Source organism: Ostrea edulis, chromosome 6 (genome assembly GCF_947568905.1).
Source record: "Ostrea edulis chromosome 6, xbOstEdul1.1, whole genome shotgun sequence".
Lineage (NCBI taxonomy): Eukaryota > Metazoa > Mollusca > Bivalvia > Ostreida > Ostreidae > Ostrea > Ostrea edulis.
Window position 1 is genome coordinate 8,430,397 of NC_079169.1, and position 72,089 is coordinate 8,502,485.

Here is a 72,089-nt window from a genome sequence, read left to right on the forward strand (position 1 = left end):
AATTCCGGAGAGGACAAATATAATTCAATATGTCATAAATATTGCCCTTCACTACATTTTGATATTTCTAATCCTCCACTCTCTCTCTTTCCTTTTTTTTTTTTTTTTTGCAAAAATGATGTGGACGTTTGTGTTACATGCCTGGGTTAATAATTAACAAAACGGTTAAACCTGAGTTGTTTATTTGATAAAATCAAGAATCAGAGAATCAGAGTGGATGTGTGAGTAAATGGTAGATAAAATACCCTGTACCCCCTAGTCAGGTGGGTTTGTAAGGGCATGATGTTAAAACCCTGACTGCCATAATGTGAATAAATGTTGTGTGAGAACCGGGGGGGGGGGGGGGGGGGGGGGGGGGGGGGGGGGGGGGGGAGGGGGAGGGGGGGGAATCAGAGAATCAAAGCCTTTGTTTTCGTAGGTGTGAATTTCAGCAGACTTTGAAATGTGCGGGGTAGATCGGATATGAACTCTCCCACCAGGTACAGTGTACATCATTATATGTTCAACAGAGTGGAAAATTAGCCTGATTGCATTATAAATCAGGTAAATATTGTGCTTCGGACTAAAATTTAGCTTGTCAATTATCAAATAAACAATGAAGCTTTAACATATCTGTTATTTGGCGCTTGAGGGAAACAAAACAAACTGTACACAGAACTTTCACCATATTATTACCTGCATGACCTGTGTAAGTTATATTATAAAAAACAAAATTTTGTATCAAATTTACACTGATTTATTTTCCGTGATTCGAAAATCATTGTGTCACAAAGCGAAAATTGCATGGATACACGCAGGAAAAACCTAATATACGGTAGTGCAGATTCAAGTTTGTAAAAATCATGGTCCCCAGGGGTAGGTTGGGGCAATAATAGGGATCAAAGTTTTACATGTGAATATATGTAGGGGAAAATCTTTAAATATGGGCCAAGGTGACTCAGGTGAGTGAATTGGCTCAAGGTCCTCTTGTTTGGCTAACCCTTTAGCTATTGAATTGAAAATTTACGAATGAATGTATGTTATGGGTTACAGATATTTAGTTTGAGTTTGGGCTTTGTTGACTTATTTTTGAAAGAGTTGTGGACCTTGAACAAATAATGCCACAAAGAGGGGCCCTTTTGTGGTGCTAATAATGCCATCACATTGATATCTATAGTAACTGTTGTAGTTTAGTTTCGAAAAGTCCACTTTTAAGGTGCATTAAAGTTAACCCACAATTTCAGCTTCTTTTTTAAATTGTGCAGCCTAACATTATCTATTACACACACCCCACTCTCCCAACTCTGCTGAAATATATAAGGTTTATTTGATTTTGAAACAAATATTAATGTGCTTGGAGTGGAAAGTAGTAAATTGTCTGTTTTTGGAGTAAGGTGGTTAGACAACATTAATTTACAAGGTCAGAAGGACTGCATGTGGGAGAAGGAACAAAATTTAACTTAGTATTGAATCTGTATTTTTAGAGCATGGAGAACTTATTGATTTGCATAAACCTCTGCTCAAGGCCATTCAAAATTCATGTTCATGCAGGCTATATCTTTGCAACTGTAACAGGAAGGGAGAAAAATTCAAAATGCAACGGACCAGACCAGTTTTCAAACCCAGACCCCATGAATCGATCTCTAGTTAAGTGTTCTACCAGCTGAGCTATCTGACCACTGGCAATCAAACCTGGCTGACCGCTACATTCCTCCCTCCTTAAATAACTTCACACCTTGAAGACATCAACCCAAGATCTTTATCCCGTGGCAGGCATTTTCACCTGTCAGTTGCAGGGGCTGGTCTATGGCACCAAATGTAACGGGAGGGGAGAAAATGCTACGAAACAGACCAGTATTCGAACCCGGGCCTCCTGAATCTCTAGTCAGGTGCTCTACCTACTGAGCTATCTGAATCTCTAGTCAGGTGCTCTACCTACTGAGCTATCTGACTACTGGTGATTGAACCCGGGCCTCCTGAATCTCTAGTCAGGTGCTCTACCTACTGAGCTATCTGACTACTGGTGATTGAATCTCTAGTCAGGTGCTCTACCTACTGAGCTATCTGAATCTCTAGTCAGGTGCTCTACCTACTGAGCTATCTGACTACTGGTGATTGAACCCGGGCCTCCTGAATCTCTAGTCAGGTGCTCTACCTACTGAGCTATCTGACTACTGGTGATTGAATCTCTAGTCAGGTGCTCTACCTACTGAGCTATCTGAATCTCTAGTCAGGTGCTCTACCTACTGAGCTATCTGACTACTGGTGATTGAATCTCTAGTCAGGTGCTCTACCTACTGAGCTATCTGAATCTCTAGTCAGGTGCTCTACCTACTGAGCTATCTGAATCTCTAGTCAGGTGCTCTACCTACTGAGCTATCTGAATCTCTAGTCAGGTGCTCTACCTACTGAGCTATCTGACTACTGGTGATTGAATCTCTAGTCAGGTGCTCTACCTACTGAGCTATCTGAATCTCTAGTCAGGTGCTCTACCTACTGAGCTATCTGACTACTGGTGATTGAATCTCTAGTCAGGTGCTCTACCTACTGAGCTATCTGAATCTCTAGTCAGGTGCTCTACCTACTGAGCTATCTGACTACTGGTGATTGAATCTCTAGTCAGGTGCTCTACCTACTGAGCTATCTGAATCTCTAGTCAGGTGCTCTACCTACTGAGCTATCTGAATCTCTAGTCAGGTGCTCTACCTACTGAGCTATCTGACTACTGGTGATTGAATCTCTAGTCAGGTGCTCTACCTACTGAGCTATCTGAATCTCTAGTCAGGTGCTCTACCTACTGAGCTATCTGACTACTGGTGATTGAATCTCTAGTCAGGTGCTCTACCTACTGAGCTATCTGACTACTGGTGATTGAATCTCTAGTCAGGTGCTCTACCTACTGAGCTATCTGAATCTCTAGTCAGGTGCTCTACCTACTGAGCTATCTGACTACTGGTGATTGAATCTCTAGTCAGGTGCTCTACCTACTGAGCTATCTGACTACTGAGCTATCTGACTACTGGTGATTGAATCTCTAGTCAGGTGCTCTACCTACTGAGCTATCTGAATCTCTAGTCAGGTGCTCTACCTACTGAGCTATCTGACTACTGGTGATTGAATCTCTAGTCAGGTGCTCTACCTACTGAGCTATCTGACTACTGAGCTATCTGACTACTGGTGATTGAATCTCTAGTCAGGTGCTCTACCTACTGAGCTATCTGAATCTCTAGTCAGGTGCTCTACCTACTGAGCTATCTGACTACTGGTGATTGAATCTCTAGTCAGGTGCTCTACCTACTGAGCTATCTGACTACTGAGCTATCTGACTACTGGTGATTGAATCTCTAGTCAGGTGCTCTACCTACTGAGCTATCTGAATCTCTAGTCAGGTGCTCTACCTACTGAGCTATCTGACTACTGGTGATTGAATCTCTAGTCAGGTGCTCTACCTACTGAGCTATCTGACTACTGGTGATTGAATCTCTAGTCAGGTGCTCTACCTACTGAGCTATCTGACTACTGGTGATTGAATCTCTAGTCAGGTGCTCTACCTACTGAGCTATCTGAATCTCTAGTCAGGTGCTCTACCTACTGAGCTATCTGACTACTGGTGATTGAATCTCTAGTCAGGTGCTCTACCTACTGAGCTATCTGAATCTCTAGTCAGGTGCTCTACCTACTGAGCTATCTGACTACTGGTGATTGAATCTCTAGTCAGGTGCTCTACCTACTGAGCTATCTGACTACTGGTGATTGAATCTCTAGTCAGGTGCTCTACCTACTGAGCTATCTGACTACTGGTGATTGAATCTCTAGTCAGGTGCTCTACCTACTGAGCTATCTGACTACTGAGCTATCTGACTACTGGTGATTGAACACGGCTGATCGTTACACAACATAGACTCTAAACACGTTATCCAAAGGTTTTTAGCTCAAGTGAGCTATTCTGATTACCAGTTTTCACATTTTCATCTTCTTCTCCGGAACCACTGCACCAATTTCAGTCAAACTTGGTACACATCATCCATGAGTAAAGGGGACTCAAGTTTGTTGAAATGAAGGGCCATACCCCCTTCAAAGGGGAGATAATCATGAAAATGCAAAAATAGGGTGTGTTAATTTAAAAATCTTCTCTGGAACCACTGGTCCAGAAAAGTTCAAACTTTTATGAACGCTTCCTGATATATTGCAGATTTATTCAAGTTTGTTCAATCATATCCCCCAGGGGTAGGATGGGGCAACGATAGGGGATCAAAGTATATAGGGAAAATCTTTAAAAATCTTCTCAAGAACCACTAGGTCAGAAAAGTTGAAATTTACACGAAAGTTTCCTGACATAGTGCAGATTCAAGTTTGTTCAAATCATGGTCTCTGGGGATAGGGTGGAGCCACAATAGGGGATCAAAGATTTACATTCGAGTTTATAGAGAAAAGTTTTTAAAATCTTCTCTAAAACCACTGGGCTAGAAAAGTTCAAATTTACATCAAAGCTTCCTGACATAGAGTAGATCAAGTTTGTGCAATTCATTGTGAGATTAGCTCTTCAGATGAATAGGACATGTCCTAAATTCGCTCCACTCTTAACATTGATTACCAAGCCTTGAAAACCCAAACCATGTAATCTGTGGTGTAAATATGTATGTAGATCTAGTGTAGTTTTAGTGCTAGATGTAAATACGTATACATGTGGATCTAGTGTAGTTTTAGTGCTAGATGTACATGTATTGTCAATATTTTGTTGTTTTTTCATTCTCTGTTACTCTTAACCATATTATGTAAACCTTTTGAATTCGTTTGTCCTGAAGAAGGGACAGGTCATCCCGAAAATTTGACGATCAGGTTGTTCGTGTCTTTGGGCATTTTAGTGATTTGTATGCATGTATGTGTATAATTATATGTATATCAGGGGTGTGATGTTTCCTCTTTTCAGAGGAAATCCTCTGATTTACTCAATTTTTGAAAAAATGAAACACTCTGGATTTGATCTAAAGTGGCAGAAAATGATATTTTTCCAGGTAGGGTGAGGTATTTTCCTCCCTTTTTGACTAGATTTCATCTGATTTCTGAGGAATTCAGTCACATCCCTGATATATATGTGAATTAAGTTTGTATCTTTGTGATAATGGCAAATGTGCCTAGCAGATCAGTGTTGAATGTGCAAAAGATCATATTCAAAATCAGTATATGGTGACATGTTCTTTTGGGCCCAGACTTGATGTGTTAGTAATTACACAGATCTTTTTGAACTTTTACTTTTAGGTTCATCGCCTGATCTTGCATGCTGCAATTCCAGGATTGACTCACCTCCAGATCTATGCAACAGAAAATCATCTAGAAGTTATCCTCCCCACAGAAGTAAAGGCGGATGCCCTGAATGCTGTTGTTGATTACTTGTACACAGGAAGACTTCATCTTACTCCGCAGAATGTTTCACGGGTAGCGCAAGTCACTCACCTCTTAGGACTTGAAAAACTGTATAGATTTTGCAATCAGTACCAGTGCTCTCTCAGGCAAAAGGGAATAGTGGCCTCTCCTTGTGAGTGTTTTGAGAGTCCTGTTATTGTCTTCTTTCAATCGGAAAAAGCTACACAAGTTCATTACTTAAAGTCCAAGGAGCAGTTAGCTTGCTTTCAGAGAGAGCACACCTTAATGAAGCTCTTGCCTGATGTTGCCATACAGGAAGGATTAGAAATCAGAGAGAGTACTAGTGAAAGTAATAATGACAATTCAGAGCTGGCATTAAGACACAGTGATTTCACCCTGGGAACATTCGGAAAATCTCCATGCAAGGAGGAGAACTTGCTTTTTCATATCAGGAGTGAGAGGTCTTCATCTGGAACGACTTCTTCACAACAAAGATCTTCACCAGAGACCGCATTGTCAAACACAGCTAGCATGCAGAAGTTAAACAAACCACCCCAAATAAGCACACTAAAAATTTCTGATTATCAGAGTTCAGAAAACAGTGTTCCTAGACCTGAGCCTCAAATTGTGGAGCAGAGCATCAAACTAGAAAAAGTATCAGATGACGAGATAGAAATGGACCACAGGAGGATCGATGTTAAGCAGGGTGAATTTCAGTGTGGGTATGAATCCATGATACCAACAGAGACATTGATTGTACAGAATGATAATCAAAATCCAGGTACATGTTATGGGCATATTTCAGCTCTTATGGCTAGATACTTGGTTGAAGAGTCAAAATCAGCTGTTAAGGTATCGAAAAGTCCCAACAAAGAGACAGAAATGGATGTGGTCAATAACAATCGCACCCAAAGGCAGCTTACTAGATCCAAAGGAGACAGGATGTCAGAGGAATGCAAAAATACAATGTTGGAAAATGAAAGGATGTTGGAAACCACATTGTGTGAGTTCATAAAAACAAGCTGACGGGAAGTAAAACAAATTATTTCTTATGTAATTGTAGGACAAGTGATTGAATGGTTAAGAAGCTGAAGCCGGGGTACAATTAAATAATGGGACACCCTATATACATTGTCTAGAGCTCTACACACAATTAAAATATAAACTATTTTGAATAAAATGAAAATCACAATTCCAAAATTCTAATTATTATAACATTCAGTAGTACAAATTTTATTTTAATGAAATGTAAATCATTTACGCCAAGGGCAAGAAAATAATTTCTCTGGAACAATCATTGTACAAAGCAGGACAACTCTTGCTGACAACCGTTTATCCGGGATTGGACCTGGATAATGAGTTTACTGGATTATAATGGTTCAGGTTCCAATCCAGAATATACGAGGATTTACCTCGGGATGTTTGGAACACAACCTTGATAGGAGTAAAACTTTTTACGTGATCACCTTTGATTGAATCTAGATATATAGCTAATACACTGTATTATTTTAGTCATTGACAACTATTGAATTTATATTCATACAATATTACAAAAGAATGCAGCAAGTTTAGACCTGGAATGAGATGTATTATTTCAAAGTGATTTACTACCATTTTAGTGATACAGAGATGATTCATCTTCTACTAATATATATACACGTGTATATACATGTATATATATAAATATATATATATATATTAAACTCCAAGGTAAATGAAGTAAATAATTTTCACAGTAGCTGTAGTTTTTTTTGTGAAACATTTACTTTCAAAGTTATTATTTTCTCAACATAATTATAACCAAATAAAATTGTTGTGATCAAATCTTGATTGAAACTTCTTGAATGTTACATGTAATTGGGTACCTGATGCAAGTGATTTCTCTCTCTTCTCTCTCTCTCAATTTGTTGAAAATTATATAATTATAGGCCCGGGATGTATTATGGTATGGCATCGTCCGTCTGTCTGTCCGGACCTTGTGGGCAGGATACAGACTGAACCGTAAGCTCCAGGATTCCACAACTTGGTACAATTGATCACCATGATGAGAGGAAGATGCCTATTGTTTTTCAAGATCAAAGGTCAAGGTCATAGTATCATTTAGTTGGAAAACCTTGTGGGCAGGATACAAATCGAACCGTAAGCTCCAGGATAGTACAACTTGGTATATTTAATCACCATGATGAGAGAAAGATGCCTATTGTTTTTCAAGGTCAAAAGTCAAGGTCGTAGTATTACTTAGTAGGAAAATCTTGTAGGCAGGATACAAACCAAACCGTAATCTCCAGGATATTGCAACTTGGTACATTTGATCACCATGATGAAAGGAAGATGCCTATCGTTTTTCAAGGTCAAAAGTCAAGGTCGTAGTATTACTTAGTAGGAAAATCTCGTAGGCAGGATACAAACCAAACCGTAATCTCCAGGATATTGCAATATGGTACATTTGATAACCATGATGAGAGGAAGATGCTTACTATTTTTCAAAGTCAATGTCATAGTATCAGTTAATAAGTAAACATTGTAGGTAGAATACAGATGGAACTATTAGGACTGTTAATCTCGGCACACATACCCCTCATGCTAAGTGGAGGAAGCCTTTTGTTTTTCAAGGTCAAGGTCACAGTATCACTTGGTAAGAAAATCTTGTAGGCAGTATACAGACCAAACTGTTGAGGCTAGGACTGTAAAACTTGGTACACACACACTTTATGCAAGTGGAGGATGTCTCAAGGCAAGGTCGTAGTAGCAGGAGATAGACAGAACCATTGGGGCTAGGACTATTAAACTTGGAAAAACAAACACTGAAGACAAGTGAAAATATTACATAGACTGTACATGATTTGTCTTGTTTTTACGATGCAAAGAAAATATGTCACATCCTGATGATTGCTGATAGTACTTGAAGCCAAGTTCTACAAATCATGGTGTAAGAAAAACACTCTATAGTAGCTTTTCACGGGCGTATTATGTACCGTTGGCGGTAATCTTGTTTTTGACATTTTTTTTTTAATAAACGACATTTATCTCGTTTAAAATCTTATAATTTTCAATTAGAATATTGAACATAAGGTAAGTAGCCTACTGTAACCTGAAATAATTTTCTAAGACTTAAGGAGGTACTCTACATTGTCATAATGACTGACTTCCTTTTAAAACATGGATGAAAATATAAATATCAACAGTCTTTTTCCTATTCATTTAAAAAATCGCATAGCTGAGTATCTCAGTAGGTTAACACGTCGACTACTGAACTGTGGATCGCGGGTTCGAGTCTAGCAGCGGTTTTAATTTTATTTCAGATGGCTTTCTACTAAAACTGAATTTTTTAACTCAATCAAGTATATGTGATAGTTTTCAATTTCAAAATAGTGTTGTACATATCCTCCACTTTTCATTCATCTCAAATTTCTCTGGTGTAGCATACCTCCTTAATACATTAATGTATTAAACCAAAGAAACAGTTTATCTAGGTACTCTATTTTATCTCATCGTCGCAAACTCACGCTCCCTCATGATGGAGATAATCGAATAGAGGCACCCGTGGGTAACCGACGATGAGTTTATCTAGGCACTCTATTTTATTCTGAGAATGACCAAACCTCCAGGATCTAAACTTGGAAATGTTTCACAGAATCACTGGATTTTGTTCACCTTCAATATAACGGGTATTTGTTGCAGGTAGAAAAGATGAAGAGATCAACCAAGAGAGAATAGCTGCCCACCAGCCATCAAACACTGGACCCTGCAGAGAGTTTTCAAGTCCTCCCTTAAACTGCACTTCAGGTAGCTTAGAATTCCAGTCACAACTAGAGGAACATAATTTGAAAGTTAATCACAGACTGTGTTCGGGTACAAGTTCATCGGGAATTACAACTTCCAAAATGTCTGGAGTGGACGAGAGACCTTGGACTAATCAACAGTGTAATAAGACGTGGCCACTGGATCTGTCCAGTTTAGGCTCAGAGACTGAAGACTTCACAGCTTTCTGTCCCCTGTGTCTGATTAACTTCACATCAAGGACCGCGTACACAGCTCACCTCAATATCTGTTTTAACACATTCCACCACATACAACAAAACAAGTTCCTACAGAGAGAATGGACTCGTCAGTTTAAATCAGCAGGTAAGGTGCTTTTTGAACATGCAAGTAATTTGTAATAACTTATCAGTGTCATACAATGTAATTATCACGAGTTGCTAAAACACCTAGACACAAGTTTTTTATAACTGATAACTTAATGAAATCCATCACAAACGAGTACTGTAGATGATTTGAGTTATTTTTCAACATTTTTATAGTGAGCCAAGATCCTATCCAAAGTAGCACAAGTGGGAGAACCGACTCTTTTATCAGGTATTCAAAGAAAATATTGATTGATTCAAAATCAAGAAAAGAATTTCAACCTGAAGCAGGTTACTTTGGACTATCAGTGGACCATTCATTGTTAAATAATTTTGGGACATGTTCTCAATCTTTGCAGTAGTGATTCCCATGGGGATCCTGGTTAAAATAGGTCTTGTTTGTCGTAAAAGGTGACGAAATGGGGCGGTCCTTTGGATGAGACTGCATAATCTGAGGTCCCGCGTCACAGCAGGTGTGGCACGATGGAGATCCCTCCCTGCTCAAAGGCAGTAAGCGCTGAGCATAGGCCTAAATTTTGCAGCCATTTTAAAATGGCAATGATGACATTTCCATATGAGTGAAAAATTCTCGAGTGGAACGTTAATCAAAATACAGTCAATGAACATGTACATGTATCTGAACAGATTGGTGTAAAACTGAGGAAGAGAAATTACATGATTATGTAAATTCATACATCAAAAGTTAGAATAGATTAAGATTTCTATTATTTATCTAATTGCTGCTTTCCACAAACTTCCTGCATTTAATTTTTTTTATGGAAGGAGTAATCCCATATACAGCACCAGCACATTATCAACAGATGCCAGACCCACTGTGCACTGTGGGATGAACAAAGACACTCTAGGACCACCTTCAGTGATTAAGGTATTAAATCCTATTGCTACAATCACCTACAACTTTGATGGAATGTATAAGATGGGTTTAATGTTATGTGTGTATTTTCCTTATTGTAGGACTTATTCATACACAGTGAGAATGATCATATAGACAAGATTAAACCCAGAGACACAACAACCAACAACTCCATCTCAGAATTCCCGCTAGATTACATTCGGGATAGGACTGTACAACGTAACTGTGCAAGTGAGGTGTTAGGAGAGGGAAAGACGGCTGTAGGCCACGGAAACTGCACTCGCTCCGACAATATGGACAGCTCCGCCAACGTTGGTGGCGATAGACCTGGGGAGGAACTGGGAATAAGGATAACAGATGTCTGGACACTGAAAGGTATTTCTAACTGTGCAGTCTTAATTGTCAAAAGAAGAATATAAATGAAAAAAATCTGAAATGTTAGACATTTTGTATAGATTTTGTACATAATGTGGTTTTAATAAATATCTGTTTAGACGTGCAAGAGGAAATGAAACTGTCAGTCAATCCAGGGAATGCACATCAGAAATCTCGGGAACAAGTTGGACACCACACGGAGCTAAATACAGTGAAAGAGAAATTAGTAGAGATTCATATGAAAGAGACATCATCTTTAAAAGTTACAGCAAAAGGAAACAAATTGTATATCAAAAGAAAAAACATGGCCAATCAATCTCAGACATGTGTAAAAGCAGATTCTTGGACTCCTTCAGAATCCAAACAGAAGGCAGTCATGGACAAGGACAAAAAATCTCAGACATGTGTAAAAGCAGATTCTCGGACTCCTTCAGAATCCAAACAGAAGGCAGTCATGGACAAGGACAAAAAATCTCAGACATGTGTAAAATCAAAAAAGAAGGTAACGAAGAAAAGAAGAAAAAGAAAACTTATCGGTGCTACAGCACACAGGAAACGCAGCAAAGGAACAAAGACACGGAGAATGGAAACTGTGCCGAGAAGTGCTGCTGATGGGGCACCCAACCCAAAGAGTATGGGGGGGAGTGGATGTGTCAAACCTGATGATAGAATAGTAAGCAGTGGAAAAGAGGCATCTGAGAGAGTCATTACTCAGACCCCAATTCAAAAATTAACCAATATTATTGCAGCTGTTGCTGAAAGGGAAAATAATTTCTTTTTGAAGAGAAAGCGCATTAACACTTTTGGACACACAATTTATGATGTTGATGCCTCCAGCTCAGGTAAACAAGTCAGGAGATCTGCAAAGAAGAACAACACTGCAGGTAGACAAGAAGGACAAAGACCGGAAAAGAGGAAGTTCTATAGATTCATTAACCCTGAGATTGTGAGCAGTCCAGTCACACATCAATCCCCAGGTCTAAGTCACCCCATACTTAATTCAACCCTCACACGAAGTCTCCAAAAATCTCCAGTAATGTCACCATGTGCACCATCACTTTTAAGTGCAGCGGGAAATGTTACAAGATCTCCTCAGATGATACCTCTTAGAGCACCTACAGCCATGAAGTCAGCAACAATTCCTGCACAACCACCCCAGCTCACAACTCTGTACAACCCAACCAATGTAACTGGCTCCCCAGTGTTGGGTGTTAGTTTTTCGTCAAACAGAAGAGGTTCTATTGCTGAGAAAATCGCAAGTGTGTACCGAGAAAACTGCATTGTCATTCCAAAAGAATGGAAAGAGTGGACAGAAGATTTTCCAAAGCCAAAGGAAACGGGTGTCCCATTTCAATATACGATGCCCCTAAAGAAAAGAAAACACTAATGATTTAAAAAATGTTCTTCATTCACTAAAGGAAAAATACCATAATTCTTTTTCCTATTATTACCATTCTTCATTTTCCAACCTAGAATTTTTTAGAACAGTCTGCTAGGTCTCGATTTGAAGAGGAGCAATTTCTTTAGACATTTCATTTTAGTGTAAATATGTTGATGAATTTGAAGTAACATCTTTTGTGACATAAGTATTAACATTGTATTAACACTGTATTCTTCACTTAGATTTTAAAATTGAAAACTAAAATACATTTTATTGAAATTTATTTCAAATAAACAAGTTACTTCAACTTTCCCAACAGTTCAAGAATTTTATTTAATCTTTTGGATGTTGGATTTGTCATTGTGTGTAACTGCATTCTGTCATTGCAAGGTAATTCTGAAATGTTTTAAAGTCGATAAATATATAGCAAAGATGTATACAGTTAACGTTGGATCATAATGATTCAGAAGTCCAACAATGTCCAATGAAAGTATAGTCTCTTCATAGCTTATTATAACACCCCCCACCCCCACCCCCCACCCACCCCCGAATTTTAGGGAGGAGGTATATTGGAATCAGCTTGTCTATAGACATTATTTATCTTAGGGAGGGGGTATATTGGAATCAGCTTGTCTCTCTGTCTGTCTGTCTATAGACATTATTTATCTTGGGGAGGGGGTGTATTGGAATCAGCTTGTCTGTCTGTCGATCTATAGACATTATTTATCCAGAGATGATCTTGGAGACTAGTGAAGATTCTTCTAAAAAAAAAAATTACACTCTTTTTCACCATATAAAGATGTACACCTGATATTTTCATCATGATTGAACAATTTTTCATCATTTTACATGTGGTTTTTTTTTTTCAACTTTATGGACTTTTTCATTTCGTTTTAGATTTTGTATGTTCTCTCATAGAGACTGCTGCATAAATGCAGGAGAGGGTATAAAGGAATAATTACGTCCATTTTATCTGTCCGTCCCCCTATGTATCTGATTTCATCAGGACATTTTCTGAGAGACAAGTGCATGGAAAGGAAATGAGTTTATCCTGTAATTTGTATTCAGATAATATATGAATAATGTTCTTCAGGGATATGCCCCAATATGGATGAGCCCCGCAGGGGTATTAGTCTTGTAAGGACAATTCTAGTTGCAGATGTCACATTGTGTACTGCGTATTATTGAATGATCCTGTTTCTTTTTCTGTTTAATCAAAAATATGATTATTATGATATCGTTAAAACCAAAGACAGATTTTGTATTAAGAGGTAATATGTTGACGGTGCTACCGTTTGAGCGAGCTCAGCTTCATGTTTAGTTTTCTCCCAGGGTTTTATATTAAAAATCATTAAAAGATGTATATAGGCCTACATTAATGCGACTGAAATATTTTTATGCTCTATATACAATTCATTTCTGCTGCCTTCACTGCGACGCGCGAAATGTTCTGAACTGTATGCTCTCAGCAGTCGACTGCCTCTACTTTTCTTTTTAGCTCACCTGAGCTGAAAGCTCAAGTGAGCTTTTCTGATCGCTTTTTGTCCGTCGTCTGTCTGTCTGTCCGTTAAACTTTTCACATTTTCGACTTCTTCTCCAGAACCACTGGACCTATTTCAACCAAACATGGCCAAAAGTATCCTTGGGTGAAGGGCTTTCAAGTTTGTTCAAATGAAGGGCCATGTCTCTTTCAAACGGGAGATAATCACAAAAATGCAAAAATAGGGTGCGGTCATTTAAAAATCTTCTTCTCAAGAACCACTGGGCCAGAAGAGCTGAAATTTACCTGAAAGCTTCCTGACATATTGCAGATTCAAGTTTGTTCAAATCATGGCCCCCGGTGGTAGGATGGGGCCACAAGGGGGGATCAAAGTTTTACATACAAATATATAGGGAAAAACTTTAAAAATCTTCCTCTCAAGAACCACTAAGCCAGAAAAGCTGAGATTTACATGAAAGCTTCCTGACATAATGCAGATTCAAGTTTGTTCAAATCATGGCCCCCGGTGGTAGGATGGGGCCACAAGGGGGGATCAAAGTTTTACATACAAATATATAGGGAAAAACTTTAAAAATCTTCCTCTCAAGAACCACTAAGCCAGAAAAGCTGAGATTTACATGAAAGCTTCCTGACATAATGCAGATTCAAGTTTGTTCAAATCATGGGCCCCTGGGGTTGGATGGGGCCACAATAGGGGATCAAAGTTTTACATACAAATATATAGAAAAGATCTTTAAAAATCTTCTCAAGAACCACTGAGTCAGAAAAGCTGATTTTTACATGAAAACTTTCTGACGTAGTGCAGATTCAAGTTGTTCAAATCATGGCCCCCGGGGATAGGATGGGACCCCAAGGGGGGATCAAAGTTTTGCACACAAATATATAGGGAAAAACTTTAAAAATATTCTTCTCAAGAACCACTAAGCCAGAAAAGCTGAGATTTACATGAAATCTTCCTGATATAATGCAGATTCAAGTTTGTTCAAATCATGGGCCCCGGGGTTTGGATGGGGCCACAATAGGGGATCAAAGTTTTACATACAAATACATAGGAAAAATCTTTAAAAATATTCTTCTCAAGAACCACTGAGCCAGAAAAGCTGATTTTTACATGAAAACTTTCTGACATTGTGCAGATTCAAGTTTGTTCAAATCATGGCCCCCGGGGGATAGGATGGGGCCACAAGTGGGGGGGGGGGGGGGGGGGGGGGGTCAAAGTTTTACATACAAATATAGGAAAAAGCTTTTAAAATCTTCTTCTCAAGAACCATTGGGCCAAAGAAGTTGACATTTACATGAAAGCTTTCTGACATAGTGTAGATTCAAGTTTGCAAAAGGTAGTTTGGGCCATAATAGCGACTAAGGTTTTACATGCAATATATATGGAAAGTCTTCAGATATGGGCCAAGGTGACTCAGGTGAGCGATGTGGCCCATGGGCCTCTTGTTTCTACTCTCAATTTTTTAAGTTACTACAGTGTAATTGTATGATAAAAATGCCCAAACCTTTCAAGTTTGTAAAACTGTGTGAACAGCACTGCTTTGGAACATAGGATGCATTTCAATATAATGATAAATTAAATAAATTGATAAATTCAACTATTGGGCATGTACATATATGTGCGGATCACCCTCACCCACCACCATGCACTCCTATCTAATTTTTAAACAAATGAAATTCATATGATAATCCCCTTGTAGCAATGGTATGTTCCAAAAGAGAAAATTAGAACAATTTTTATAATATTGTACAGTATACATAATCCTAGGTGTAACACAATGATGAAATATTTCAGCATTCACATATAATTATTGAATACAATTGCAACATATTTAAGCCCCTCTCCACTGTTGTTGTAAGGATATATTAATTAAGATTATTCACAAAACTAGAATTAATTAATGATTTTTCAGTCTTTAATAGCAAGTGGTATGGTTGGTTATCATGAGGGGGGGGGGGGGGGGGGGGGGTCATCGTGGTTTGCATTACCGGACATGTTAATTAAAAGGAAATGGACTCGAGCACTTATTACCTTTAGTCGTGAAAAAAAATAATAAAAAAGTTTTCAATCCGACCGAATTCCATAGATATTTTGTAAGATTTTAAATACATGTAGCACTAATTCAGTACCTGTGTTCCCTCCCATATTCTAACAATTTAACCTTTTGTCTTGTTAGAATAATAAATTCCCATTGAGAATTTAGTATTTTAATCAGATTTGTGGTTTGTAGTCGATTATACACAATTTGTATTCAATGCCATATTACGTACTATGCCTAATGTTTATGTATATTCAATATTGTTATGGTAGTTTTACAAATGGAAATTAGATCCGCCATTGTCAGTGTTATTATGATGTACGTCTGACTCAAAACTTAGACATGACGTCACACATCATCTTAGCCTGCCTTTCATAATTGCATAAACATTGCACTTCGTTAAACATTTCGCCTAATGGTGCACTGAATTTTGGAGCTAGGAGGCCACAAGATTAGGATGATAACCCACGTAAGTTCACAATCATATTTCAAGGTGTGACTTTGCGAGATCTTCGCCATTTTTGACAAGGGACTTCTGGGATTGGCGTAAAAAAAATTTACTTGTTAGAGGTTTAGATTTAGCTCGGATTATTTCCCGTGCTCTAGTCATTAGAGCTCGCAGTACGAGCCAGCGCTCGCTATTATCATACCCCTCGAACAAAGTTCGGGGGAGGGTATATAGGAATCACTCTAGGTTTTTTTTTGCAATGGATTCGTATCTGGGCCATAACTTCTTTGTTCTTTAACATAGGCATACCATATTAGACACATGAGATGATGTGTCATGTACCTTCGTGACCTCCATATGACCTTGACCTCAAGGTCAAAATTAAAGGTTTTTTTACAATGGATTCGTGTCAGGGCCATGACTTCTTTGTTCTTTGACATAGGCATACCATATTTGACACATGAGTGTATCACCATGAGACGATGTGTCAGGTACCTTCATGACCTCTATATGACCTTGAACTTTGATCTCAAGGTCAAAATTGATTATAGGGTTTTGACATAGTCATACCATAAGACATGGGTGTATCACCATGAGACTATGTGTCATGTACATTTATGACCTTGACCTTTGATCTCAAGGTCAAAATTATAGGTTTATGCCATGGATTTGTGTTTGGACTATATCTTCCATTTTCTTCTACAAAGGCATATCATATTTTTACACTCAGGAAAGAGGTGATTTATACCTATTAACAACACCCTTTGGGATATTGGGGTAAGCGGGGGGTATTCTTAGTGAGCATTGCTCACAGTACCTCTTGTTTACCTTTCTTTAAATTTTGTAACAGGACGGGAGAAAATGCAAGGTACCAGATTGGGATTCGAACCGGGGCCTCCTGAATCTCTAGTCATATGCTCTACCAACTGAGCTAACTGGCCCCTGGCGATCAAATCCGGCTGACCACTACATTCCGCCCTCCTTTAAAATGTCTTAACCCTCAAATACACAACCCAAATTCTTTTTGCCCCTGGCAAGTCCAGGCTGGTCTACCACACCAAATGTAACAGGAAGGGAGAAAATGCAACGGACCAGATCAGGATTTGAACCCGGGCCCCCTGAATCTCTCGTCAGGTGCTCTACCAACTGAGGTATCTGGCGATCGAACCCGGCTGACCGCAACAATTTATTTAATTGATAGCAAACTTCAATGTTCAATTCTCTTGAAATTTTGTCAGTGATTAAGCAATAACTCCTGCTTCAGTAGGCACTGAGGTGGAAAACGCCATCTCTCAAATATACAGCCTAATTGCATGATCAAGGCACTTTACATGTAGTACTAAACAGTAGTACATGTATATAAAAAAAAACCTTCAAGTTTACATTCATGGAAGTGCAACGGCATTCACATATATATACCGGGTATATTTGTTTATAATGAGCTTACTAAAACGGGGAGGGGGGGGGGGGGGGTAATGGATGGTAAATGGAAATGATAGTAATTATTCACATTTTTCTTTGCCTTAGCATTGCCTACATTTGATAAACTTGTGCAGTAAGCCGGTCCAGATAACGAATGGATGTAAACAAAAAGTGTGGTACTGTGTTGGAAATATCCATGTGAAAAAGTATAGCTATACTAAGTAAGTAATTTATTTCCAATTTTGGGCCCAGAGGGCATACAAAGTTCATATACATAAATCATAAAGGAGTGATTATCCAAAAGATAGGTGGAAAATAAAATTTACAAGTTCATGATAAATCAACTTTTCATAGTAATGAACAGCTATACATGTATATGTAATTGGCAAATTTTTCAATAATATTGTTACATTCGTTGCTCATAAGCCAGATAAATTTTTGTCTATTACATAGGTTTATAAAATTCTTGCACAAAATGTTCATGGATTCTATGAATGGTTTTCTATTCATCTTCTACTAATGAATGATAATGGGTTGCAATTACAATGTGACTTGTAGTCATAATCAAACAAAATAGGGATAAGCACTGTTCATCTGATTTGCTTACCTAGATATGTATACATATTAATTAATTCAAACAGTCATGTTTAATACAATTTGAAATCCACCAAATCATTCCAGTTTACGGTATATACATGTATTTGTCGTTTAGGAAATCCACAATTTTATTCGTGGTTATATATCCAGGTAACTCTGTTATGATATAACCAGAATGGCTACATTTCAGTATCAAAGTCTCATTCAGATTGAGGTCATACATTTAGTATGAGGGGGCTGGGGGGATTGCTGCCCGCTTTACTGTTAAACAATATACTTAATATTCTGTTCGTTTTGGCTAGATGAAAAAAAATTTAGTACAAGTGAGATTTTGCAAATTAATTTCTCAAAATTTGAAATTGTTAATGGCTTGTAAATAACACTGCATTAGGGTGTTAATTTTGTGGCGTTTAGGGTGTACTTGCTGTCAGTAGAGAGGATTTGGACTGTGTTTTTTTTCAATTTTCGAAGGATGGTATGAGGTTTTGAAAAATGTACTAAATGATAAAAGAAGCAATAATTTCTTCCACCTCCGGAAAAATAAATGACAAAATCTTTTAATTTCTTGAATTATAGTTTTATTGGGAGAACTTAATTTTTTCCAAAAACCCTTAAAGTTTGCGTCATTTTATTAATTTCACCTTATAAAAAATGATAGAAAATAGTACAAATGATTAAATAGGAGACATATTTCAAGCCCTATAAAATCTGTAAAATCCAGGGGCTTTGCCCCCTGGGCCACCACCAGGGCTTCGCCCAAGGCGGCCCCTGGACCCCCTGCCTCATAAAGTGGCTTCCCCGTAACCGCAATTCCTGGATCCGCCCCTGTACTAGTATGACAGTAATACTGGAGTTTTCATCTATATATATGCCTTGTAAATTTGTGGCGAAAAAGCCCCCCACCCCACCCCCCTTAAATCCGTCATTGAAGTGAGACATTCCCTTGCAATATGGCTTCTTGTAAGATACCATTCCTGCAAGTATTAATTAGGTACACAAGGAACTTTATAACTTCCATTCCAATGAAACAAAAGAGGAACCAAAATTTATAATTATGTACAATTAAGAGTTCTCAAAGGAGTGTTTACTGGAACAATTTGTTTGACATCTGATGTCTCTTTTTTTTTTTTTTTTCATTTATAGTATACATAATTCCCATTGATTGATATAACAATTTTACCAAGTTCCCCTAAAAACTTTGGGGAAGCATATAGTCACCGTCACGTACATGTATGTCTGTCCGAGTTCATATCTCTTAAACTGCATTAAAAGTGATATGTTCCTTGAGGCAATGGCTTTTGGACCAAGGTCATTTTTGAAAAGGTCAATCAATACATAAAAGTCATTTTTTAAAATAAAAGTTTCTATCTCCTAAACCTTTCATCAAAAATTGATGATTATTGATCACAAATATTCCTGGAGACCGGAACATTTGGACCAAGATCATTTTGGAAAGGTCAAGGTCACTCAAAACATATCTTTATAAGTAAAAACTTCTTTATTTCATAAGTTTTGAACAGGTATTAATCATATATCATAATTAATAGGCAAATGGCTTTCAGACAAAGGTCATTCAATTTGATTACTCTATTAAGTCAAATTACAGTCGTTAGATATATTTAGTCACGATTTTGATAATAACAATAGTGATTTTTGGAATACGGATTGATTGATTGATGTTTTCCATATGGTGACGCCCAGTTTTTTATTGGTGGAAGAGAGAACCCAGACACAATGTACCTGGGAAGAGATCACTAACCTTCCGAAAATAAACTGGGAAACTGGAATCTGTTGACTCGTACTATTTATTTTTGCACCGAAAGAGACAATATTCAACTTTATGGTTTTAATCAAGGTTTGTAGTATTTATTTTCTCTTTATTGCACGCTGTATTTTATTATCAAGGCATTCCTTTTCCTACAGAAGATCTTATTGTTATTCATATTTTTATTCTTTATCATTTTTTTTTCTTACACATTTTCTTTACGCGATTTCTTGAATATGCATTGACCGATTTTCGTCAAATTTTTAGGGATAATTATATTTACTTGAACTCAATAAGACTTTATTCCGATTTTAATTACATCAAATATTACGTAATATATTGACGTTTTTCTGAAATATATATAGTGTCAGTTTGTTCAGGAGTGTTCTTGGAAACTACATAAGATACGTCGTCTCAAGCCACGGTCCGGAGTCCGCATAGATAGGAGAGGATCGTACATATTGGCTGTGGTTTGCGACAATGCTTAAGGTATCAATTTCGAATTTTCAACGATTGTAGAATGGAGTTCATACCTGTGCCTTGTTACATTCAAAAAACGCCGGGGATCAAAAATGTGCCACACATTTGACGTGTAATATTTGATAAATTTTCGTCAATATCTTTTTGTAGGAAAATGATTTTTTAAGACATATGTAACACATTTTATAGATAACGACGAGACCTATTTCACGATACCACATTTTAGGGACCATTCCCTCAAATAAGGGACCGAGAGGGGTTAAAGTATTTTCTAACAGGATATGATTATAATCTACTTGTACCGATTATAAAGTCTGTGAAACGAACTACTGTGATAAAGTCACATTTTGAATGATACCAAGACATGTTGTATGATATTGTGACATTTTGTATGATACTGTCACATTTTGAATGATACCAAGACATATTGTATGATATTGTGACATTTTGTATGATACTGTCACATTTTGAATGATACCAAGACATATTGTATGATATTGTGACATTTTGTATGATACTGTCACATTTTGAATGATACCAAGACATATTGTATGATATTGTGACATTTTGTATGATACTGTCACATTTTGAATGATACCAAGACATATTGTATGATATTGTGACATTTTGTATGATACTGTCACATTTTGTATGATACTGTCACATTTTGTATGATACTGTCACATTTTGAATGATACCAAGACATATTGTATGATATTGTGACATTTTGTATGATACTGTTACATTTTGAATGATACCAAGATATATTGTATGATATTGTGACATTTTGTATGATACTGTCACATTTTGAATGATACCAAGACATATTGTATGATATTGTGACATTTTGTATGATACTGTCACATTTTGAATGATACCAAGACATATTGTATGATATTGTGACATTTTGTATGATACTGTCACATTTTGTATGATACTGTCACATTTTGAATGATACTGTGACATTTTGTATGATACCAAAACATTTTGAATGATACTGTGACATTTTGAATGATACCAAGACATATTGAATGATACTATGATATTCTGTATGATAATGTGACATTCTGGAGATTATGACATTTTGAATGATACTGTTACATTTTGAATGATACTGTTACATAATTCTTAATGATACGGTGATATTTTGTATGATACCGTGATATTTTATATGATAATGATACTGTGGCATTCTGAATGATACTGTGACATTCTAAATGATACTGTGACATTCTAAATGATACTGTGACATATTGAATGATAATGATACGGTGATATTTTGTATGATACGGTGGCATTTTGTATGATACGGTGGCAGTTTGTATGATACGGTGGCATTTTGTATGATACGGTGGCAGTTTGTATGATACGGTGGCAGTTTGTATGATACGGTGGCATTTTTTATGATACGGTGGCATTTTGTATGATAGTGTAATATTTTTTGTGATATTGTGGCATGCTCTTTTGAGTGGTATTGTGCTACTTTGTATTATATTGTCGTATGAGCATTGCTTTATCTCTTAAAGACAGCTATTTAGTTTGTTCTCTGTTATGCCCGCACCATGGAATTGTTAGGGCTGCATTTCATTCTATTCGCCATTCTGTCATAGTTTTCTGAACTGTCTGAGCTGTGCTTGTAGATAATAAGCTGATTTCTTCGTATGTCTCTTTCTATTGATGACTTGCAGATCTAGTTCGAGTTTTATGTCGATTGACCTATATTAACCAAAGTGATTGCCCTTAGACTTTGAAAAGTTCTAATTATCCACTATTTTCCGGACTTTTTTTTAGTCTGTAGATAATGAGCAGATTTTATGTCTCTTTTTATTGATGATTTACAGATCTAGTTTTTATGACAATTGACCTATTTTCACCAAAGTGATTGCCCTTAGACTTTGAAAATTTCTAATTATTCATCATTTTCCGGATTTGTTTTTTCATTGTCCTTTTCAGATCCATATGGTGCATATCACTAATATATAAAGTGTTATTTTACTATTAAGTAGTCAACGTGCACTTTTCTGTATCTTGTGTATTAGTAATTAAGCAATTGGTATTTAAATAATTCATTATGAATTTCAACTTGCACTTCAACGTCCTTTTACATATACTAATGCAATTATCTTCTCAAATTACTCAAGAAAACAAAATCATCAGTACGATATTCTACCTTTGTTTCGTTTGCATCTAATGTTATTTTCACATCCTGGGACTTTTATATATCAGCGGGGGCGGGGGTGTCCTCCGACACATCTAATTTGTACATTATATGTCGTATCGCATCGTATTCGATAATGTTTTCCTCATACAATGACGTCAGCAGCTGTAGGTGCAGTGTCACTGATTTAGACCAGTGCACCCTAGCAGTGAGGATGGTACTTTGCCACTAATCAGATACGGGGTCTTAGAAACCAGTTTTTATCACTATAACTCGTGTACATATCCTAGTGCATGTGTATGACACCATAACCGAGAAAGATATTGTTATCGAAAAATATGTCGACATTATTTTCATGAATTAAAATGGCTCCTCGGACCATCATTGGGTTTAAGCTTTGTGTTATCATAGAAGCTAAAACAGAAGTGCAATCAATCTTTCTGTTGTTGGAGATGACATGCATACACGAATCTGTAAATAAATTCTACTGAAAATACTTTAATGGGCTTGACATTGATTTTCACAGGAAAGGATCTCCAGAACTGTCTTTAGATTCAGCGTTTCTAAGGTCTGTAACGGGCTTTGATCGAGTTTAAATGAGGCAACACCAAGTGCTACGGCCTATAGGATGTCGGACAAATGATGGATTTACGGAAAAAACCTTTCCATTTCAATATCCTTGACAATCTCGTCGTCATTAAAGGACAATGCTAACGTAGAGCTGTACTTTGCGTAGATAGTGTAAAATAAAGTGCACTGAATTAACCCCTAACCATCAACATTTCCTGTATACAACTGCGTTAACCATCAAGTGGTAAGGAAAACAAGTCCATCACGAGAAGGTCATTTATTCCGTTCTCTCAAGCAATCGTCAGGTGACAAAGAAGGGAAAATGCATGAATTGCCAATTAGTGTACATGTATATCTATAATAATTTACACACAGGAAAAGTTCATTGTCAACAGAATTTCATTCGGAAGATAACCTTTTACCCTGTAAGCTTACAACATTAATCAGAGTAGGGATTAACCGTATGTATAAATATGAGATTCCTAGAGTATTGAAGCTTCACATCAATAAGTTATTGTTTTACCAATTTAACGTCATTACACGGATTGCTGTTGATGAAATTTGGCACTGAATCTAAAAATGTCCACTTTCACTCAAATTCCATGCTTAACGTGTAGTAAAAACAACAGGAAAACACTATACCAAGCGTCTGTAAAAGAGACAGAGCAATTAGCATCGGATAATTCATACAATGTTCATTAAAAGGCTTCTCAGTTTTCTTTATTCACTCACACCATATTATGGTACGTGAGGTACAATATATACAATATTTACAAATAGAATATATTATATGCAAGGTACACGTAAAACTACTGATCTGTCTATATAGAGCTACATTGATAAAATAGCCAGGCTGTATCAAATACCACATTTTACGTTCTCTGACTATAAAATCACTGAACTATTGCATGATAAGGATTCACACAAAACTTGCATTGACTTGTGTTTATATAAATAACGTACTTGAAGAATTGAAAACGAGAAGCCTCCCCATCCTATGATCAGTAAGTTTTCTTTAGTCCAAACCTCCAGTATTCCATGGCATCCCTAAAAATCAAAGTACTTAAAGTACTCGTGGGAGTTGAACATTGTGGAAATTCAGTTAGAAAAGATAGTACTGGAAGGGTAGGGGGATAAATGACTGAATATTATCATGATTTTAGATACAAATCAACTGTTGTTGTTTTTCAAAGCGTTAAAACAGCAAACATGGATAATGGAAGGCCCATGGGCCACAGCGCTCCTCGAGTAACTGAAGTCGTGTTGTTGTTTTCTAGAATTTCACCCCTTTATATTCTCATGAAAAATGTGACCACATATTATGGCCCAAACTTTCAAATCAATATGGTTATCAATGCCTTGCAGTTATGAAGAAGTTTTTCCCCTGTATATAAACATTCAAGTTTAATCCTAGTTATAGCTAATTCTAAGGATTCATTACTTGAAAAGGTAGTCCAATATGCTAAACTGTCACCTGAGTATACTACAGTCCTGTAGAGGATCAATGGAATGGTAAATAATTGTATAATAACTCAAAATAAATGAAATGCATAAAAATTAAAAATTGTCGGGCATCGGAAATGCACAAGCCAAGTTGCCCAAGGAATGGGCATAGAGGGAACCGGCAGAAAAGTTTTCAAGAATTATCAAGCAGGGAGCAAAATTTTGCGTACATAAATTTCAGCCGATTTAAATCCTTTGTGACCTTGACCTTTAACCCTTGACCAAAATCAATAGGCTTCTTTGTCTCATCAAGGGCGATAATCCATCTAAGTTTAATTGAGATCCTATAATTTGTTAAAAAATTATAGTGCAGAAAACAAAATTTTCTCCAAATTTCAGTCTATTTATAGCCACTGTGACTTTGACCTTGTGACCCCGGAATCGATAGGCTTCTTGTCTTACTTAATCGATCTAAGTTTGATTGAGATCCTATAATTCGTTCAAGAGCTATGGTGCGGAAAACAAAATTTTCTCCAAATTTCAGTCTATTTATAGTCAGTGACCTTGACCTTTGACCTAGTGATCCCAGAATCGATAGGCTTCCTCATCTTACTGAGGGTGACAATCCATCTAAGTTTGAATGAGATCCTATAATTTGCTCAAGAGCTATGGTGCGGAAATGAAATGTTGATGCGTGCCCGCCTGCCCGCCCAAAGGCACTTCATCAGATCATAAGCCGAGTTCGACTTCATCGCAACTCCGCTAAAAATGAAACACTAGTCAAATAATGTTATTTGTTGCCAAAGTATTTGGGATATTATACTGTGGCTCAAACAGGGGGTGAATGAACCTGACAGTATGGAAAGCATATAGTGGAATCAGACTTGTGATGCTGGAAATCTATAGATGTACAAGATCCATAACTATTTTTTTTTTTCAGTTTGTGAGGGAGAATCCTCATGTCTCTTTCATCTGTAGACAAATAAACAATGTGTTTTGACCAGAGCCATTTCCAATCCTTTTTGCAGCATAAATTCAACATTGTGGCAACTGGGTTAAACTTTGATAGTGAAGTAATACATGGCAGCACCTTATCCCATGCTCTTAAAATTTCTGTTTGACACACACTCATGACATCCACTCAAACATTACAGAGTGCAGCAAAATCCCATTGTAATAGGGGATTTAAAATGGATAACTGGTACAAAATATGGTACATACTATTCAAAAAGGATAATGAATTTGACATATTGATGTCTTGGAAAAGGAAATTCTGACATCGGGGCTCTAAGCGTTTTCAAACATTGTCATTTGATAAAAGTGTTCTACATTTTTCAAAATAGAGATTAATATGTCTTTACATACATAGGTGAGAAAGTTTCCATTATTCCTAGCCGAGACATACCATGTATGCGCAAAAAATTCATAAACAAATATCACACTACTCATGTAGAAAATGTGGACCTTACCGTCATCAAGCGCAGCGAAACACGCCATTTCGAGATTATAGTCGACGAAAGCTCGTTAACAGTAATGAATAAGGTACACTCATTTTGTATCTATTTTGTGACTTTCTTTATTAAAAGGAACAGTTCTCTAATGTGTAACGTGCAATTACTACGTAATTCAATAACTTGAAGCATGAAGCAGTTTCACCGGATATAAGAAATTTTATTTCGTATTCCGATCCCAATCGAAAGTTGTTGACTGGGAATGACGTGTTTTAATTCAATCTACATGTAACATGTAAGCATTTTTTATATCACATTAAAAAAAAACCCAAATATATACACATACACAATGTTGTAGAGTTATTTCTTGTAAATTTTCTGAGGTTTCGCACCATATTCGATATTTCGCGCCACGGTGTCAATAGGGCTTGTGTGCAGTTGTCGTTCGTTTCCCTATCAATGTTTATAGGTGACGCTGCGCTACAAACGACAATTTTCAACCTTATCTTTTATTTTTCTATGTCTATCAGTATCAATTTGATCGAAATCTTGTATTCAAATTGATTTGAATACAATATCATTGCATTTATTTACATATCAATTATCAAAATTAGATTAATTCAGAAAAGTTACATGGATTATTTAATGGCGGATGTTTATAAAAGTTTATGTTGATTTACCTAGGAGTAAATCAGCTGACACAGAACCCCCGCTGACGACCACTATACAAATCAATACAAATTACTGCGCAGAAAAGTGCGTGATGACCCAGGGAAATTGAACATAGTTCAACTCCCAATTAGACAGGGTACAATTTTTCTTCAGTCTCTTAATATCCCAAGGTATATACTAATTTGGCTCCACTTTTTTGGCACGCTGTTTTTGGCTATATTTAGCTCTAAAACTTCATAGTTATTTCGGATTTCAAACATTTCGGTTGAGCATCACTGAAGAGACATTATTTGTCGAAATGCGCATCTGGTGCATCAAAATTGGTACCGTATAAGTTTTACATATACTACAACAAAATGAATGGACAAAAGGTTACTCACATTAACGTATAATTTATGTATTGAAGCTGTGGCTGCATTGTGATTATCTGACTTCTGAATACAGGAGCGAGGTATCTGACCATGGCTCCAGTCTGTGTAGTTATTAGCACCACAACACCTCATCTGAAATATAAAACTCATTATAGATATTCGAAATAAAACAAAGGTAGTTTTTTAATGAAATATGATAATGTTATAGATCTATGCACAATAAACCCCAATTAGTTCTCAAAAAAATTCTGAACGAGACAGATATGGATATTGGTATAAATTACAAACGCGTGCGATCTCAACGGTAGCACAAAAACTCGGGCCTACACTTAATTTTCACCAAAAAATCACCACTCGCCCAAAAGAAAAAAAATTAAATCGTCCATGCCTAAAGAATAAGTCGTCTTTGCTTATCTTCCCACTTTCTGGTTAGGGTCACCTTGCTATGCTATTTCCATTCACCACACCATTAAATCAATGGTACTAGATTGCATCCTTTGAGTTTCCGTCATTTGTTGAGCACTTTTAAAAAGAGGTACATTTCAGCCGGAAAGCAAAGTCAACAAAATGGCGCCGCTAATCTACACGTGCCTCGCATGACAAATGACCCCAGAATGGCAGTTAGCTCCTGAGCTTTTGAGCACAACTGTGCAGGATACTACAACTAAGTATTTACTGGTTCAATACTGATCCCATTGTTACAACTAAGTATTTACTGGTTCAATGCTGATCCCATTGTTACAACTAAGTATTTACTGGTTCAATGCTGATCCCATTGTTACAACTAAGTATTTACTGGTTCAATACTGATCCCATTGTTACAACTAAGTACATGTATTTACTGGTTCAATACTGATCCCATTGGTGCAAACATATTACACATCTATTGCTGAACCCTATCGAGTTGAAGAAATTTGTGTCAATTCAAATTTTGAGAGGCTTTTGCAGGGACTATATTTTGTGGCGGAAGGATCGATTAATCAAAAAGTTCTAAATCAGTTTCTGTTTCATCTAATACTAGTACATGTACATTGTATATCTTCTATTTTTATACTCCTATACGTGTATTTCAGTTTTATAATTTATGATACAAGTAGTTGAGACTTTCAACTAGATTAAATGTTGAAAGAACAAGGTACGATTGTGTACATAAAAAGGCCCCAAAAATTCTCCGATTTAAATGTGTCTTGAATCAAGCTTGATCTGTGTTTTGAATAAGTTAAATACATGCCAAGTATACTATATCAACTTAAGGTAGTGATTGCATGGGTAATTGAAAATTAAAGAATCTATGAATTTTTTTGATTTTTACATATTTTCTTATTTTATAGCATTATTACGTCACGAATAAGAGTTCTTCCCGCCTTTTTTCAAAAAGAGCTTGATAACTGTTAAATTTCATCCAGATTATTGCTTAGGAAAAGGTGTGCCCATCCGTCGAGCAAAATGAAATTAATATATATTGTGTATTAAGAGAAGATGAAAAATGTGCTTGAATATAAATTTGCTCCACGCATGGGCTGTATGTTTTCTGAAAGGAAAACCCCTTGAATTTATGAAAATTTTCATCGAATTTTGCATTTTTGGCAATTTTATGCCAACTTCACTCTCCTGTCATACAACACAAAGCAATTTTGGATCAAATTAAATGTAGTTTGGATTTCCCTATATATTCCTTATTTGAATGCCAGATTTTTGGACTCCTACTGAAATCATCTACTTTCTGGGCCAGATGACTATAGAAAACGTCTCTACTTTAATAATTTGGTTGATATATTTTTCCAAATAGATCCCTGATTAAAAAAACGTTTAAATTAATTTACTCGAAATTTTGTAAAAAAAAATTCAATATTTTCGCCAATAATCTAAACATTTGGTCTCCAACCCCCACGTTTTTTAGTTACATTTTAAATTTTAAGACAAGACCTTGAAAATTATGGGAAATTTTAGAAATTGACATTACTCCTAATATGTCTTTTTAAACTCTCAAATTTTATATCATGAATTCTTTCGTATATCAAGTGCAAACATGTCATTATTCATTTCCATTATTTGTATTAAACTGGGTTTTTTTTTGTATCTGTAGTGTTAGAAGACATGATTATGCATTTATTTTATGTACTGATTGATTTCTGTTGCTTATATTGTGTTGACAACAACAGACAAATCAAGTTTAATTTATTAAATTTTTAAAAGTATAAAAAGGTCATGTTTAGAACACTGTAGCTCAATAACAAGCATTGCGACCCCACGTTTTCTTTTTAATTTCCTAATTCTTCTTCAACGTAGAAATTAGAAATACACGTCTCAAAAAATGACATTATTGTTATTAATTGATCTTATTATGTATAAAGTATAATGTCAAATCTTATACTTTTGCTGTTGTACTATTTTTTTTAAAAATTTGGTCACAAGGGGGGAAGGGGGGGGGGGGGACTCCCCTCTAAATCCGCCACCGAATTAGTAAATATATCGAAGGGAAAAACATTGGTATTGTAAATATACAATATGGAAGGTCAAACGGAGAATTAATACTGAGTACAAAAATAATAACAGTAATTAGTGATTTATATACAGCCCTATAGCATAAAGAATCTACTAGACTTTTTACCTTAACTGAAACTGTCGATGCACATAACTAGTGGTCGCATCCTATTTGCTCTATATAAAAAAAAGAAATAACTTGTTTTTCGAAACAGATTGATAATTGATAGGAAATAAAGTTAAACTTCCTTGAAATATTTTTTATTAGATTGGATTATGAATACGAGGGAGCGGGATAACAAATGCTTTGACTTGGAGCTCTTGATTTCACATATCTCAGGGTTTGTGTGTACTTCTTTATGACATTGTTTAAATGTATGTAAGTTCTCTTGGACGCAAGCCTCTACATTGGTATAGTGGTGCTCTAGTGCGCAGACTCGAATTCTAGGTGCCTGAGAAGATTATACATGTACCTAGAACATAGTTACAAAATTAGTGTTTCTAAAACCATACATAAAACCATGACATAAGAAAAAACTAATCCAAATATTTTCAGAATCCTGAGATTTGACATGCTTATCTTTCGTTGTATCACATTTACATATCCTGGAAAAATCAATCTTCAGCAATCGATAAGTAAAGGAAATGTCGATAACATTCTTTTTCCTATTTTGAGCTTGCTTTCGAATTTCAGTTTCTGGGCACATCCTGTAGAAACAATATGGGTGAGCGAAATATGTGACACGGTTCCATTTGTTTTTTCCACAATTGTCAAGGACGATGCAGTTTCGGAAACAGTTAAAGCCATGGTTAAAGATAACGAAGATCACTTCCTAGAAGACGAGACAAAGGCTTTTACAGAACACATATATTTCTGTAGAACAATTGCCTTGCTGACGAAGTGAGCTTTGATCGCTAATTATGGGTTGTATCTGGATAAATTATGTCTACGAACTGCGGAAAGGACTTCGGTCACGAATAGTATAATACTTACATGTACTGATACTAATTATAATTGTAAATGTAGCCGTGAATTATGTTATGAACGAGGTAAGCCATTTCCCCCGCATTTTCTTTAAAATTACCAAAATTCATATTTTGTCGTTGATCAAAATAAGATTGGCACATATAAATTTCTTCATTTTGCAAATATATGAATATAGTTTATATTGACGTCAGTGGTCCATGATTTTAATTCAAATAAATTACTGCAACTATTTATATTTGTTTTTACAAACTTCAAGGAAATCACAAAACATCACCAACTCAATGACGTAGAACTTAATTTTGGGAAATTATTGAATTTCAAAGACTGAATTTGAGGACCAGAAATGGGCAATGTTGAGTGTAGCCCTTAATGTTGAGTGTAGCCCTTAATGTTGAGTGTAGCCCTTTTAAAGGAGCTTGTTATACCTACGTTTTTCCTTTTATGGGCTGCATTGAGCATTAAATTCACTGCTGGTCACCTTCACGGTCTTTCTAGATCTGTTTTCACCCGTATGAATTCACTATGGCTTTAGTTTCAAAGTTTAAAGGAGCATTAGCTGTGAAAGTGATGGCAACCATTTTTAGCTCACCTGAGCTAAAAGCTCAAGTGAGCTTTTCTGATCACCCGTAGTCTTTTAACTTTGAACATTTTTGACTTCTTCTCAAAAACCACTGGGCCAATTTCAACCACAGTTGGCACAAAGCATCCTTAGGTAAAGGGAATTCTAAATTGTCAAAATAAAAGGCCAGGCTACCTTCCAAGGGGAGATAATCAAGAAAAGGTAAAAATAGGGTAAGGTCATTAAAAAATCTTCTCAAGAACCACTGAGCCAGAAAAGATGAAATTTATAGATAATCTTTATTAGGTAATGCATATTCTAAATTGTTAAAATCATGGCCCCGGGGGTTGGATGGGGCCACAATAGGGGATCAAAGTTTTACATACAAATATATAGGAAAAATCTTCTTCTCAAGAACCACTGAACCAGAAAAGATGAGATTTATATGAAAACTTCCTGATATAGTACAGATTCTAAATTGTTCAAATCATGGCCCCCCGGGGGTCGGATAGGGCCACAAGGGGGGATCAAAGTTTTACATACAAATATATAGGAAAAATCTTCCTCTCAAGAACCACTGAGCCAGAAAAGTTGAGATTTTTATGAAAGCTTTCTGATATAATGCAGATTCAAGTTTGTTAAAATCATGGCCCCCAGGGGTCGGATGGGGCCACAAGGGGGATCAAAGTTTTACATACAAATATATAGGAAAAATCTTTAAAAATCTTCTTCTCAAGAACCACTGAGCCAGAAAAGCTGAGATTTATATGAAATCTTCCTGATATAGTACAGATTCTAAATTGTTCAAATCATGGCCCCCGGGGGTCGGATGGGGCCACAAGGGGGGGGGGTCAAAGTTTTACATACAAATGTATAGGGAAAATCTTTTTAAAAAAATACTTCTTCTCAAGAACCACTGAGCCAGAAAAGCTGATATTTACATGAAAGCTTTCTGACATAATGCAGATTCAAGTTTGTTCAAATCATGGCCCCGGGGGTCGGATGGGGCCACAATAGGGGATCAAAGTTTTACATACAAATATATAGGGACAATCTTTAAAAATCTTCTTCTCAAGAACCACTGAGCCAGAAAAGCTGATATTTACATGAAAGCTTTCTGATATAGTGCAAATTCAAGTTTAGTAAAATGATGGCCCCCGGGGGTCGGATGGGGCCACAATAGGGGATCAAAGTTTTACATACAAATATATAGAGAAAATCTTTTAAAAATACTTCTTCTCAAGAACCACTGAGCCAGAAAAGCTGATATTTACATGAAAGCTTTCTGATATAGTGAAAATTCAAGTTTAGTAAAATGATGGCCCCCGGGGGTCGGATGGGGCCACAATAGGGGATCAAAGTTTTACATACAAATATATAGAGAAAATCTTTTAGAAATCTTCTTCTCAAGAACCACTGAGCCAGAAAAGCTGATATTTACATGAAAGCTTTCTGACATAATGCATATTCAAGTTTGTTCGAATCATGGCCCCCCGGGGTCGGATGGGGCCACAATAGCGGATCAAAGTTTTACATACAATATATAGGAAAAATCTTTAAAAACCTTTTTCTCAAGAATCATTGGGCCAAAGAAGTTCACATTTACATGAAAGCTTTCTGACATAGTGTACATTCAAGTTTGCAAAAACCATGGCCTCCAGGGGCCATAGTAGGGACTACGGTTTTACATGCAAATATATATGGAAATTCTTCTGATATGGATTATACTAATGTCCTTTATTTTTACAGAATTATATATTGTTTAATTGCCGTCATTTTTTTTTTTATGTCAAACACGAATTAGTCTTCCACATCTGCTTCGTACTAAGATATTTTATGGAATTTAGATGTTAACGGCAAACTAACAACTCAACTTTATGACAAGTGGGGGGAGTTTCAGCTTCTCCATCGTTAACTTTCAATATTTATGTACAGTTTTATAGCAATATTCCATTATCACCTGCATATGGTGTTTATGTCTTTCAACTCATTTGATACACAAGAGCTTGTTCTTTGTATGATCATTTTTAAATCGAGACAGTATACTGACAAGCAAGTTGATGCTACAGGGGTTTTAACAGTCTCGTTCAAAATCAGCAATTCGCAAATTCTATGGTCGTTATACATGTTCAATACAACCTGTCATTGGGTCAAATGCTGTCTGACGTGTTTCATACCGATTGTTAGAAAGTTCTTAAAACAATGATTTTCACTACGGATTTCGTTTACATGATCAAGATATATGGATCACGGTGGATGTGACCAGTCGACAGGGGATGCTTACTCCTTCTTGGCACCGAATCCCGCCCCTGTCATGTCCAGTGTTTGCCCAACTCTTAAATTTGTATTCCTTGTAGGAGTTATGAGATTGATCAATGTTCGTTATCTTCACCTTTTCTTGTGCATATTAAACACATTGATCCTCGACAAAACAAAACACTTATTAGGTTTATTACTGACTGCCTACAGAAATTTGTCGGGTTGTTAAAGTCCACAGAGAGCGAGGTGAAGATGGTAAAGTCATCTATTGACTATGATTTCTGTAGACAGTCAGTAAAAACCCGAGAAGTATCAATATACCAGTACAGAATAACAGTCATATTTTCTCATGTTAAACAGAGATGTTGAGAACTGCTATAGTTTTATAAAGGTATTCAATGCATAACGATCATATTTCATACTTGATAAATGGATGGTGGGGGATTTGTAATTATGGTTTTATTTTCAAGAGTTTATTAAACAAAAATAATCCACTAAAGGGATTAACAAAATTTGATTACTACTTGTCTGAATTTGATTTATGTCACCTTGAAATTTACATTGAAGTTAATGAGAATATAATGTAAAAATTATATTTTCATACAAATCTCTTGGTAAAAGGTTACACAAACTTTCTCTTTATTTAAATATGAAATAAAACTAATTATTTACAATATATGTATATATTTCAAGAAATTTAGAGGTTTCTTCTATTTGCCAAGGGGCGAAAATTCTACCAAAAATTATTAAGTGCAGAAATATTAGCTCTAATCATTTACCAGTCATGTGAATTTCACTTTTATCATTATTTAACACAAAATGTGTATCTTTGGCATGTCAAATGTTGGAATATTTGATCTTTTCCATTTGTATTGTGGAAACAAGCAAACAAAAACATTCATATTACATGTAGATCTAATTGTTTATTAATTTTTAATTTGTATTGTATATTTTTCATTTGTATGATTTTTTGTTTTTGTTTTGCATTATCTTTTATTTGTATGGCAAAACACATCTTATGTAATATTTTTGGTTTGTTACAAAGGATTTCATTGGTTTAATCTTAAGTTATCGTTTATCGAATTTGGTGATGCGTGTGACGTTCAAGATGGTTTATACAAGGTCAAGTTTGGGAGCCATGAGAAATAAAATGTATAGCTTTTATAAGCCTATTGCGAATAGCGAAATTCAAATTTCCCCTTGCTGATAAACCTCGTGTTTATTTCTGAACGCGTAGCGAGAATGCAGTACTTGGAGGTAGTCAGTCCAGGGCAAAGCCTTGGTTGGGGCCCCGGGAGCGAAGTTGGCTAATGAAATCCTTCGTAACAAATCAAAATAAACAACCCTTAATGGAAATTATACTTTTCAATATAAATGAAAAATTGTATAATACAAATGGAAAACATATAACACAAATAGAAAATATATAACACAAATAGAAAATCATACAATATGAAATAGAGAATATACAATACAAATAAAAAATTATACAATACAAATGGAAAAGATCAAATATTGCAAGAAATATTGACATGCAATCATTCAAAACTATCTAATCTCCTTTCGTTACACATCTAATACCTTAATTTAGAGATATAGTTACATGAATATGCACTTGTCTTACATTTTGGAAGCCGTGTGCAATTTTGGCATATGAAATTTACCGCATCATTAAATGTATTCAGATTATTGATGTGTGAATTACAGATAAACAGGACATTTGCGATCCCATCCGGTTTTCTACAAGTACGAATATGGAAATAAGAACATTGATTAACTGAAATACTAGTGGGCTTATTCTCATCCCGAAAATAAGTCTGCTAAGGTAAGATTCTGAAATATTACAGCGGCCATATCATCCAAATGAATAGTGTGGTTAACAGGATTAAACCCGCCAAAAACGAAGCCTGGAGTGAAATAAAAGTATTTGCAAAGTTATCCAAAAAAAAAATTGACAATCTGACGCACGGAGCAACGCATTTTATAACCGTCTTGATGGTTTCGCAAATTGCGGGGACAATTAAAGGCGCAGAATTGTCTTATACAGGGAACTAATCTCAGGTTAAAGCCCACGTATCAGTAACACAGAACAGAGATCAACTCTCCTTGTTGGCATCAATTATCTTGTCGCTGGCTCTCTAACGTGATAGTTGTTTGGTTTTACTTTTTCGGTTTCTTTTTACAAACGTTGAGTCATATCTGGACGTGGTGTATTGAAGCATCAGTCTGTATACCAGATGGAGGTGAAATATCAATTGAGATTAAAGAAACCAAGTCGCCACGTCGCCCTGCTACATGACTTGTTATCAGCTGTTTATATGTACTGGGCGATTCTCCTGGCGTACTGGTACTGTTTGAAGTTTTCGAGGTTACCGTCACTAACTGTACGGTGAACATCACTACCTCACAATGCAGCCCTACATATTGTACGTGTCAATGTAACGTTTAAATTCATTTTTAATTCAAGAAAAGTATGGATTTTTTCTTAATTGAACACTTTCATGTCGTTTGATTGTGTTACTTCTGTAAGCATACATATAATTTCTAGCCATTTTATGTAATTCTATTAAATCTATAATTTATTTCTATACATTAAATCTGTCTATATATAATATATGCTTATCATAAGACCCCAATGTAAACTAGTCTATGTAGCTAATATACAATTCTGTAAAAATAAAGGACATTAGTATAATCGTCATAACAATGACAAGTCCTATTAAGAATAAAAAGTCCAAAACAGGAAAAACAAAAATCCCGGAGAAACACCAGAGGTGTAAGTGTCTAGGAGGAGAAAGCATTCCTTGTTGACAGGACACACCCGCCGTAATCCGCTGATCAGATTTACAATAACAGGAACTATTCTACTGGATGTTCGTCTTATAACACGCGCGCTGTGGATCTCAATGGTCGTCTGATTAACACGCGGGCTGTGGATCTCAATGGTCGTCTGATTAACACGCGAGCTGTGGATCTCAATGGTCGTCTGATTAACACGCGGGCTGTGGATCTCAATGGTCGTCTGATTATATCGAAATGTACCAGCACCAACACATGCCGTTATCGTAGCGTTTACTCCGCCCCACCTCACCCCCCAATTCTACTCTAGCGTTTACTCCGCCCCACCTCACCCCCCAATTCTACTCTAGCGTTTACTCCGCCCCACCTCACCCCAAAGTTCTACGCTAGTGTTCACTTAGCCCCACTTCACCCCAAATTCTACTATAACGTTTACTCCGCCCCACCTCACCCCCCAATTCTACTCTAGCGTTCACTTAGCCCCACTTCACCCCCAGAGTTCTACTCTAGCGTTCACTTAGCCCCACTTCACCCCAGAGTTCTACTCTAGCGTTCACTTAGCCCCACTTCACCCCAGAGTTCTATTCTAGCGTTCATTTAGCCCCACCTCACCCCTAAATTCTACTCTAGTGTTCCCTTGGCCCCACTTCAACCCCAAATTCTACTATAACGTTCACTCAGCCCCACTTCACCCCAAAGTTCTATTCTAGCGATCATTTAGCCTCACTTCACCCCTAAATTCTACTCTAGTGTTCACTCGGCCCCACTTCACCCCCAAATTTAACTCCACCAATCATCCAACCCCACTTAATCTCAGAGTCCTACTTTAGCGTTTACCCAGTCCCACTTCACCCCAAAGGTCTACTTTACAAAATAAAGATAAATGCTTTCCCCATGAACTTTTGAATATTGTGGGGTTTTTTCCCATCATATTTTCATTCTACATAAAAAGGATATCTAACGAGTTTCATTGCGTTTTTTAAATGCATGATTCACAATTTTGGTACAGGTTTCCAGACTATTTGAAAACTGCATTCGATTTGTCTGTCTGAAGATACATGTATAATGCATGCTCTGTACATGATTAGTATACGCCCACTCTAGGACCTTCCTGTTACCTTAACTACGTACACATGTTTCATAGATAAGAAATTAGAAGATTTAATGCATATTTACAATGCGATGTTAATGCATATTTCAAATGCAACCAATTTAGTTCCTCTTTAGAGAATGAACATCTTTTCACATATCAAGATGGCATTAGCTGTGAAAGTGATGTCAACCATATTTCGTTAAAAATATCTCAATGGCATATGAATATATATAAAAGACAAATTAAAACATTTATTTTGCACAAAAAGAAGAGAAACCTAATGAAACACGTTAGATAATCACTTTCAATGTAAACAAAAATATGTAAGGAAGAATTGTCTTGCAAGACATTGATTATTTAATCATCAAAATCACATATTCGGGTGTCTATTTTGAGGGTAAAAAGTGTTTGAAATCATTAAATACTGTTGTTATAAGTGACACTACATAAGATTTGGCAATTTTCATTTATTAAAATTTTTCGTGACACAATGACAACTAATGCTCCTTTGAATACATTTTAATTATGTAGACAATTTATCTGGAAAAGAGAAACAATTTAACCATACCATTAAAATAGGGCTGAACCCTTGAAATCAGGGGTCACGGATTTCAGAAGTCTGGTAGAGGCGTCATAGATCTATATGTTTGTTACTGTAGATGTTCTGGTATGAAGATCTCAAAAGACTCAACGCATTATAGTTCCGCCCGGGGGGCCTGACCCTCCCCTCCCCCCCCCCCCACTCCTGTGGACTATGAATCTTATTAATAGTAATAAAAGCCTAACATTATCCACCGCGAGATGTTAAAGAATTTCTAACCATTCTGAGGTTTTTAATTCTGTCCCTGAAGCTCCAAGGAGGTGGCAACAATGGAATTCACAATATTTGTTACTCCGCACATATAAATACGCTCTAAACGAAAAAAAACGAACTATGTTCGGACTAATCACAATAAGTACGTAAACCGAGTGCACTTAGGTAAAATAATGCTATATCATTTACAAGATACAGTTTGAGTATATACATATGGACTTACCTCATTTTGTAAACTGTCTAAGGACACACGAGTCGAAGGATCGGACGAATATTCATGAACAAACTTTCTTATTCTGTCAGATAAATATTGTGGCACCTACAAATAATTTCACGAATTAAACCTGTTTTTTAACCCAAAAAAAAATCGTATAGGCCATTTATACTATAGAATTATAAATTTCTTCATGCAGTCTGAATTAGAACTCTGTCTTAAGTTTTTGAATTAACAAAGAAAAAAAGAAATTAGTATAGAGGACTTGAGGAGGAACAACACACCAGAGAAATTTGATAATGGATGAAAAGTGGAAGATACATACAATAATAGTTTGAAATCGAAAAACTTTCAAATTTACTTTGTTAAGTAAAAAAAAAAAAGCAGATTTAATAGATGGTAGTCTGATGGGAACATTTTTTAAAAACCTCGGCTAGACTCGAACCCATGAACTACAGATCAACAGTATGTATGAGTTTTTTGGGTTTTTTTGTTTGTTTTGAAAATCTTTTTGTTAATCTTCTCAGCTATCCAGCTAGGCAATTCGATTTACAAAGAATACATAAATATATACACGTATTGCTGATATCTATATTTTTCGAAAGGAAGTCAGCCATTATAGCGATGTAGTATTCCTCCTTAATAAAGAAGTTGGGTGAATGATGCTAAAATTCTTTTGTAGCAATAACAGATTTAGTCAACACGTAAATTATTAAGTGTTTTTAGGGGTGTATTGTGAAACGCTTCTCCGGAAAAGGTCTGGCCTCGCCCCAGAGAAGTTAGTAAATGTCAAATAGGGTGTATTGATAAACTGGGTTCACAGAGTCAAACTGTGATAGAGATAAAACACTCAATAATAGACGAGGATTTCCGAACAATCATGCAACAGTGATTGAGATAAAGAGGTATATTATCTTCAAACCTTGCGTTACAAGTTTATTAAGCGCTAATCCATGTCTAGATCGGGGAATCAAATAGCCATTGTTTAGACATCCCCTCTTTTTGAAATCATCTGATGGATGTAAAGTCGTCGAAAACATTTTTAATTAAAATGGGTAAGAAAACGCCCAAAGTTGTAAGTTTTGCTTAGATCTTGGATAAAGTAATGTTGTACCCGACAATACATGAATGTTTTGACGAATGATTTTAAGGAAAAAATCCCGTCTTTTAAAATACATCTTCAGGAGGCTTTAGATTGTATCTTAAATATCATTTTTTGCGAGCGCACCAGTGCCGGCTTGCCTCCAATATGGTTACTGAACTTTAGTTAAGTGCATATTGGAGACAAGGCAAATATGCTTTATGAATTTCTGAGGAAATGCGTCGATAAAGGACAATCGTCCAGTAATAATTACTAGGAATTACTTCCTTTCTGATTATCAAGTTCAATTTTGTTTACATTTCGTCGTGTCCATATTCAAAATGTTTCCTGCGGTGGTGACATTATGGAACCAGCATCTTAATTAGACAGAGGGCAAAACAATGCATGCTCAGATGTCATTCACACAAATTCACTATAAAAACAGCGCTGTAAATGCTACCTAAACCTTGCTTTTACGATGAAATAACGACCCTTGATGCACAATTTACTCATAACAGCTTCGGTGTCTTGCCGTTCGTGGGATAATATCATTTATAAGTCTTTAAAAACTTTATAGAGCAACTTACCAGTTATCAGCGGAAATGATCATCAGTATGCGCGATTATTTATTCACAAATATAGTTATAAGCTGTGTAATTAAATCCCAACTTTCTTGAATCATGAAAACACGATTACCTACCTCATCATAAAACTTGAAAAACTCAACGGTAGCAAACACCTCAGCACCAGCAATTACCACAAGGACTATCAAAAACTGCAAAGGACCATAAAAAAATCACATAGAACATTTAATGACATTAATTGTGGTGTTGGTTTTTTTTTCCGGTTTGTTTTTTCGTTTTTACGGTGGTTTTTTTTTTTTATTATTATAGAGTAATGTGTTGGTTTTTTTTGTGTGTTTTTTTTTTTTTTTTTTTTTTTTTATACCTGATGACGTACTGTAGGAAGAGGTGATAAAGAGACTTACGACTAAGACAACCCTCTTCCTGTTGTTAACTCCCCCGAGACATCCGATGATACCATTGAGCGTAGACAGTACTCCAGCAGCTAGGTAGGTAATGGCTGCAGTCTGGAACTTAGAGATTTCTAGAATAGGATCATAGGACCTCAAGGTGATGTATTGCCAAATAGTAACTCCCAGCAGAGCGGGACCTGCGAACTAGGGAAAGTTATTCTACTGTCATTAGACCTGAACATAAAGCATTTTTTTAAAAAAAATAGATTAAATTGATTAGTATGTTTATCCATTATTCATCAAAGAATTGATATATTTTCGGTAATAAGCATCCAATTGAAGAGAAAGTTTCATCTAACGCCAGGAAACTCGATGTCCGACATCCTCGTATAACATCAAATGAAAGTTGATAGACAAGATACATGTTTAACAGGCATTGTGATACGCACGACAGAGTGTGTTATTAATTCATAGTCAGGTGACAAAGATCGGTACTAATTTGAAAAACTGTTACTAATGCTATTTTTTTCCCGATTAGCACGTGGTAAATTCGTATATATATATATATATATATATATATATATATATATATATATATATAAAGAGAGAGAGAGAGAGAGAGAGAGAGAGAGAGAGAGAGAGTTACAGGTTACAACATCCCCCTTGAATACTTTTAATAAAACAAATGAATTATGGCCATGCATGTTTTTCCATTTGGGGATCTATAATCCTCCTTTTAGAAGTGGAATTGGTGCACACTCGGGATGTAATGCCTGGTCACAGAATACACACATTCCTGTTTATGTATAGCATTGAAAAAGTTGCAGGTGCTGTTGTTCAACTTTCACCGCCATTGACCTTTAGTTTCCATCAACAAAACGCTGACTGTTTTGATTAATAAAATTGTTTTGTTTTTCAAAACCTTTTATATGTTAGTTACAATTATGCCAAACAGTGTGTTAACACCCATAAAACAGACATGGCTGCAACCATAAAGGCCTCGCTATGTCAAGACCAAATGCACTGTTTCATTATGTAAATATAAACTTTCAAATGCAGGGTCACGATACGTTTTTAGCATACAGTATCCCCTGAAGGAAAGTTAATACGATGTAGTTCCCACAGTCAATAGGTTCCTCATATTAAACGGTACTTTGAATTTTTCTACAAGTCCCTTTTATATTACTACGGTTTATTGCCAATTTATTTTGCAAGATGATAATGAATCAAAATGGTGATCATTACAAAGATCATTACTGCTATTTCAATTAGGAAAAAAATGATAATGAATTAAAAGGGACAACATTAATTGGAGTCATTATTGTTATTTCATTTGGGGGGGAAATGATGCTGAATCAATAGGGACATCCTCATTAGAGGTTATTATCAACATCCTAATTAGAGTTTATTATTGACATCATCATTAGAGGTTATTATTGACATCCTCATTAGAGGTTATTATTGACATCCTCATTAGAGGTTATTATTGACATCCTCATTAGAGGTTATTATTGACATCCTCGTTAGAGGTTATTGCTGATTTTATTTTGAAAAATAATGAAGAATAGGGTTATTATTATTAGAATTTTGAGCTCTAACTTTGGTACGGATGGTCCAGTGTTTTAATACCCGATGTCCACGTCAAAATTACGACGTTCAGAACACAGAGGTATTGTTGTTGTTGTTTTTTGTTTTTTGTTGTTTTTTTTGCATCAGAAGCGAAAAATCACGTGTCTTTTGGATGAAACATTTAAACAGAACTGAGGTACAAAACCGACATAAAAAAAAGAAACTCTCACTGCTCTGAGTGAATAATAGGCACTTCCCTTTGAGTCTTCGGCGTCTCGATATGACTGAAAGATTCCCCGATGGGACGTACAAGAAATTATCAATATCATCATGATACACTAAAATAATTTATAATCAATCTAAATCTTAATTTAAAAAAATAGATACCAACAAAAATGTCAATGTAGTTTATAACGAAAAATACGAAAAAATAAAATAGAAATGGTGCCCTAAATGAATTCAAAGTATTCAATGAAATATAAAAACTTATGTATTTAGGACCTCTCTCGAGGACACGCATGATGTTCGTTGTTAATACGTGTACATACGTTTTAAGTGCTAATCCAAGTACAGTTTACTTGCAAACTATAATCTCGTTTCTACAACAACAACAACAATCTGAGGGTATATTACTATGTCTGTTTTATAATTAGCATATCTAGATAGTTCCTGAATGTTGCAAATAAAAATGTAAAATCGGCTCTTGCATATTACAGTTGTATAATTGGACATCACTGTAGCAAAGAAGGAGAGAAAAACAATCGCGTATTGAACCCCGGACCCTTGCGATATTAGTTAGGTGATCTCACCAATGAGTTATCCAGCCCAATATACATGTACAATGTAAAATTTAAAGTGTCCTGGAAGTCAAAAACATAATTTGATTTATTTTATGCATTTTAAAAAATGAATACTGATCGTGAAATTCGGAAATCATAGAAGAATTTTTCATATCAAGGAAATGAAAAAATAGTTATAGAGAAAATGTCATGAATGTTCTTAAAACTATATAGGGGGAAAACGTCAACGGAGGAATACAGATCAAAGTATTCAAATGATTGCACGATTTTCAAATGTTAATAAAGAATTGTCTTACCCAGAGTATTGTGTTAACAACAATAAACACCCATTTCATTCGCTGGAAGGAACGGAAACAAAACTCCATGTCCCCTGTTTATCAATATTCATGTTGTTCCTTTAATGGTGGGGACAACACAAATCCACGTGAACTTTAGTGATCATGGTTTTGTTTTTAAAAAAAAATTGCACACTTTACTTAACTGCTAGGTAGACCGAGCACAAATGCCGAGGTCGGAAATTCATCAATTTGCCTAATTTAGACTGTTATCTACTCCCATACGACGTAAGTGCTAACCAAATTGATTTGATCACTTAAATTCCAATTGTTTGTAGGTAGCTGGTCTGAACAACAGATATAGACGTGAAATGGACCCAGGTGATTTGTCAGGTGAGATGGAATTTTACAGGCCAGAACAGCCAGGCTGATAGGTATCTTAATTAAACTGCAAAGGCTGTCTATTAGGGGAATGTAATTTAAAAGTCCTCTTTGTAAATACGGTATCATTTAGCTGAGTAATGTTTCAGATAGTTATGTAAGGGGATTCTCTCATATTTGGATAACGTCTATCTGAAGTTAAAAGGTGATGCAGGGTAATTAATGATATACCTGAAATATTACGAAGAAAGACCAATCGTATGGCAAGCCCTTTTATTATTTATTCGAAAAATAAGATATCTCTTTAAATTAAAGAGATATCTCTTATTTTAAAGAGATATCTCTTTAAAATGAGAGATATCTCTTAATCTTAAGAGATATCTCTCTAAATAAGAGATATCTCTCACTTAGAGAGATATCTCTTTCACCTAGAGATATATCTCTTTCACTTAGAGAGATATCTCTTTTACTTTTAAAGATATCTCTTACACTTAAAGAGATATCTCTTTCATTTTAAGAGATATCTCTTTCACCTAGAGAGATATCTCTTTCACTTAAAGAGATATCTCATTCACTTAAAGAGATATCTCTCTAAGAATTCCTAGAGAGATATCTCTCGAAGTATAAGAGGTATCTCTTTGATCGTTGAAAAAGAGATATCTCTCAAAGAGAAAGAGATATCTCTTTCCAATATTTTTATTAGTTTGAATGCTTACTCCTCCCTAAAACGGAAGCCCGCCAAAGCAAATCTTACCATGATGGCTGGGGTGTTGCTAAAACTCGGAACGAAAAATGGAACGGAAGACGGAACGGAAAACGGAAAATATATTATGCAATAATGTTATGAGGTCAACATTTTGCAAAATCAAAAGGCTTATTTTAAACAAGGAATGCAGAAATTACAGAGAGAACAGGAAGTCATCCTCAGAATCTACCATTTCATATTGATACCTCATACTAAAGCATTATTATGTATTTTTACACGGTGTGTTTTGCGGATGAATGTACCAACAGGCACTTGCTTGGTATTTTGCATATAGTAAGTTTTAATAAAAATATCAAGCAAGTGTCTATTGGCATCATCTTTTTTCCCGGCTTTGTCACCCCCCCCCCTTCCAAGATTTTGACAGTATGTTGTTTCACAAATGAAGAAAAAATAAATAAGGTGACATACTGAAAAAGACTTGAATTATAATCTATTACTTTATTCTGGCTGGTATGGTAAGAAAATATTTTAAGAGCCCATCCAATGAATAAAAGGTACCCTCCCTCAAAAACAACATTGTAAAAGAAAATAATTCTTTGAACAATTTCCCTAAACATAGCCTTTTTAAATCGAACGTGCTTTTAATCGAACTACATATGTTTAAGATAACTGAATTTGAATTTAGTTCTACACTTGGTACAATATACATTTATGTATCAAATCAAATTTTAAAGCAAACGAGTCCGGAGAAGAAAAAGGTTTTGCCTCGTTTGGGATGAATCTGTAAAAGTTCGTACATTTACCGATATCCTGCGGATTAGTGTTGAAACTTAAGAGATACAGCAGGAAAGAAAGATTGAAACAAAACCCATGTTAACTAGGGTGAAGTTTACGACCAATAGTAAGAGGAATTAACAGATTTATTTCATAATATATGAAGTAACTAAAAAGCTAACACAGAATTTATGCTTGAATGGAATTAAAAGTCACCTCATTATTAATCCAAATGTTAAGTTATACAAGTATTTAGTTTAAAAATTAACTGCCAGAAGTTCTCCCTATTTAGGATTGGAGTGTTGCGATTACTAAGTCTCCTGTTAGTTAAAAAATGATAAATCAGACAAAAGTTGTTTAACTTCTTGACTAAATAAGATAATGAATTATTATTGTTTTATACATATCACTCTTTGTTGTAAGTACACACATACACGGTATTATGTGTAAAATACGTGTACATGTGCGTTAATGACGTTTTGCCACGGGGGGGGGGGGTATAAACCACGTGTGTTCTTTTCATTCTCTAGGTGTCACTGCTCGCTAACACCTCTCTCATTGCTGAAATTTCGAAATTCTTGTAAATTCTTATACTAACGTTTAACTAAATTCGATTAATCAATTTATGATGCAAAATTTTAAGATAAAGTTGTTTTATCGCTTGTAAACAATTCCCAAATTGTTGATTTTAATCAAAATGGACCCCCACCCCCGATTTTTACCGTTATCTTATCTACATTAATCATTCTAATTCTTTAATTCCGTTTCGTTTTCTGTTCCGTGTTTTAGCAACACCCTAATGGCTGCAATCCCGTGGGAAGATTTTGCTTTTTTTACCGCATGTGAAATGTATACATGTACAGGTAACAAAAAACAAAGACAATAAATTGATGAAATATGCGAGCTAGACTAGATTTCGCCTCTCGGCAACTTAACAATATTACCCCAACACTTCTTCAACCTTTCCCGCCATTTGTACGCTAGAAGTATTTTGCTTGGTTAAAAAATAGAGTTACATCATTTCAATGACAATGCAACAGGGAGAAGTCATTATGATCACCGGGAGGAAAAATCTAAAGAGATGTCTCTTTATAGTAGTAAAAAGATATCTCTTTTTGAAAATTTAAAGAGATATCTTTCTAACTTTAAGAGATATCTCTTTTTACATCGATAGAGAGATATCTCTTTATGCTAGAGAGATATCTCTTTCTCTCTGAGAGATATCTCTCTAGCTTTGAGAGATATCTCTCAAAGAGAAAGAGATATCTCCCAAGCGTAAAGAGATATCTCATTTGCTTAAAGAGATATCTCTTTAATCAAAAGAGATATCTCTTTTGTTTAAAGAGATATCTCTTTAAACAAAATAGATATCTCCCTAACGTAAATAGATATCTCTCTAACTTACAGAGATATCTCTTTAACCAATAAAGATATCTCTCTTATTTAAAGAGATATCTTATTTTATTAATAAATAGTAAAAGGGCTTGCCATACAATCGGTGTGTTGCATTTATTTTAAGGTAAAGCGTCGGAAATTTCGTGTGCAATTTAAAGTCACATCTGTGTAATTTTGACGTACGTGAAATTTAAGATATTAAAAATGCTTAGTAATACTGAATAACAATTGGACTAACGGCAGACATTTCAAATACATTAATATTACAAAGAAAATTTAGACAACACATTGCGTTTTAAAGAAGAAAAAAACCTTTTCTTTTATTTTATCAAAATAGATACCTTATAATCAATACTCCTACAGAAAAAGAAAGAGGTCAGAATGTACTTGTGGTTCCGTCCAACCAATGGTCGGCTTCTGGGGATGTCAGATCTGAAGGTACCAGAAATTGACCACAAATAGTTATTTTTTTTTCTTGCCGCGCTAGATAACAATGGAAACCCCATCTGTTCATCTAATCTAGTGAAACTTTGATGAACGAGAATGTGTACTTGGATTTAAAAGAAATATCAAAAACAGAACTATTAAAAAAAGAAATATCAAAAATGTCACGCCCGTCTTGTTTTCATGTTGGAAAACTTCTGCTTTCCCGGTGGAACTGCTGTATCGGCGTTCATTGTTATTAATAATTATAGGTTTATTCACCAATAATTATATGCTGACACGAAAAATAAAAGCACAACCCCAAGTAAACATCAATAATTCTTAATTTCGATTGAATTGTTAACTATTTTGAATTGCATGCTATAATGATACATTCTCAAACAATTCACGATTGATTGAAATCGGTCTCCCTACGCATTTTTGTGTCCGCGTGAAATCATAACATACCCCGATTAGCGCCAACACGGATATACCCCGCGTCTCAGACCAGTTTGCTATCCTTCAGGGGTATCGGGTAAGAATAGTCTTATGTTTAAATCCACTTGTTAATTGCGTAATGGACGTCTAAGCGGGTGCTGGACTTTTCGGTTATTAATACGTTTCGGCACCAAGATGTTCCGGCACCAGGACGTTTCGGCACTTACTTTAAGACGAACAAAACGCTCTAAAAACGACAATGGATACAAACACGGGAACACTAAAGGAGATACGGAAGGACTTGCAATCTCTCACTAACAGAGTGAGCACAACAGAACGAGAAGTTAAAAGAGTGGATAAAAGGGTGGCAGAGAGTCCGATTTACAAGGGAACTCACTCCTATATGATGAAGTGAAAGAAACTACAGAAAAATTATCGGAAAGGATAAAAAAGTGTGCAGAAACCAGAGTTGTTGAAAAAGAGTTAGTTGAATTGAACAAGAAAAATGATGATCTTAACGAGAAATATCTAATAGAACAATGCAGATCAATGAAATATAATCTACTTTTTGGAGGGATTGCAGAAAGGAAGATGAAGTGTGTGAGGAGACAGTGAAGGAGTTTATAAACACAGAGATGAAAGTTGAGAATGCCAAGAATATAACATTTGAGAATGTCCATAGGATTGGCAAGAAAAATGACCCAAAACGGAGAGGACAACCGAGGTCGATTGTGGCAAAGTTTGCATATAATAATGACATAACCAAAGTGAAACAAGCAACGAAGAACCTAAGAGGGAAGGAATACACAGTCAACGAGCAATATCCGGATGAAATAGAGAAAAGAAGAGAGAAACTGTACCCGATAGCAAAGGCAGAAAAAGTCCAAAGTTGTGTTGGTGAGAGACAAACTTTACGTGAACGACAAGCTCATTGACCCGGACAATTACGTATACACAGAGACAACACTTTTCTCCAGTAACCCACACGCACCACCCAGAACGAACAAGCGCGCCCGTGTTGGTTCCACGCCTGACAGAATTACGCGTGACTAGGAACGTGCCGAAAGGCTCGAACAGATTCGTGGTAATCATGATGACTCTAGTGCTACTACTAGTTGTCCTGCACATGTAGATAAGTTAAATGTTGTCTCTTTAAATGTTTGTGGAGTTATGTCCAGTATCCAGATTTTGTCACGTTTGTCCAAAAATATGATATTTTATGCTTTACTGAAACAAAAACTGAGCACCTGGATTCACCTAGCTTATCTGGTTATGTGTTTGAAATGAAAAACAGAAGAAAAAATACGAAATAAAAAATCAGGGGTTATTATCCTAGGTTTTAAGGAAGAACTGAAAGATTATATTGAGGTTATTAACACAGATTGTGATTATGTATTATGGTTCAAAATCAGTAAATGTGTTATGTGTATACAGAAGATGATGCATTAGTTATACACCACCACACTATTCTGTGTACAGAAGATGATGCATTAGTTATACACCACCACACCATTCTGTGTATAGTCAGGATAATCCGTTTACAGAAGATGACGCATTAGTTATACACCACCACACTATTCTGTGTACAGAAGATGATGCATTAGTTATACACCACCACACCATTCTGTGTACAGTCAGGATAATCCGTTTACAGAAGATGACGCATTAGTTATACACCACCACACTATTCTGTGTACAGAAGATGATGCATTAGTTATACACCACCACACCATTCTGTGTACAGTCAGGATAATCCGTTTACAGAAGATGACACATTAGTTATATACCACCACACTATTCTGTGTACAGTCAGGATAATCCGTACACAGAAGATGACACATTAGTTATATACCACCACACTATTCTGTGTACAGTCAAGATAATCCGTACACAGAAGATGACACATTAGTTATATACCACCACACTATTCTGTGTACAGTCAGGATAATCCGTTTACAGAAGATGACGTATTAGTTATATACCACACTATTCTGTGTACAGTCAGGATAATCCGTTTACAGAAGATGACGCATTAGTTATACACCACCACACTATTCTGTGTACAGTCAGGATAATCCGTACACAGAAGATGACACATTAGTTATATACCACCACACCATTCTGTGTACAGTCAGGATAATCCGTATACAGAAGATGACGTATTAGTTATACAGCACCACACCATTCTGTGTACAGTCAGGATAATCCGTATACAGAAGATGACGTATTAGTTATACAGCACCACACCATTCTGTGTATAGTCAGGATAATCCGTTTACAGAAGATGACGCATTAGTTATACACCACCACACTATTCTGTGTACAGAAGATGATGCATTAGTTATACACCACCACAATATTCTGTGTATAGTCAGGATAATCCGTATACAGAAGATGACGTATTAGTTATACACCACCACACTATTCTGTGTACAGTCAGGATAATCCGTACACAGAAGATGACACATTAGCTATATACCACCACACTATTCTATATACAGTCAGAATAATCCGATTCATAAAATAGAACTTGAATTGTTGAATTTCAGTCAATATGAATACAAGTGCCTTTTGGGTGATTTTAACGCTAGGATATCAACAGATAATGATTTCTTTGAATTAAATGACAATTTCAATGAAAAGTGTGATTATTTATACGATAACTCTGTACACAAACTACAAGATGTAAATTTACCTATAGAAAGAAGTAGTCAAGATAAAAAGAAGAACAGTTGTGGGAACCTTTTGCTAGAATTTTGTAAAGGAAACAATTTATTTGTCTGTAATGGTAGGTTTGGTGAAACGTCTTCTTTACTCACATGTAAAGAAGCTAGTGTTGTAGATTACGTAATTGTCTCAACAAATTTTTATCAAACATGTATATAACCTGAGTGTAATTGAATTTTTGTAGCATGTCGTCAGATGCACACTGCTCATTGTTTGTTGTGTTTGATTGTAAAAAGAATGACGATGATATTGATGATTCTAATAATATTGCTGAACCAGAAAAAATCAAGAAATGGGACACTGAAAAATCTAGACTTTTCGTAGATAATATTGACTCAGATAGGATAGATAGTTTGAATAGGAATTTAGATCTGGTAAATCACAATAGCTGTGATAAACATATTGTTAACAGGGGCGGATCCAGGAATTGCGGTTAAGGGGGAGTGGCGCCACTTTGTGAGGCAGTGGGTCTAGGGCGAAGCCCTCGTGGGGATCCAGGGGGAAACTCCTAGATTTAATGGGGCTTGAAATATTTCTCCTATTTAGTCATTTGTACTATTTTCTATCATTTTTTCAAGGTGAAATTAATAAAATTACCCAAATTTTAAGGGGTTTTTTTGAAAAAAAATTAAGTTCTCCCAATAAAGTAATTCAAGAAATCAAAAGATTTTGTAATTCATTTCTCCAGGAGTGGAAGAAATCATTGCTTCTTTCATCGTAAAATAAGCAGAGATCTGTGCTGAGGCGTCTCTGCTCCATTGCCATTAAACTGGTCACTTCGACAATTTTTCCGCCATGCAGTACAACTTCATTTGTGGCGGTACGAGTAATGGACTATCTTTCCCAAATCAATGTTAACCCATTAGCTTATGACGCTCAGGGTTACAGCAGTGAGGTGTTGTTTTTATCATATCAACGCCTACCGCGACCCCGTTTTAAAGGTCATACCCAAACGACCCGTGATTCTCACTTCTAATGCTGGGCGCTTGACGAACAGTCACTTCCTATTGTGAACGTCGTAGGGTATTCTCTTTAGAGAAGTCGAGAGGCATAGCCTTCATCGACTTCTCTTCGCAAGCATTCATGTTTTGATTCTGGAAAACGTGTAAATGCCGGAGTCGGTGACGGTTAATGCTTTGACCGACGTTTCGACTCGGATGTGCCTGAATTTACGCACTAAACAAGTTGTTTTCAAACATTTAACAGCAATGCACAAAACTGTCACAAGGAAATAAAAACTTACTTGCTTTTAATCCATTTTCAACATGCCCCTGTCCCGGGTTTAAATCACAACTCCGATTACGTCAGCCTGCTTTTCTCTAAACTGGTCCTCTGTTGTGACAGCTCCCAAGACCAGTTAACGTAAACCCGGGACAGGGGACAGGTTGAAAATGGATTAAAAGCAAGTAAGTGTTGATTTCCTTGTGACAGTTTTGTGCGTTGCTGTTAAATGTTTGAAAACAACTTGCCTATTGCGTAAATCCAGGCACATCTGAGTCGAAATGTCGGTCGAAGCATAAACCGTCACCGACTCCGGCATTTACACGTTTTCCAGAATCAAAATATGAATGCTTTCGAAGAGAAGTCGATGAAGGCTATGCCTCTCGACTTCTCTAAAGAGAATACGTCGTAGGGTAGATGCGGAGCCGGGATCTCGGTGGTATTGTATCGTTTATTTCCGGTACCGTTTATAGGTTACAAATACATGTAACATATAGATCTATTACAAAAATAGCATAAGTGATAAAGACATCAATAAGTTATGATAACAATTTTAAAGCACAAAATAGAGCATGTGTCTCAGATATAAAGGACATGTTTGTTGATACATTGAGGATAAACCTCTTTATGTTGTAGCCTCTGATTTCAGTTTACAAGATTTGTATAAAACTTTCCCAAAATTACACATAACACCTGCATTTGTATTGGAGTAAAGTTGTAATAATTTATACATTGATGGGTTTTCAAAATAATATTTCTGAATATATAATTTTCTTAGTTTTTCATATAAAGGACAAATAAATATAAAATGATATTCGTCTTCAATATCTCTATTTGTACATAATTTACACGTTCTGTTACACTCAGGTATATCAAACGATCTCCCTCTTTCGATTTCCAGCTTGTGAGAGGACAATCTAAATTTACTTATACATTGCATATATTGAACTGGAATCGGTTGTATTGAATAAGGTTGCAGATATGATCCATGGTAAAAACACCTATACATACGACACTTCGATGAATTATTGAAAAAACTAATCATATTTTGTATAAATATATCCTTCAAGCTTTGCCGTACTTGTAATAGCACAAGAGTGTCATTGACAGAGTTTTCGTACCATACATACCCTAGTCCAACAGAAAACAGCACACCCCTTACAGTAGATAACCAACACTTGGTATTTGGTTCCAAAAAACATTGTTTAAACATTTCAGATTATATATTACTTAAAACACAGTTATCAGGTTTTTCTTAGCTTGAAAAAATATTTTACCATTCTAAATTTTCTCTCTAACTATAGTGGAAATCTATAAATCATCATCGAAGCTGTGGATTTTGTAACATCTAGGACTTTCTTACAAAAATTCAAATGTACACTTCCTAATTCTTTTGCAGGGATACAACCCCACACTTCACAACTATAGTTCGCAATACTACTTACAGAGACATTTAACAGAACATTCATACTAAATCTCGTCTGTGAAGCAAACGTCCTAATCACAAGGGTACCGCGCCGGGTTTCGGTGAACATTTTGAATTTCATGAACTCTAACCCCTTGGAGCAATAAAAAAAACCTAAACTAGGTAAACTAGTTACAAATTCATGAACTGAAAATGCATTAAAAATCTCAACCCCTGGGTCAGGGATTCGGGTATGATGACGTACTGTCTGAGTCATCAACTAAAAACGCATTAAATCTTTAAAAGTCTCCTTTACCCTATAGCATTTAGTAGACTGTGACTCGGATACGTGGATAAACTGCACAGAAGACCTTCACATGATTGAAACAATTCTTAGCTACTGTATCAGGGGCTCTGGGACAAATCTTAAATATTGTCTCAACGCAGTACATGAAAAGGTTGACTCATCATTTAAATTATTTTATAACAGATTAAGTGTGGAATGTTCAATGAAGGCAAATGATTTATCACAGACAAAGGAAAGTGGCGGTGTTGCATATTTTTCAAAAGTTGTAGAGAGTAGAATTTCAAAACTGGTCACCCAGGGATGGAGGTTTCATATTGTAAAGTTTTCTGGATGATGGCTTCGCAATTTGCTATGTACATGTAACAGTATGGTTCAATACTTACTCTAAAGACCCGGATATATAATGTGTTTGGTACAAGTACTTACCTCTATCCAGTTAATGTTTATATCAATTTGAATTTAGAAAGGGTTTGGAAAGGATTACTTTTTCGTGCGGAAGGATTTTTTTCATTAAAAAGTTTTCAATCTGCATAATTTTACCTTCTCAATTTCATCTTATATATTGTCATTATTCATGCCCATGAACATGCATTTCAATATTATAATTCCCTCCAAAAACTCATTCAAAATTGATTTAAACGTTGAAAATTTATTAATTTGGTCGACATATTTTTGAGAACAGAACACCTATTCTAAAAACATCTACAAAGTTTTATTTGTTTTGTTTTGAACATATTTATTGATGAAATCAAAAGGATTGGGAACAAGTTCTAACAACTTAAAAGTCCCTCTCCTAATGTAAAACTTATACGGTACCAATTTTGATGCACTAGATGCGCATTTCGACAAATAATGTATCTTCAGTGATGCTCAACCGAAATGTTTGAAATCCGAAATAACTATGAAGTTTTAGAGCTAAATGTAGCCAAAAACAGCGTGCCAAAAAAGTGGAGCATAATATAATTTTATTTTGGATGGAAATTTAATTTATTGACCAATAATCAAAACTTTTGATAAGTAATTCCACTTTTGAGCTTTACCTCAAATTCAGAGGCAATCCATTGCAACTTATATGCAATTTTCAAAACCGATATTTCTCACAATTTTTTTTTTAAACTCGGGATTTCTGTATGATGGATTTTTATGTATTTTGAGTGCAGAAAGGGCATTATATAATTTCGATTTTTAGGCAATAAAATTTTTCATATCAATATTATTAGAAGGCATGCGTGTACATGTATATTCATTTAAAATATTAATTAATTTGCATAGCTTATAGGCAAAGGTAGATGCGATTAAAGCAAAGGAATGAGTTTTCTATCTTTGAAATTTTCCATTTATATTGAGACGTCACCAGCTGTAGATGAAGTACTTCAAATTGTGATCACGCTCAGGGCCGGAGTCCTTTATCGGGCTGCCAAGACACGGGACCTCGGTTTTTAAGGTCTCATCCGAAAGATCCTCGACTCTTCTAAATGCCAAGGGTTTGGTGAAATAGTCTCTAACTATTTTTATGTCATAAGTTCATAGGTTGGATGTGACTGAGGTAAATCGGGATTCATAAATCAGACATCCCGGTCACAAAGCGAGTACTCTAACCACGAAGCTACCAGAAAGACTTACACAATTTAGTTGATTAACAAGGACCTATTCCGTGAGGTATCCGGGTTAGAATAGGTTATCAGTACCCTTGCTTGTTGGAGGCGATTAAATGGGGCGGTCCTTCGGATGAAATCGCAAAAGCCGAGGCCCCGTGTCACAGCAGGTGTGCAACAATAAAGATCCTTCCCTGCTCAAAGACCGTCTGCGACGAGCAATGGCCTAAATTTTGCAGCCCTTCACCCGTAATGACGACGTCTCCATATGAGTGAAATATTCTCGAACGCGACGTTAAACAACATCCAACCAAGAACAAGCGCCATGACCTTTATTTTTATGACTTCCCTTTCAATGTAGATTTTACAAATATACTCTCAAAAGAATTTTCAATCTTACAACTCGTACTTTTTTTAGTTTAAGAAAGTTGCTCATATGAAATAACTTTGGAAGGGTCTTGAAGAATGGCACTCTTATAAGATGATTCGGGATGGGTAGTGTGAATGAGATCACTGGGTAGCCATCTGCATTGTTAGTACAAGTTTGATGAACATGTGTGATCATTTAACGATCACCACCCTAATCACCAACAACAGACATGAGTACAACCCACGCTCCGAGACAATTGATTAGTCTCGCTGGTAAGCCAGTGATATCATGCAGGGAACACGTTAAATGTCTTGAAAACAAGGTATTACCTTGTGGCGGAAATGACAAAGGTATCTATAAATCTGGGTAAAGGTTCATCAGTAAAGATGAAGAGGTGTTTTGTGAAAAACAAAATATAAAACATACATTTCGTTCAAATTACTTCGAAATATTGGCGCCGACATCAGACCACAATTTCCCATGCGTCATTGGATTAGCATAAACGAAGAAAGCCCTAGAACATATAACACTAACGAAACACTTAGCTGTTACGTAATCAAAAATAGACACAAACAAAGTAACCAAGGACCCGGACCGGCTTCTGAAACTAAAAGTGTTCGATTACCATCTCTCTGCAATACTTTTATTTAATATATCTATCAAATGTAAAAGATAATGTCATAGTTTCACAAATAATTCATGCCGCTTATTTACATAACTGATACATATTTTATCAGCAATGTTATGTCCAGAAGTACATATTCATAGGTTGCAGGCTGCAAATCTCGATATTTATCCGCCCGGGGTCTTTGCGTGGTAAGATGGACCAAGCTTGAGAGATTCTATTTCCGCGCCAGGACAGAAGCGGGTATATATACGTCTCGATATTCAGTCAATAGCCTTTATACAAATTTTTTTTTTTTTCAAATTCTGTGATGTTTTGGGTTTAGAAGTACATTAGTGTAGCAGACGAAGAGAATATGCCCATTATGTTATCATTTGTAACAATTTGTGACGTCACAATTGAGTTTCCATTACAATGATTTGTATAAGTAGGTGTAACGTCACAAACTAATTAAAGTAGCCCTTGGACATTTACAGCACGGGATTTTATGTCTCATACCTGGTGCTCTTTAAAGAATCTATAGAAACAGGATAGGATTATAACCCACCACAGGGGCTAAGCCCGTTTTGGGCCCGAACTCTGTGATACCATAAATATAGAAAGGGGTCTAACTCTGACACAGATAAAAAACTAACCACTCTCTTCAAATGCCTAAAAAATCTTAAACTAGGTAAGCTATGAGTAATTTGTCGTTTTCCTTGCATAGATTAATGTTTTAACTACTTGCATGCCAGATTTCAAGTCACTGGTACTTAAAATAACAAAGATATACGTCATCGTTCTCTCGATTTCACTTGTTTATTTTTACTAGGACATCTATACCGGTCCAGGTCACGGAGTCGTTTCTCGCCTATGACAGCAGCGAAATTCAGACTAGTATGGAAGATTTCGGACCTGTCAATTAAAATTTCACATCAATTATACGCTACTTACTTCCTCATATTTTGATATTGTTCTTCGTGTAGACGTTACACAACTTATTTTTCCTCAGCAGCATCAACTGTTGACAAGAGCTGCCGTTTTAATGAACGCACTAAATACCCGATAGACTTAAAATCTCAAATACTTTAAAACTGATCAAAACATTATTCTTGTGATATTGCACTTAGAGAAGGAAATTGAAAATTATTTCTTGGCTTTTTTAATTTTTTGTTTTTGTTTATTCTATTTCATTTAGATTATTATTACTCATTTTCCCCTTCTTTAAAGTGTTAGACATTTCGGGTATTTAGTGTATTCATTAAAATGGCAGATCTTGTCAACAGTTGATGCTGCTGAGGAAAAATAAGTCGTGTAACGTCTACACGCAGAACAATATCAAAATATGAGGAAGTAAGTAGCGTATAATTGATGTGAAATTTTAATTGACAGGTCCGAAATCTTCCATACTAGTCTGAATTTCGATGCTGTCATAGGCGAGAAACGATTCCGTGACCTGGACCGGTAAATGTCCTAGTAAAAATGAACAAGTGAAATCGAGAGAACGATGACGTATATCTTTGTTATTTTAAGTACCAGTGACTTGAAATTTGGCATGCAAGTAGTTAAAACATTAATCTATGCAAGGAAAACGACAAATTACGCATAGCTTACCTAGTTTAAGATTTTTTAGGCATTTGAAGAGAGTGGTTAGTTTTTTATCTGTGTCAGAGTTAGACCCCTTTCTATATTTATGGTATCACAGAGTTCGGGCCCAAAACGGGCTTAGCCCCTGTGTAACCCACCGATTATGAAGTTTCCCAAACGAAGTATTGGCTGTATAAAAGTGGACGTTTTCCGAGTTTTACTATTTTCCTCCCTTGCATAGAATTCATGCCGATCTTTTTTTTTAAAAAGTAAAACTGGCTTCACTTGACCTTGATCCTAGTTTGTAGGTCCCAACACCCCCTCTTCATTCGATGATCCCATGTCTCTATCAGTCCCGGTTCTAACGTTATACAAGATTTATGTTCAGTGTCAGCGGTCAAGGTCACTTGCCCTTGATACCAATTTGTAAATCCCACCATCATTTATCATTTCTTATTAAATCACTTAAGAAAAAATAAATAATAAAATCAGGGACCTATATTAGTCCCTACTAAAACCAGATGTACTTGGATTTAGCATTATTCAATACACCTCCAAATTTTTTATTTAAAAAAAAAACAAAAACAAAAAAAACCCAACAACAACAAAAAACCAGCATTTAATTTTGTTTTATGCTATATACATGTATAATGATAATTTATCTTGGATTAGGAACAGTGTCCTAATAATTTTTACAGTGAAAAAATAATACAAATAGATCTACAAATGGCCGTATATGAGTGCAAGATTAATATGTTCTGTCTGTTTACATTGGAACTTTGCAAACTCCGAAACAATATCACATTCAAGAGTATTTACATAAATATGATGAAACTTTTTCACAATGCACAAAAACACACGCGTAGTCATGGACACCTGATTACTAGTTTACAATAAACCAAACATACATGACTTTTCGTTTGATTCTCTTTTTCTTCTTTTTTTTTTGTACAATTGGTGTACATCATATTCTGTAAATCATATTTTATATGTTTAATAAATGTATTATCTTATACAAGAATATCATTTACGCGTAATTTTACGAGACCAGACATTCGCGAAAAGTTCTAGCAAATAAACTAAAATAAATAAGAAATTATCAACATAGGAATAAATGCCGTTACCATAAGCAACATTCTAGGTCGTGAACAGTTTCAGCCATGTTTTCCATCATATCTTAAAATTGTATCTTCTATATATAGACATATACTATTGCATCTAAAAAAATAATTACAATCAAAATCTAAAGGTCCTAGATATAGACCATCATAAAACATGTTCCTGTTCATCTTCTTTAATGTAAAACTTATACGGGACCAATTTTGATGCACCAGATGCGCATTTCGACAACTATAGTCTAGCTAGACACATCATTATATAGTGTATACTCCGGTAGGCCGCCATTTTGATTTAAGATCCGCGCGTGAGGTGGGATAGAGGAGTAAACATAGCAACGTATCAACTGTCATGGGCGCCGCCATTTTATCTTTATTGATGCGACATGCAGTGTTTAATCGAGAAAAAGAAAGCCTAGTTGCGTTTTAGCATATTTAAGCGGGGGCTTGGAGTTGTATCGAATAATCACTAAAATGAAAAGAAAAACTTACCTTGGTCGTGAAAGGTGAAGATAACGAACGATATGTCTTGATCCGGTAAACGGAATAATCCGTAGATAAAATTAGTGTGTCAAGAACGGGCTAACAATCGGTATGAAACACATCAAAATTACTGTCAAGAACGGGCTAACAATCCGTATGAAACACATCAAAATTAGTGTGTCAAGAACGGGCTAACAATCGGTATGAAACACATCAAAATTAGTGTGTCAAGAACGGACTAACAATCGGTATGAAACACATCAAAATTAGTGTGTCAAGAACGGGCTAACAATCGGTATGAAACACATCAAAATTAGTGTGTCAAGAACGGGCTAACAATCGGTATGAAACACATCAAAATTAGTGTGTCAAGAACGGGCTAACAATCGGTATGAAACACGTCAGTTCTGCGTATGGTCAGTTTTTAAATCGAGGCAGGCTACTGGCAAACAAGTTGATAGTGCAGGTGTTTCAACAGTCTCGTTTCAAGTCAGCATTTCGCAAATTCTATGGTCTTTATAACGATCTAGTTTGCCAATACAACCTTTCATTGGGTCAAATGCTATCTGACGTGTTTCATACCGATTGTTAGGCTGTTCTGGCACACTGATTTTAATTACCGATTTACGGATTACTCCGTTTACCTGATCACGATAATGGGCTCACGGCGGGTGTGACCAGTCGACAGGGGATGCTTACTCCTCCTAGGCACCTGATCCCACCACTGGTGTGTCCAGTGGTTCTTGTTTACCCAACTCTCTATTTGGTATCGCATACAGAAGTTAAGAGATTGATTACTGTTCGTTATCTTCACATTTCAAATGAAGTTTTTTTAACATCTACCGTCGTGGGGTTTTTCTTTGACTGAGACCGTCGCGTTGGCTTGACTACATGAACCATTCAGAGAAATGCCGGAGAAATTCGTATCGCAAATGAAGGTTCAGAATGACTGTCCCCTGATACTTGATTGATTACGTTAATCTAGACAAGTCTACTGAGTACATGCAAAAAAAGTGTCTTTGTAGGTAAAATTTCAAAATCAATAACACTAAAAAAAATTCGTATGGGGTGAAGTCACAAAATGGTAGACAACTCATGAGTTTGAGAGAGGTATTCATCGGTCGACATATTATTGTGAAAGTCTTGAAGAAGAGGGTTTAGATATGATAAATCCAAGGTCGGAGGCAGGTACCGGGTGTAAAATGTGATTCGTTATAAAAAAAAAATTGACGAATTGTGACTGACATTTGAATGATAACAGAAATCTGATTGCACACAGTTCAAAGTTAAAGAATTACATGTTGTTTCAGCCACAAGCAAAATTTCTATTTCTGATTTAATAATATATGGCGCTCGATCAGGTGACCATTTAAGCTGTGGGTAATTATGAGTTTTTAGTCAGGTCATGGTTAAATAGTGGGAAGATTAACTGTCTCTTTTCAGGAATCAGATCGTGATGAGGATTGTATTAATATCTAGAATAATAAGAGTTTTAGGCGAATTTTAGGACACGAATGAAGTCATTTACGTAGATGTGTTTGATGTTCTTTGACCACATAATGCCTGTTAATTTGAATTCGTTGAGAATGGACAACTCTTACGAACAGCGCTTATCGGAAATTTCCAGAAAGAAATTGATGTTCAGAATGACTTTTTTACTGACAGTTATCGACGCTTACATTAGCATTTTACCGTTAATGTACTAAAATAGATACAATACGTTGCATTTAAGGTGCATATGAACTAGTAACTAAGACTTTTTTGCTTCCAAACTAACATAGTTAATACATCTATAATGGCGTTATACCTAAGGGTATAATAACTTATGCAACGCAGACGATTTAATTTCATCCCAGATGAAAGGAATAGGTCGATTTTAAGTTCATTCGTAAATGATATCTTCGGTTTGCCTTCTTACTGCATGTACCTTCTTCGCACGTGGTCAAAAAGAAAAAGCATCGGTGAGTTTTATAGGAACAGAGGACCCACCAGACCAAACTCATTGTGCAAGATCGTGCGTTAAACTTTAAAAAATATATATTTCCTTTGTTTACATATGGATATATTTATTCCCCACCTATAAGTCGTGCATTTGTATTGTAATAGGAAGAACCTCGAATAATTCCGCATTTACTGTCCACTGACGGTATATGAAATTCATATACCCCCTCCATGTGACCTCCTGACGGTGTAAAAATCCCAAACATGCTCTTCATCGCTGATGTCACTTTCGCAAACCAAGGATTTTCGGTCCATTCCGCTCTCCGACCGAAACCCTTTGGTTTACGAAGATGATGTGGTCTTTGAAAGAAACTTTCTACAGCATACTTCATTTTCTAACAGCAATCCACACTTTACGGTGACCCACGGAGTTAGACTTGTCAATAATCAGTGGTGGTAAATGTTACTGCACTTGCCAAAATAGATCTGAATTTCGAAATGTTATTTCTCCTGAAATAAAAGTGATTTGAACACAGTATGATTCTTAGAAGGGTCATAGTGTGTGTAGTTATTTCGATATTTAGTTTAGACAATCAATTACAGCCATATTCATAATATTAACATGGCTATCGTTAAATTTCTGTGTTGGTGATGATGATGATAAATTATTGATTCAATTTTGTTGTAGCATTTTGTCAGATTCTGTAGAAAGAGGGCAGTGATATCAGTTAATAGCAGGAAAATGATGCACCGGGGAACTAAGCACCATTTTTCTCTTAAGTTATTTGAAACTTTGAATATCGAGAAAATTCAGGGTTGTGTAAACTTAACATAACGTGTTGGTAATATATTTATTAATGTATAACATAAGGCTAAATTTCTCTTAAAGTTACACTTTCATTAGTGCCACATTGACAGATAGAATGCCCAGACACAGACGTTTGTCTGCTTATCAATAAATTTATCTTATTTGATTCCAGACAGAGTTTCAAGTCATTATATATTTGTCTGAACAAAAGTATGAAAGTGAAAAATTTGCATAAATGGATTTTCATACGGTTTGAAATTGATATAATCTTCTTGAACATCTTATTTACAAATTATACACAGGAATCAGATATGGAAATTGTCAACCAAAGCCGGGCTTAGTTTTACCTTACATGTATAACTATTGAATACATTTTTGGAGTAACGAATCAATGTTGGAATTTACGCCCAATTCTAAAAGAACATATACACGTTCAATAGACCTCAGTTAATACCCACGTCTTAATTTGAATTAAGAATCATTGTAGTCTATTCCATTTAGAGACGAACAATTTGAATGTCATTTACAATCATGCGAAGCAGTGCATGTATTCCATATTTGACAATCATTTAATCACTTTTGTAGAGATGATTACGACCTAAAAATGTGAAAATCGGACAAGTGATCCCTCTTAAAAGCAAATACATATGTATACAACTGAAAACTCTTTATAAACAAACAACAACAAACAACAAACTTTCTCACATTGCCATTCTTTCACTACAGTATTTGATGGAAAAGATGATTTGTGAAAACAACAAAATCAAAACTTTTTTATGCTGTGGAAAGCGTTTTGATTATTTCGAATTTCCTAGTCATACTACAATAAAGAGAGCGCATGCGCATTAAACAACCTTTATTCATACCGCTGTCAACACTTGGAAAATATGAGGTGACAACATAATCACGTGAAATTGCGGATTGCTAAATGATATCACGTGCAGGGAATGTGCTTGTTTGATCTGTCTAAATCTTAATAATTCAATATACACCACGCATACCATAATGATGGAGTTGCATTTGAGATTGTCCAATTCAAGTGGTTTTTTACCTTACCGTGTAAAAATTTGCACTTTCTGAGCTCGTGTGTTTATTTTTTGGAAATTGTTGTGTATTCTTTAGAGAAATATACGTGCTGTATTGAAACAAAACCAGACTTTGTTAATATATCGGCTGCAGGAAAATTTTGTAACCTTGGTTATAGGACATTTATATGTATAGGCTTAAATCGTGTTGTCTTATCCTCTGTATTGAATTAAAAAAAAACCGAATTAATCTTAGCGAGCTAAAGAGAAATAGACCCGTCACACCAGGGCCGTGTTCCCACGGAGTTGACACGCATTGTTTCTGGGTCAGCGTGGAATCGCAGGAAAATTAAAAAGTTGTGCAAATTTATTCGAAATTTTTAAAAGAAGTTGTCACGGCGACCAAGGCGTTTTTATGGAGCTCCAGCGGCATGCTTCTCGTTCCTTACGGAGTTTTAACTGACGATTAACTGCACTCCCGCCCGCTGAGTTCTCATGACGTGCTAGTTGTCAATTCATGTCCACGGCATGCGCACTGAGCTGACTGCGCACAAGGCATTCTTTCGTTCTGCACATAAAAACGAAGCACCATTTTCAGTTGCTACTTCGATCATCATGACAAGCAAGAGAATCTATATGTAATTAAAAGAAAACAGACTCTAGTCAGTCCACCCCCATCAGATCCCAATCCAACGCCATGGAATCCAAATCAACCACTATCGGATCGAAATTCACCTCCATCACCTTAACAATTCAGCACCTCCATCACCTTAACAATTCAGCACCTCCATCACCTTAACAATTCAGTACCTCCATCACCTTAACAATTCAGCACCTCCATCACCTTAACAATTCAGCACCTCAATCACCTTAGCAATTCAGCACCTCCATCACCTTAACAATTAAGCAAGGACCCACTTTGTTCTGAGTCCTCTCAGTCAAGTAGTCCATTACTTGTAGTCGGATCATTAAGCACGATGATGAAAAACCTTTGTGGTTGAAATACACACTGCTGACGTCTACAGGCGGTGATTTTCATCAAGTACGCCAATGGCATGGGACATGTTCCATCTACGACCAAATTCTGCAGAAATTGCACACCATTCTGTTAGACAGTGATGTCCTCGTCTCGGTGTTCATTGTTGATGACCTGGCAGACTTCATGAACGCAGATGCTGAAACTGTTTTTATTTGATTTAACACCTAATTTTACACAGAGTATGCAATGGTGTTGTACATGTATGATATAAAAAGCTTTAAAAGAATAAACAATACATCATATACATGCAAACACACTCTACATATACTAAACTAAAAACATGTATATTAAAGTTGTCTAAACAAATGTGTCTTCAGTTTGGCTTTAAAAGTACCTAGAGATTTGGACTGTTTTATTTCAGTGGGTAAACTGTTCTACAGTCTCGGACCAATGATTCCGAAACTTCTATCACTGAAAGTTTTACGTCTGTTAAAAGGAACAATGTAGCAACTCTCATAAGATTGAGTGGAGCGTAACTTTTGATTTGGTAACTGTTTTGTTAAAGCTGACATGAATTAATAAATATAGTATAATTCTATATGTCCGCCATATTTCTTTGCTAATCCGCCATATTAGTTGGATATTCTATTGTTATATTATCAGGGTTCGCATGGTATATAAGGGGACGAGTTTTGCTACGCTTCACTTCACATCAGTGTCTTCGATTTACCTGTGCGGGTAGCTTCGACAGGTAACACGTACATCTCCGATAATAATTTATAGGACATCAAGAAGAAATGAAATTACGTTTTGAAACACCATGCAGTGCTCAACATTACAATAAACATATCGTACAGTAGTAAATCATTCTAAAAGCTTTGGATAAATAAATATAGAATGCCTTTTCTTTACGTGAATGTGCGTACATTTGCAATAAATATGTCAAAACTATACAAAAACGCGGAGAAATATATCATCTATTATCTAGATCTATTGATGAAATGGAATAAGCAAAGGGTATAAAATCTATACCATTCACACTTACTTCAAGCAAAATGCAAATACATAAATGCTACTGTACGTATAAAGAAGACATGGTCATGTATGCTCGTCATGAAAAAGCATCGAATGCGGATGACTATTTACCTGGGTCTACTTGTAATATCTGTAAAGGACCGAAGATGTACGTGTACACTTGTCGAAAATACTCAAAGTAGTAGTAAAACTCCCTTTATTAGCATAATCCATGAAACAAAACGATACACTCCATTTGCATTCCAACAGTAAACAACATTGTCCATTGTACAGACTGCACACACTTAGCCCGTGGCGATCAGCTATCTTCAATCAGGGGAAGTATCAGAGTATAATATTTACCCTGCATTGTGCATGAATCCTTATACCGTATGATTTACTTGTCAGAGTATTGCAGATTTATAAATCAGGAAATCATTTAGGTACATAAATTGTGCATAGATAATTTGCATATACAACACTGCACGAGTGTATGGAGAGAGAGAGAGAGAGAGAGAGAGAGAGAGAGATTCAAACGATGATCTTGTAATAATCGCGCTCTTATTAAGACAAATGATATCGTTAATTCAATATAAGAGAACAGTAACTCAATATTGCTCTCATTAATTGATAATACAGATTTATTTGTTTCATTTAAAGCACGCAATAATTAAAAATTAAACATATCTTTAAATAATGTTATTTTCAATTACTTCATTTTATGCTAATTCGGCGCTTAATAGATCTTATATATCTATGCCATTTTGCTTTACTACATTCTGCGTTGAACTCGATGCAAATTGTAGTAATGCAAAATGTAATAATTGAGTTTATCATATGCGTAGTTATCAAGCACATAGAATTTTTTTTTATTTAAACATATTTTATTGAGAAACTCAACAGGATTGGGCAACAGGCATAGCCTATGTAGGCCCTCTCCCAAATACAAAGGTAAAGTACAAAGTACTTAGAATCAAGGGGAGGGGACAAGAGTGTCTGTCCCCCACCTTTGATAACAATATCCATTTTTTTTTTATGTTTTCCGCCACACTCAACAATTTTTCAGTTATCTGGTGGCACCCAGTTTTTGTTGGTGGAAGAGAGAAACCAGATACAATGTACCTGGGAAGAGACCACCGACCTTCCGAAAGTAAACTGGGAAACTTTCGCACTTACCGGCGCGAGCGGGTTTCGAACCCGCGCCGACAGAAGTGAGAGGCCGTTATTTTGTAATGCAAGTAAAAAATATATTGGGTGACACCCCCCCCCCCCCCCAAACTTGACCCTAGCTTGAAAGTTCTGATATAATAGTAGAAGACACACACCACCACCAATTAAGAAAATGAAGATATTATGAGGCACTCATAGTAGAGGGCTCTAACCACCCTATCCCACCCCCAACGATGGAAGAAAATGAAGTGTAGGTGGAAATTATTGAGGCAGTCAAAGTAAAAGACTCTTTTAACCCTTCACCTCCACATTAGGACTTTGAACATCGGATAAAACATCTTGGTTTGTTTGGGGTTTTTGTTTTATTTTATTGCTGTTTTCGTTCATCTTTTTTAATTATTATTTTGAATGGCAAGAAATTTTGAAGAATCCAATTTTCCATTTTTTCTTCCTGTTGTAACCCCCCCCCCCCCCCCCCCCATGAAAAATGACGATACATATCTGGTTATTACATGTACATTTTACTTTTCAACACATGCATGCATAATAATTGTATGGTGTAGAATTGCACCCTTTACCAAGTTTTCCTTCATTTACACAGTGTAAGGAATGGTAAACCAAAATCACAAAACAAAATGCATAAAGACCAATATAGTTTTAAGCGTAGGAACTTCATTCACGAATACATAAATACATATATTCAGAAAAATCGCATGCATGCATTGCAGGACTGTAGCATGTGTGTTTTAACGTTTCTGTAACATGCCATAATGATTATTTTCATTTCGTAGATCTGGCGCAATGGATATATTCTGAAAATAGACATACCGCTGTACGTCGAAATTTCATATCCAAATGTATTCGATAAGATGTTAGTATTCATAAATCAGTAAAATTCGTGTTGAGGTTTTATTTGATATGATACAGTGTCAATCTACTGTAATGCATTAGTAGGATATGCAAAAGGCAAGAGTATAAACATTTTCTAGTATCGATATCTATATGATCACGAAAAAACATTATATAATTTGTATCCGGATTCATATGCCGATTTAGATATCAATAAAAACAAAGCTGCATAGTTTGGGGGAGGGGGTTCTAATGAGTCTGATGAAATTAAAAGAAGGAACCCCACATTTGCATTCAAACTAGATGTAATTCAAAATGAATTCATTTCTGCTCTGACTGAAAGCATGATTCTAATTCGGGAACGAATCTTGCATACAAAATAATTAATAGGGGAACACATAAATTCGAGCTCTTTTGGAATTTAATGAAATGTAGATATGCACCTTTCTTTCAACACGAATTGATATGTTGTTTCAGGCACGTATACAGGGGGTTGGGGTGGGCAGGGAGGCTGGGCTGGTCTGCTCTCCCCACTTTTTTGACAATTTACTTTTTTCAGTTATTCTAACATACAAAGTCAGTATTTTCTACATGCAGTTTAAACTGATATATTTTATTTTTTTAAAATTTGTAATGAATTCAATTATAAGCATCAACTCCTGTAAGTTTTTAATATATTGTCAATAACAAATTTTTAAATAGCTGGAATCTTTTAATGCTTGTAAGCTTACCATTATATTACTGATCAATTTTCTTTCCTTCTGTGAAATGATATTGTACATCGAAGTAGGACTCTCTCTCTCTCTCTCTCTCTCTCTCTCTCTCTCTCTCTCCTGTTCAGTCAATGAATATGGACATACAGAGACCGTAAATAATTATGTGGTTCCCAAAGAAACAATAAAACTATATTTTCGTTTATACATTTCCTTTTATATGTGTCTTTGTGTAATCAACTGTTTATTATGGATTGCAAATGTAATACCCGCATTTTTAAACAGATGTATATTTTCGATCATTATTCCCTTATTTGTATATCCAAATTTGTATATGATCATGATAAATTTTGAATTGAGCACGCAATATATCCAACCAGATGCTCAGTGTATAAGATTAGATTCCCGATTTCTATAAACTGCAAAACCTCGACCAGACAAGCATTCAATACAGGAAAAAATGTTCGACTCTGACATCTCCCCTGATTGAAGACACCCTATTTGGCACGGGTGAAGTGTGTCACAGTCTGTATAATGGAATGACAACGTGTTGTAAAGTTCTAACGAGATACAAATGGAGTTTATCATTTTGTTTCGTGGATTTATCAGAATAAAGAGAATCTAATATTTTCGGTAAGTGCACATCTCCGATACCTGTTGAATAGACGTCCGTATTTGATACGGTGTTTTTTGTGGCGAATATGCCATGTGCATTACATATTATGCATATGGCATGGACCTTGTATTTTGCAAGAATTGATATAAATAATATATTTTATGCTCTTTGCTTATTCCATTCTATCAGTATGTAATTGGCAAATGATTTCTCCGCATTTATTTTATAAGAAACTGCAAATACTTGCTTGCACTTGCAAGTATGCAAGAAAAGCTTTTTTTTCCCCTCTAAATTATCTAAACTTTCGGAATGTTGCATTGGTATCCAATAAATATTTTGTAATTTTGAGCAAAGCATAATGTTTTAAAATGTGATTTTGTTTCGCATTTCCCTATATATTACTATCGGAGATGTGCACTGGTCGAGTCCACCTAGAAAAATCACTCAGGTGTGACAATCACATTTGGGGTATATACGGGTAGAGTAAATTAGGCTACCTGAGAGAAATATGGCGGATAAGATGAGGAAGGTGTACGTATTTATTAATTCATGTCAGCTTTAAAAGTTCTGTTAAATACAATGGCGCTTCACCCACATGACAATTATACATGAAGGTCAATAATTTAAATGATATCCTAGAATTGATAGATAACCATTGTAGGTCAATGAGAGCATCCCTAGAGCTGTCAAATTTCTTACGATTTAATACCAGTTTCGCACCCATGTTTTGTTTTGGAGTCTTTGCATTTTACATATTTCAGTCTGTGCTATGCCGTATAAAATTACATTACAATAGTCCAAATAAGAAATTACTAAAGATAAAACCAAATTTTCTGTGACTTCCTTTGTCAAATATTTGCGATTACTTTTAATCCTAAGATAATTGATCATCGCTGTTCGGCATTTCCTTTTTATATGTTCCTTATAATTGAGTTTCATCCAAATATGCACCTAAGTATCTTATATAACGTTCTGGTTCAATTTCATCACCAGTAATGTTAATAAAGTTAGTGCTACATTTATCCATTTGCTTCCTGCTGCCAAAGAAAATGAATTCGGTCTTTGATGTGTTCATTTTCAGTTTTTTATTTTCATTCATCCAATCATTAATGATTTCAGCACATTTTTCAAGTTCTCGGATGGCTTCGGTTTCGTTGTGAATGGAGGTAGGACTAAACTGTTTATTTGCAGTATGATCATCCGCGAATCCATAGACTGAAATTGTCGGAGGAATAACGTCGAACAATGTACCCGCATACGTAAGGTACAACCAAGGACCTAAGCAACTCCCTTTCGGAACACCACACTGTAACTGACGCAGTGATGATGACGTAGAATTAATGCACACTCGGCAACTACGCGGCCGTACGTATGAATCTACCCAAGTCAAAAACACCGTATTGTTGTTTGAGCACATCAGTAAGTATTTGGTGATCCACTGTATCAAACGCGGCGCTGAGATCGATCGCTATGAGAGCCGTAACTTCCCGTTTATCCATTGCATCTAACAATTCATTCACGAGTCTCAACAGAGCGGATTCGCAAGAATGAAAACGGAGATATGCAGACTGGTTTTTTGGAAGTAGTTCATGGTCGTTAACATGCTGGTTTAGTCTGTAGAGCGCGGCTTTTAAAATAAATTTTGACAGAAATGGCAAATTACTAACTGGTCTATAGTTCGTGTATTCCAGTTCAAGACTCCATTTTGACGGGAAAACACTCTACCTCAGCGATAAATTCACAAGTTTAGTTATAAGTGATAACAATTCCTGTAAATGCGATTTTAGAACACTGGTTGGTAAAATGTCCGATTCGCATGATTTCGTATGTAGTTCACCAATCAGTTTCGTTATTTCGTCATCCGATAGTTCCCGAAAAGAATCGAATGGTGGCGCATCTTAAGTAATAGGTTCAAAATTATAAAGTCTTGTAATGACTGCCTAATTTTGTCAATTTTGTTCATGAAATAATCTGCGAATTTCTCCGCGAGCACGCTATCGCTATTTTCATTGGGCATAGGGTTGTCGGACTTAGTACCAGTAAGTTCAGCAACTAATTGATACAGTTGTTTCGATTCTCCTTTGCAGTTAGGACTTTTTCACTAAGCGTTTTATTTTTCCCACGATTAAGTTCATAATTGTATGTGTTCCGCACTGTTTTATCGCTTCGTACTGATTAGGTTGTTTGTCAATCTAATTAAAATCAGATCCTAGAATACGCTCACAATCGCTATAATAGAGTATACGGCGCGGAAGTCTGATTGTAATTAGATTGGGTTGTTTGTATGTTCTCCAGGCCCTCTCTGCTTTGTGAGAAGCGCGTTTCAGATGGAGTATATTTTCGGTGAACCACGGTTTGGGTTCTCGGATGATCTTTGGTTTTTTTTCTTTTAAAGGAGCGTGCTTATCTAAGATTGAACCGATTGTCATTTCAAAATGTTCTACAAATCCATTCACATCTTCACATTCAATCGAGATTTCATTTAAATCCATTTAAAAACATAGACATTATACCGTGAGGTACTCTAAAGTAAAAAACGCTGGCGTATCTCTCCCAGTGACCATTTGGTGCACTGTCCTCGTTCGATTGATTGATTGGGGTTTTACGCCATTTTGGCAATATTTCAGCCATTTTACGGCGGTTAACTAATTCAATTATGTTTGGTTGTGAGTGTTTGAGTTTCCCTGACGGCCCCCCATGAGCCTACTCTTTTTCGAATATCAGGGAAACGATCTTTTGCGTGCCAAGGGGGTTGTGATCCTTGACATGGGACACCCTTTAACGTCCTATCCGACGGACATAAAAGTTAAAAATACATGTATATAAACAGTTTAAAAAACAAAAAATAATTCGTGTATATAAACAGTTGCATTATAAAAGTACTTTTGGATACTTGTCTTGTATGGTGATTAGTGGACGCAATTTGGCAAAAAAAAAAAACAAAAAAAAAAAAACAACCAACCAAAAACAACCCAAAAAACTCATAGAACATGAAGGAAGACAAACGGAGGAAATTTAAGAATTTTAAGAAACGTTCAAGGTCTTTTTGTCCGCCGACTGTCTGTCCGCAGCGCAGGCATGAGCCAATGATAGAGAAATGCAACCTACTGCTGGCGTCCAGTCTTTGCCGTACCCAGATCCTCCTACGCCGTGTAGCTCTCCTTTGTCTTCGTCATCAAATCAGATTCATAACATTTGCATCCTCCTAGACCTGTCGTATTTCCGCTAGCTCGTATAAACAAACATTGCTCAAGAGTCACAGACATATCACATACATTTATGCTATTTTGGTGGGCTGGATGACATTACACTGGTAACACCTTGGAGGCGCGTTGCCGACGCTAATGGACGCCATAAGAGCGCGGTAAAATCCAGCTGTGACTTCATTCTATTGTAATAGCACTCCATTATTTTGGACCTCTTCTGGGCCTCGGATCCATTACTTTTAAGGAATTCAGAGGTACTCGGACATTAACCTATACATAATCGTAGCGACAGCTACGTGAAGTTTATAAAAGACCCGTGATTCTCACTTTTATATGTCGAGCGTTTGGCAAAGGAGCAATCACTACTTATGTTTAGGTCTTAGGTTTGACGTAGCCATGACACGACCGGGGCTTGAACTCACGGCCTCTCGGTTACGAAGCGAATGCTCTACCACTGAGCTACATTCAACATGTGATAAGATTAATGTTAACATTTACATTTTTTTCCAGTTGTTTCATATTGTGTCTTAATTTATTGGATGGCTGTAAATACAAAACATTCGTTGAAATGATCAATTTCAATCATTCTTACAGAATGTGTGGTGTACATACACACGCGCACACCTCTAATAATGATGTAGTGAAATTGGGTATTTAAATTATTATAGGGGCGAATTGCCAGGGGACCCGTTTCCTTTTTACCGGAAGCGGGAAACCCAAGTCTCTCATTCTCTCACCAGAGGGCACGTAACACAAGCTTCAGCATGGAATCACGTGACAATATAATCACATGCAAGGTGAAGATAACAAACAGTGATCAATCTCATAACTCCTACAAGCAATACAAAATAGATAGTTGGGCAAACACGGACCCCTGGACACACCAGAGGTGGGATCAGGTGCCTAGGAGGAGTAAGCATCCCCTGTTGACCGGTCACAACCGCCGTGAGCCCCATATCTTCATCAGGTAAACGGAGTTATCCGCAGTCAAAATCAGTGTGCCAGGAACGGCTTAACAATCGGTATGAAACACGTCAGACAGCATTTGACCCAATGCGAGGTTGTATTGACGAACTAGATCGTTATAACGACAACAGAATTTGCGAAATGCTGACTTCAATCGAGACTGTTGAAATCCCTGTACCATCAACTTGTTTCTCAGTAGCTTACCTCGATTTAATCAAAGTACTTAAAGTACTCGTGGGAGTTGAACATTGTGGAAATTCAGTTAGAACAGATAGCACTGGAAGGGTAGGGGGATAAATGACTGAATATTATCATGATTTTAAATACAAATCAATTGTTGTTGTTT

At 36.1% G+C, this 72,089-nt stretch overlaps 2 protein-coding genes across 6 annotated transcripts in view; one reads left to right on the top strand and one right to left on the bottom strand.

Annotated features, from left to right (window-relative positions):
* LOC125646135 (uncharacterized) overlaps positions 1–12,519 on the top strand; it is a 22,178-nt gene extending 9,659 nt beyond the window's left edge. For 2 of the 3 annotated variants that reach the window (XM_056141478.1, XM_048872295.2), the window contains 6 exons: positions 5,239–6,346; positions 9,025–9,468; positions 9,645–9,699; positions 10,251–10,353; positions 10,443–10,716; positions 10,836–12,519. In XM_056141478.1, coding sequence (XP_055997453.1) covers positions 5,239–6,346; positions 9,025–9,468; positions 9,645–9,699; positions 10,251–10,353; positions 10,443–10,716; positions 10,836–12,103 — 3,252 coding nt within the window. In that variant the 3' untranslated portion in view covers positions 12,104–12,519. The remainder of the gene's footprint in view (positions 1–5,238; positions 6,347–9,024; positions 9,469–9,644; positions 9,700–10,250; positions 10,354–10,442; positions 10,717–10,835) is intronic. The other variant, XM_056141479.1, reaches the window with a different exon arrangement.
* A 10,820-nt stretch (positions 12,520–23,339) lies between these two features.
* Positions 23,340–43,111, bottom strand: LOC125646138 (CD151 antigen-like). 3 transcript variants are annotated; one of them, XM_048872300.2, is made up of 7 exons: positions 42,947–43,111; positions 40,294–40,485; positions 40,006–40,080; positions 38,234–38,329; positions 27,024–27,146; positions 24,041–24,124; positions 23,340–23,726 (listed from the first exon to the last, which is right to left on the bottom strand). In XM_048872300.2, exons 1-7 carry the CDS (start codon positions 43,013–43,015, stop codon positions 23,667–23,669), a joined length of 699 nt encoding a protein of 232 aa, XP_048728257.2. In that variant the 5' UTR covers positions 43,016–43,111; the 3' UTR covers positions 23,340–23,666. The 3 variants fall into 3 exon arrangements, with proteins under 3 accessions (XP_048728257.2, XP_048728258.2, XP_055997455.1); XM_048872301.2 differs by lacking the exon at positions 42,947–43,111 and adding an exon at positions 40,953–41,062; XM_056141480.1 differs by lacking the exon at positions 42,947–43,111 and adding an exon at positions 40,641–40,757.
* Positions 43,112–72,089: the final 28,978 nt, after the last annotated feature.

Excerpts from the sequence above, each read along its gene's own strand:
- LOC125646138 (XM_048872300.2), bottom strand. The coding sequence starts at position 43,015 with ATGGAGTTTTGTTTCCGTTCCTTCCAGCGAATGAAATGGGTGTTTATT. Across the intron at positions 40,486-42,946 it reads TTGTTAACACAATACTCTGG|TTCGCAGGTCCCGCTCTGCT; the intron begins GTAAGACAATTC and ends AACTTTCCCTAG. Across the intron at positions 24,125-27,023 it reads TACATAAATTATACGTTAAT|GGATGCCATGGAATACTGGA; the intron begins GTGAGTAACCTT and ends TTTGATTTTTAG.